Here is a 72,089-nt window from a genome sequence, read left to right as displayed (position 1 = left end):
CAATTTGTGGCACAACCTGACTCGAAGAAGAAGGGTTCGGTTGATAGGATACATTCTGAGACATCAAGGTGTCATCAGTTTATTGCCGGAGCGAATTGTTTGTGTGTGTGTGTGTGTGTGTGTGTTTGCGGTAGGGGGTTAAAATGGTAGAGGGAGACCAAGAGATGAAAACAGTAAGCAGAATCAGAAGAATGTAAATTGCAGTAGTTATTCAGAGAGGAAGCGTCTTGCACAGGGTAGAGTAGAGAGCTGCATTAAACCAGTCTTCAGACTGATCTCTACAACAATTCCTTTCATTATTTATTCTATTCCTGAACGTAAATTTAATGAAAGATGACTTCTTGGGTTTTGTATCAATCATGAGATTTTTCTTATTGTTGAATGCTTCTGACCACGTGCGCACTGTATGCAAGGTGCGATGAACAAGTGTGCATTTAGTTCAATTAAATTTCTAGCCTAATCTATATTTGTTAAAACTGACATTCCATCTTAAGATTAGTATATTGTTTCTGCGGGAGAGTTAGAGAATGTTGTTGTTGTTGTTGTTGTTGTGGTCTTCAGACTGGTTTGATGCAGCTCTCTGTGCTACTCTATCCTGTGCAAGCTTCTTCATCTCCCAGTACCTACTGCAACCTGCATCCTTCTGAATCTGCTTAGTGTATTCATCTCTTGATCTCCCTCTACAATTTTTACCCTCCACTCTTCCCTCCAATACTAAACTGGTGATCCCTTGATGCCTCAGAACATGTCCTACCAACCGGTCCCTTCTTCTTGTCAAGTTGTGCCACAAATTTCTCTTATCTCCAATTCTATTCAATACCTCCTTATTAGTTATGTGATCTACCCATCTAATCTTCAGCATTCTTTTGTAGCACCTCATTTCGAAAGCTTTCTATTCTATTCTTGTCTAAACAATTTATTGTCCACGTTTCACTTCCATGCATAGCTACACTCCATACAAATACTTTCAGAAACGACTTCCTGACACTTAATCTATACTCGATGTTAACAAATTGCTCTTCTTCAGAAATGATTTCCTTGCCATTGCCAGTCTACATTTTATATCCACTTTACTTTGACCATCATCAGTTATTTTGCTCTCCAAATAGCAAAACTCGTTTACTACTTTAAACGTCTTATTTCCAATCTAATTCCCGCAGCATCACCCGATTTAATTCGACTACATTCCATTATCCTCGTTTTCCTTTTGTTCATGTTCATCTTACATCCTCCTTTCAAGACACTGTCCATTCCGTTCAGCTGCTCTTCCAAGTCCTTTGCTGTCTCTGGCAGAACTACAATGTCATCGGCGAACCTCAAAGGTTTTACTTCTTTTCCATGGATTTTAATACGTACTCCGAATTTTTCTTTTGTTTCCTTCACTGCTTTCTCAATATACAGATTGAATAACATTGGGGATAGACTACAACCCTGTCTCACTCCCTTCCCAACCACTGCTTCCCTTTTATGCCCCTCGACTCTTATAACTGCCATCTGATTTCTGTACAAATTGTAAATAGCCTTTCGGTCCCTGTATTTTACCCCTGCCACCTTCAGAATTTGAAAGAGCGTATTCCAGTCAACATTGTCAAAAGCTTTCTCTAAGTCTACAAATGCTAGAAACGTAGGTTTGCCTTTCCTTAATCTATTTTCTAAGATAAGTTCAAATGGCTCTGAGCACTATGGGACTTAACATCTATGGTCATCAGTCCCCTAGAACACAGAACTACTTAAACCTAACTAACCTAAGGACAGCACACAACACCCAGTCATCGCGAGGCAGAGAAAATCCCTGACCCCGCCGGGAATCGAAACCGGGAACCCGGGTGTGGGAAGCGAGAACGCTACCGCACGACCACGAGCTGCGGACATAAGATAAGTCGTCGGGTCAGTATTGCCTCACGTCTTCCAACATTTCTACGGAATTCAAACTGATCTTTCCCGAGGTCGGCTTATACCAGTTTTTCCATTCGTCTGTAAAGAATTTGTGTTAGTATTTTGCAACCGTGGCTTATTAAACTGATAGTTCGGTAATTTTCACGTCTGTCAACACCTGATTTCTTTGGGATTGGAATTATTATATTCTTTTTGAAGTCTGGGGGCATTTCGCCTGTCTCATATATCTTGCTCACCAGATGGTAAAGTTTTGTCAGGCCTGGCTCTCCCAAGACTGTCAGTAGTTCTAATGGAATGTTGTCTACTCCCGGGGCCTTGTTTCGACTTAGGTCTTTCAGTGCTCTGTCAAACTCTTCACGCAGTATCATATCTCCCATTTCTTCTTCATCTACCTCCTCTTCTATTTCCATAACATTGTCCTCAAGTACATCGCCTCTGTATAGACCCTCTATATACTCCTTCCACCTTTCTGCTGTCCCTTCTTTGCTTAGAACTGGGTTTCCATCTGAGCTCTTGATATTCATGCAAGTGGTTCTCTTTTCCCCAAAGGTCTCTATAATTTTCCTGTAGGCAGCATCAATCTTACCCCCAGTGACATGCGCCTCCACATCCTTACATTTGTCCTCTAGCCATCCCTGCTTAGCCATTTTGGACTTCCTTCCGATCTCATTTTTAAGACGTTTGTATTCCTGTTTGCCTGCTTCATTTACTGCATTTTCATATTTTCTTCTTTCATCAAGTTAGAGAATATGTTCAGGAGCTAGTTGGTCCATTGTACGACCAGCGATTGCAAGGCGTCACTTTTCTTACGGGATACCGCTGCGGCTAAAACCGCCTACGAACAAGACTGAGGGTAAGTGGGTTCGTCTAACTCTACAGCGTTGTTAGATGTAGAATAGTAGAGCAGGTACGATGGGTTGTCTTTATGCAGTCAGATTCGTTATCCAGTGTGTACTTTCGATTAAGGGGTGGTAAATTATCTCTGTTACGAATAATAATATTATCTTTTCTACACTTCCAGTGGGCTTTACTGGTTAATCTTGCAGTGGATAAAGGAGCCAAGACGTTATGGCTGCTGCCCACCGCTACGTTGAACGCTGCCTGGTGGAGTTGCGGGATCGTGTCGCGGCAAGGAAAGTATGTATGGGGAGGGAGGAGGCTGAGTAATCATACCAGCGACAATACAGGCCGAAGATGGGGTAATCCATTGATATAACCGACAAAGGGCAGAGCGCTATAGTCTGGCTCCTGGGAGTGGGCATCCTCACCAAGGTGGGTCGGCTGCCCGCGTGCTAATGTCGTGAGCATCCATGGAAAATAGTTGAAGCACGGTAAAACCACAAATGAGCCACAAGCTGTTAAAGTCTTGTCCACACTGGGACTCAATGTTGCGCGTTATTTATTTTTATTTATTTTTTAATATTTTTATTTCTTTGCGCGGCTGCACAGATTCTAAGTCGGCATTGGTGCGATACAGACAGGCAACATGTTCCCATGTCCTCGGAGTGTATTGCGGGTCTAAAGAGATATAAGATTTGAATCCCATCGAAAGGGAATTCTGTGAAGCAACTTTGCAACTTGGGACAACGTTGCAGGTGTGTACGTGTTCGGAGGAAGTTCGGTTCAGTCTGGCACGAAGTCTTCAGTGTTATTGTCGTCGTCGTCTGACGTGGTTAGTTTATTCAGTACTTCATTATTACGTTTCATAATATAATGTTGTTTTATTTCATTTTCACGCATTGTGAAATGAAATGCGGTGGTGGTGGTTAGTGTTTAACGTCCCGTCGACAACGAGGTCATTAGAGACGGAGCACAAGCTCGGATTAGGGAAGGATGGGGAAGGAAATCGGCCGTGCCCTTTCAAAGGAACCATCTCGGCATTCACCTGAAACGATTTGGGGAAATCACGGAAAACCTAAATCAGGATGGCCGGAGACGGGATTGCACCGTCGTCCTCCCAAATGCGAGTCCAGTGTGCTAACCACTGCGCCACCTGGCTCGGTAAATGAAATGTCGTGAGGCAAGGTACTCCAGTCTGGTAAACCGGTCGCCTGATGGAAGTCTTTTTAGTTGACGCCACTTTGGCGACTTGCGTGTCGATGAGGACGATATGATGATGAAGACAGCCCAATACCCAGTCCTTGAGCAGAGAAAATTCTTCGACCCAGCCGGGAATCACACCCGGACTCCTTGCATGGCATTCTCCCACGCTGATCACTCAGCTACCGAGGCGGACATATACTATGACTCACTAAGTTTTAATACGTACAAAAGATAAAAAAAAGAAATATCGAATCTGAGTTACAAAGATAATGGGAGTTTTCGATGTACCTTGGTGTATGCTTTGCAAACACTGTTACGGCAAGAAAGGAGAAATGAATTGATTGTTGGTTTTAATAACGATCATCCTCCTTTACCTCCTCTGCATTACTGCAGATGACGCGTCACTGAGCACATTTGTTCTGTGCATGCAGTACACGTGAGGCGCCTAGTTGTTTCCACTGCACTGTGTGGAATACGAAGGTTCTGTTATAGTTCACTAACCTGCTGTCTTCAAGTTGATGGCCCCAGCGCAGAAAACAGCACGCAGGTCGTAGGTTCTGTATCTTGAGGCTGAAACTGACTCTTAGCGAGGTTCTGTTCTGAAATAATGTATCACTTCTTTGGGATGCCACTAGCGTATTTTAATATAGCCACACGAGAAGACTACATGATCTAAATACAACACCTCCTGGGCCGGCCGCAGTGGCCGTGCGGTTCTAGGCGCTGCAGTCTGGAACCGCGAGACCGCTACGGTCGCAGGTTCGAATCCTGCCTCGGGCATGGATATGTGTGATGTCTTTAGGTTAGTTAGGTTTAAGTAGTTCTAAGTTCTAGGAGACTAATGACCTCAGAAGTTGAGTCCCAAAGTGCTCAGAGCCATTTGAACCAGCCAACACCTTCTGATACAGCAAAGTACATGATCAAACACAATGTTTACGAAAATGTATCTTTACACTATTTGTGGCACGTGTCTGTGCCTCAGGACTACCGGAGTGAATCTTTTAATACTGAATACTGCCAAACACATCCTGCCACAGACAACGTGAGTGTACATCTCGACTGCCTAATCTAGAGTGACGAATAGGACCTTAAATAAAAATTGGAGACACATCCTACGACACACTACGTTTCTGTTCTTCTCGATTGCCTAATCCAGAGTGAGGAACAGCCCGAAACACTTCGCGCGCCATACCAGAAAAGACGTGACCTGAATGCTTCCGAAGTGCTTCGCCTGCAATTTCGTTAGTCTTTTGTTTTTGATTTAAATGGTTTTTAATAATTCTAAAATGACTGATTGATAGTCAGCTGTTGAGAGATATTTATATTAAAAAGTGAAGCCATTCCAATGAGTAGTTTAACTAATAATAATAACTACACTTTAACGTTTTGGCGCCCTTGCTCCGAACACAGCAGCCAATCACAGAGCAGTAGCATTATGAAGGCGGTCTTTCTCACGGGAATGGTACCGAATCTAACATCTGTCACAGATACCTTACACCACATTTCGTCATCTGTACACTTCTTGCACCTCCACTGCTCTGGGAATAGCTTCTTGGAGCCTAATACGATGGCTGACTAAGTCAGAAATATTACACTTTTGATGGATTCACACACTCCTGGGGCATAACAAGATATACTTTGCTAAGAAATGTTGAAAGTAGACATGAGTCTTGTAAACGAATCTCCACTAGCAAGGTATCGAAGACTGGATGCGAGCGTCATGACTGGTGAAATCGAAATTCTAAAATTTGTGTATTATTTACTGATTTTGCATCCATCCATTTGCAGAGGGTCAAAATTACTGGGTGTAATCCTTAAAAAATTGACAAAATCACTGTCATCTTCCAGTTTCAACGTATCCAGGAGATACGTGGTAGCAGTGAATAGCTTCCGTGTCCACCATCTTTTCCGTTTTCGTTTATTTTTATTTTTAATCAGAAATAAATGAGAAACAAACCTGCGTAGCCTAGTTCCCGAGACATTTCGAGCAGAGCTGCCCAGTGTAGTGTGAACAAGAATCTTTGTTGTGGGGCTGTCACTGAACAGATGCGAGGCACTGAATCGGGGCAGCACTGTAACAAAGAACCGATACATTGTTCAGGCGTGGACAAGGGCTTAGACTCCCACGCCTCATTCCATAACGTCGAAGACGGAGGTTTGTCACTCTAAGAGGCAGGGTAGGGGGTGATCTGTGGTACATATAACGACAGATTACAATTCTGTTGCAGGAACACGTTGTTTTGGACCGCACCGTTCAGAGCATATTGGTGAAGATGGGGTTCTACAGGAAAATATCCCCACTTGTTCCCCTGGTGACATCGCCAATTACGACTGCAGAGGGCAAGGAATTATCGAGACTGGACCAACGCAAACTCGTCTCCTGTTCGGATGAGTCACGTTTCTTGCTCCATCATTGTGATGTCTGGATACGCTGTCATCCAGACAAAAGATTGCTCGAAACATGCACTGCTTCTCAGATTCAGACTGGTGGGAGCAATACTATGTTATTGAGGAGGGGAGGGGGAGCCAGGAACATTCATCTGGGCCTCCATGGGACATGTAGTAATAATCGAAGGCATTATGGCAGCTGTGAACGACATGAACATTAAACGCAGATGTAGGGCAAAATTGTGAAAAAATTCGAATTTTTTAATTCCTAATTTATTAGATTGATTCTTTAAGAATAGCTTTGTAAGGTCCATAATCGAATTCTGGCTAGAAAGATGTCTTAAAAAAGTTTTTTGGGGGTATCTACACCTGACACACCTCCTCTTTCTATCCTGTGATTCATACATTCTCTAAGCTAGAAATTTTTTGTTAGTTAATTTTTCGTTCACGCTGTCGAAACGAACGGCAGATGAGTTTAGAAGGCTGTGAGAAAGATTATCTTTGCTTGCTCCTTTGTTTACAACGTGTTTTTTAATGGTATGTATTAAAACCTTATTTCAGTTTTTAGTTTTGAATATATTGACCTGTTTTACTCGAAATGTGTCATAACAGTGGACGCATATTAAAAAAAAGTAAGGAAACGTCGAATTTTACCTGTAAAATGAACAGTGAATTTAAATAACAGTGTTACAGATACTGTTCCCAAGCGCAAAGAACAATTTTTGACAAAGTCACTGAGTTCATTGAAGAAGAAAATGAGTGAAGGAATTGATGATGTTGTGTACAAGGCCAAAGACGAGTTTTCCAGCGGCACTGCTGAAAAAATGTATACATGAGAAAACACAAACCAAAACGAGAGATTCAATCACCTTATATGAATGTTTTGTCCAAAAACAGTATTTGTGTCAGTTGTTGTGAAGAAAGCTGCACAGTGTTTAGTAGTGGAAATGTAGATAGGATTAAGTGCCTGCTGAGTCTACGCTCCCATCCAGGTGCATTCATGTTGAAGATACTCAGAAGCATCGATGAAGTGCCACTGGACAAAGCTTAGGCGGCCGAAGAAAAAATGCAAAAGTTGGCCAGGCAAAGGTGGCAGGGGAAGACATTACTCCAGGAAGACGAGAAAGAGAGTAAAGATTATGTATACGACTAGCATTAGTCACTAGAGGTATAGCAGTATTATAAAAAATTGAAATAAAATATTTAAGAGCAAATTCCTGTAAACTGACTTTTTTGAGCTGTAATATACCTTTCTCAGGAACTACAAAAGCTAACATTTTCAAATTTAGCATAGTTTTTAAGAATTACTTATTGAATAATCCTGTGCAACACTTTTCCGTTATCTTTTCTCTGAGAAATGTTCACTTTTAAAATTTGAGAAAAATAAAGCAGTCCTGGCTAACACAAAACTGAAAAATTCCTTTCTAACCAAGTACGAACTTAAACAAAAATCTGTTCCACTCGTTTTATTAGACTCTTATGCAGAAGTAAACTGTGGAATTTCAGTTTTATTGTTTGGCTAGTTTACGAGAAAAGGTATATTACAGAAACAATGATTATTAAAAATTCAAATCCTTATAAATGTATATCGATGCGCATTTTCAATCAAAAATTGCACATAATGTCAAGCAGTATGTTGTACATAATAGTCTCAAGTTTTACTATTTTGGCTGTAATATTTTTGGAGATATATATATGTTTAAGTATAAGAATGCGCTTTGCCCTACATCTGTCTTTAAGATGGTATCTTCGAGCTGGATAAATGTTTATGTCACAATGTCAGAATTTTGTTTCAGTGGTTTGAGCAGCATCATAGTCAATTCACTGTGATGTCTCAAACATCAAATTCTAAAGCTCCGCAAGCCACAAACCACTGTCACGTAATCTACAGGAATTGTGTGACTTTTGACATCTGATGTCACATACCTCAGGAAACGTACCAACGCCTTGTCGAATTCATACCACATAGAATCACTGCTGTACTGCGTTCCAGTGGTGGACAAACATGCTCTGCAGCATGTGTTCATAATATTTTGGCTCGTCATGTACAGATCAAGTTAACACATTTTCCGATTGGTCCCAGAATTCTGAACTAGTGGACGTCCTTCTATCTTCTTTCCTCCATCCCTTTTATCGGTGTTTCCCTCTCGCCTTCATCAGTCTGCGAGAATGAGGTACGTCGTCGAAGACGTAGGTGTAGATAGAAGTGAATCAACATTCGTTCATCGTACAGAGGATGGAGGCAGGTAAATCCTGTGGATATTCAGACTGTATGATGGTGGTGTATTTTTGGTATGTTAGAGTAGTGTGGTATTGAAGTGCGATGACACGGCAAGAAAATAAAGAGAAAATACTTCATACAACAAACTATTAGGTAATTAAATACTATTTTATTTACATTTCACATTTACATACAGATCTTACGAAACATCAACACTTACGATTAATAGTTTACGTAACAAATGAGGAACCCAGTACATGAATTATCATTCGTTTTGTGATACTTATGATTAGATAAAGCGTCAGCTATTAATACCATATTCACAGCATATTTGCAGAGAAATAACATGTCTTGTTGCAGTTGGCATCAGATTAGAAATAACTGGATTAATTGGATCACAAGCGCTAAAGCGTCGATAAGATGCACACTGATAAGCTAAAACTGATTTTTGCTTTCAAAAATAGTATATTTATAGTGCTGAGCAGGCAAGCAAGCTCTCTGTCTTGATGTTCATTTCACATTGCTTGATTCTCTTCCTTCGACATCAACAAAGAAACACGCCTCTAGGTATATACAGGAATTTATTGCCTTAAAAGTCACCCTGATATTACCCAAATGTTCTGAAAAGTGACAGTAACGAGAAACACCAAATGAAACGTCGTATAGTAATAGAATCTTATACAGAAGTCAGTCAACTGACATTATTAAAAAAAAAAAAAAAAAAAAAAAAAACAGAAAGAAAATGTTTGTCTGCGGCTTTCAGAACGAATGGACATCAACGACAATATTTTAAATACCTCATCCAATTTATACTTCATACCATCATTTTTACTATTCCATTTTGCTTCAAATATTTTTGCTATTTTCATTTCTCTCACAGCAAAATTTTGGATGATCTCAGAAGGGAGATAGTGATAAAGCAGGTGAAAGAATTTAGCTGTCTCGTCTCAGTTGTCAACTGATATACAAAATGATTTAGGTGTCACGTATTCATTTTGATACACGGGTCTAAACATCGGCTTCATTATTACAAGTAGCCTGTAGGCCACAACGATTATTTTATCAATGCTGGGCCGATATGCTGTTCGTGTATGTCACTAAATACCTGATTAAACATTTCTCTTTTATTACTTTCAGTTAGCAGAATGACTTCCTGAAACTCCAAGTAATTTCATGAGGCACAGCATCCATTGTAATATATAAGGAACATTCTGAAATTCGTAAAATTTAAATGAATGCTGTTGCTACGATACATAAACAGGTTATGAATTTGAGTTCGTTTATAGCAATTACAGTTTCATATATTGATAAATGTAGGACTGTGTAGAAGTTCAATAACAGTGTGTGTGTGTGTGTGTGTGTGTGTGTGTGTGTGTATGTGTGTGTGTGTGTGTGTGTGTGCGTATAGCGAACAGTTGCATTCGATTATCTAAATCTTTTGATTTACTGCGCTGACCAAAGTGAAGGTATCTGATAAATGCATAGCGAACTATTTCATTCCGACTATTTCGAGGAAACGTTTAATGAATATCACAGTTTTCACAAGAGAGAATTTGTTTGGTATTTAGCCGAATTACACGTTTCATGTCTGCCCCAGTTACGTTCATCAGGTTCTACGAGCAATAGATTTCAGTAACATTCGTTGTGTGAATACTAACTTATCTGTGAGAGTGCAAACTAAAACTTAATAAATGCTTAGAAAAGTTTCTGCAATATATTGCTCTAGGAAAGCTTTTTAGCTTAGATCACAGCGTTGGTTTGATATTTACGCTCTCTCTTTAACTAGGCATGTATTGTTCGATCAAGTGTTGGTGCATCTGGTGCCTATTACAGCAGTTTGGCAAGTACCATAGTAGTCCTTAGGATGGCAGCAGACCGAAGTCAGTAATGTACACAGGGAACAAATTTATAACTGCAGCTCACAGCATCATCTTTTAGAGGTAGTGTATTTCCTTCTCTGTTGGGAAAGAACGCAAAAGAACAGCGAATGAAACCGATCTGGGTACTTCGCTCCTCTAGTAGTTACAAAATGGAAGGTCATCCCAGATACATACTTTTCGAGATTGAGCTAAAACAATGGAAATGAAAGGCAGTTCTTCATCATGGTTCTGTGTTTTCACAGAGGCATGGCACCATTGTGAAACGGGATAGGATACATTGATTCATGAAGTAGCATGTTCACCAGCCAAACTGGGCAGCAGGGACGCCCTAGTCAGCTCTTGGGTTCAGCGATGCCTTTGTCAAGGAGAATACTCTTGGGTTGTTGACAACAGTAACCAAGATCTTCAATAAAACGTTTGCGGGTCTGCGTCTGCGGCACCATGTAGTTTCTAAAACTAACGTTTCGGTCGCTGTTGAAAGTGGCCTTCATCAGGGTGACTTATTTACAGTAAACGACAAGACGATTTTGTCATATTTCCTGGAACATTTTATTGAAGATGATCGCGGAAGCAGAAGCCTACACTCACATCCCTTCCTAGATAGTTTTTTTGATGATGACATAGAGTGCACGCCATAGTTTTGCAGGAGAGTTGCCCTCTCTATTAGGTAATGACGCAGAAAACATATCACTTCTTTTGTAAGGGAAAGAAAGTAACATCTAAGCTGTTACGCAGAAGAAAACTTTCTAACCTGCATTTAATCAAGTGGACATCAATGTCTGTATTTCAAATACCTCATCCAATTTGTACTTAGGACCATCGTTTTTTCTTTTCCATTTTGCTTCGAATATTTTTGTTATTGTTATTTCTCCTACAGCAGAATTTTGGATGTTCTCAGTAGGGTGACAGTGACCATGCAGTTATGCAGCCTAAAGACAAACATCACTTCGTCTATCTTGGTTAGATGCTACTGATACCTACTGTCCACGAAAAACGTCCGGAATATTGACCCTTTTTCTGGAGGGTTAGCCTGTGGAGGAGGATTCCTGCACAGCAACTACTTTTAGTATCAGTAATAGCAGGTATTGATATAACGGTATCAGATCACAGTGTGGAATTGTAGCGCAGTTCCTGTAGTAATTCATTCTTGAGCCGTGGTCACCGCCTGTTGTAGAAGTATCCCCCGCGTCCCCCCTGAGGCTGGTTTGGCCTGAAAGTCCTGGGCCTGATTGGGTAGTTGAAGGGGTTGCGCGCCGGAGGCTCGTACGAGTACCCTCCACTTGCCACGTCACCAACTCCGCCGCCCCCTGCAGACTCGAAGTCGAACCCGCCATTCTCCGGCTGTTGTGGTGGTGGTGGTGGGGGAGGTGGGGGAGGAGGTGGCGGTGTAGTCGTAGTGGTGGTAGTGGTGGTGGTGGTAGTGGGCGCTGGTGTCGTGGTGGTCGTCGTAGGCGCCTCGGTGGTGGTCGTGGTGGCAGCAGCTGACGCCTCCTCGTCGGAGGCGGCGGGGAAATCCGGCTGCGGTGGAAAAACTGGTGCTGCAGGCGCTACGGGGACCACGGGGACTGCTGGCAACGCCGGAGGCAGCGCGGGGGCGGGAACAGGGGCGGGGGCGGGCGCGGGGGCGGGGGCGGGCAGTGGCACGGGGAACGGCAGGGGTGCGGGGGCGGGCGCTGGCGCAGGCGCCGGGAACAGCACAGTGGTGGGGTGGTTGTAGGTGGAGAAGTAGTTCTGCATGCGCTGGACGAAGCCCTCCAGCAGCGGCGGGAAGCGCGAGAAGAGCAGCTTGAGGGGCGTGCCGCCGTGCACCGTGGCGGTCGAGGTGGCGCTGGCAGCGTACGGGATCACCAGCGGCTGCACAGCTGCTGCGGGGGCGGCAGCGGGGGCGACCACGGGGGTGGAGTAGGCCGGGACGGCCGCTGCGGCAGGGTACTGGGCAGTGGCGACCGTGACAGGAGCACCAGCTGGGTACAGGGGCGCCGCCGCTGGATACTGCGCCGCGCCGACCGTTGCAGGGATAGCTGGGTACTGGGCAGCACCGACTGCGGCAGGGACAGCTGGGTACTGGACCGTGCCGACCGTGGCAGGAACGGCGGCTCCAGCCGGGTACTGGACTGCGCCGACGCCCACCGCGGCAGGAGCAGCGGCCGCTGCCGCCTGCACGGGGTACAGCTGCACCCTGCAGGAAACAAGCGTCGCATCATCCCAGGAATTATACTACTTTTCCCTTCAGATGCTGAGATCAAAGCTCACAGCATATTTTTTCTTAACCAACGTTTTGTACACATACGGTACCATGAGCAAATGTTCGTACTTTCTTGCTCCCTGTGCCAAACCGTCCTAAAGAAAAAATGGACGGGTTTTCTGTAGGAAATTTACTTTAGTTAAATGTTGCACTTTGATACGTTTTCAGTAGAATCCGTGGTTTTCGGGTTATTGAAGAAAAACGTACGAAAGTGACCTTCAAACGCGCTTTTCTTGAATAACTTGAAAACCATAGCCTCCAACGAAAACTTACCCTAGTACAAAAATTGTTGTTGTGCACTTCGGTCCAGAGACTGGTTTGGCATAGCTGTCTGTGCTACTGTATCCTGAGAAAGCCTCTTCATGTCCGTATAACTACTGCAACATACATCCTTTGATTCTGGTTAGCGTATTCATCTCTTGGTCTGCCTCTACGATTTTTACCCTCCACGCTTCCCTCCACTTCTAAATTGGTAATACCTTGATGCCTCAGAACGTGTCCTACTACCCGATACCTTCTTCTAGTGGAGGTGTGCCAAAAATTGCTCTTCTCCCCAATTCTATACAGTATCTCCTCACTAGTTATGTGATCTACCCATCCAATCTTCAGCATTCTTCGGTAGCACCACATTTCGGAGGCTTCTATTCTCTTCTTTTCTAAACTGTTTAGCGTCTGTGTTTCATTTCCATATGTGGCTACACTCCATACAAATACTTTTAGAAAAGACTTCCTGAAACTTAAATCTATATTGGATTTTAATAAATTGCTCTTCTTCAGAAACGCTTTCCTTGCCATAGCCAGTCTACGTTTTATATCCTCTCTATTTCGACCATCATCAAAAAAACGGTTCAAATGGCTCTGAGCACTATGGGACTCAACTGCTGTGGTCATAAGTCCCCTAGAACTTAGAACTACTTAAACCTAACTAACCTAAGGACATCACACACATCCATGCCCGAGGCAGGATTCGAACCTGCGACCGTAGCGGTCGTGCGGTTTCAGACTGTAGCGCCTTTAACCGCTCGGCCACTCCGGCCGGCTCGACCATCATCAGTTATTTTGCTCCCCAAATAGCGAAACTCATTTACTACTTTAAGTGTCTCATTTCCTAATCTAATACCTTCAGCATCACCTGATTTAATTAGACTACATTCTATTATTCTCGTTTTGCTTCTGTTGATGTGCACAAAAATTAACTACATTAAATTTCATGTACGAATATCCTGCTGGTTTTTTCCGTAGGACTCGCAGTGGGCATGTATGGTTTTTGAAGGTGTTGCAGGTTGCATAAAACCCAAAGGTAGCGGCAGCTGAATCGCGCCATATAATCGCCACCTACAACTGGTATAGAAATCGGTTTGTGTAAGTGGCAGGCAAGCGAAAATGGGTCGGATGGAAAAAAATTAAGTAAACTGTCTATTATTTCAAAAATTCCTGTCATACATATATCCCATTGTGAAACAGGACACACAATTCCTTCATGGAAATATGTTTGCTGTTACCTACACTACGTGGGATGTACCGAGGCATGCACCAGTTCATCCAAAGCAAATCGACGGCGACGAATACTTCTGTTGCTCTAGACAAAATTTATGAATTTCTATGTTATTAAATTTCTGGCAAATTCCTGATGAGTGTGAAACTCCCTCATCCTCTGTTTCTGCCATACAAGAATGAAATGCTAACCTAAATGCTGTAACAGTTAACACATATCTACCAGTGGTCACATGATATTCAGCTAGATTGTGTCAGCTGCGTTGGATGACTAACTAATCAACGCAGATTACTTCTTAGCAGTCGAATATTTAGATGCGCTAAAAATTGTTGGCGTTTCACACTGACAGAGATAAAACTAGGTGAAAATAAAATTTCTACTGATTGGGTGCCACAATTATGCTGTTTAGTTTCTTTCTCAAACTGGTAGTACGCTTCAATCCTGACCTCTCTTATAACTTCTTTCTGTTCTACCTACCCTAAAAGAGGTACTGCTGCAACACCTGTAAACACTTGTATTTACTACTCATGGCAGTGTCTCCCACCTCCCCCTCTTAACTTAAATTTCTACTATTAGACCAGCCTATTTACCCTTCCCTTTCCTGTTCAGCGGTAGGCCATAACTAGTATAATCCCACCTAATGGCTGAATCAACAGGAACCACACCAATATGTGACCCCATACCCGATCCAAGCAGTGGTTCAAACTCCAAATTAAATCTCCTGACAAGAGTTCAAATGCGATCGATCATAGCGTCTCAGAACAGAAACACACTCATGCAGTCTTTAACATATCGTACGCAGGATCTCTAACAGTACTGTTACCTGTGCCATTCACTATAACCACGGTGTCTTCATTGCTAACGTATTTACGAAATCAACCTAAACCGTCTGTCACTTGACCCAGACCAGCACGACGTGTAAAAATATTGGTGACCTGGTATTGTGATCGTAATTCATCACGCAGATGTTGGCCTAGGTGACTTTCCTACATTTTTACTCAATTTTCTACTGACAATTTTTTGCGGTCTGCTTTCATCTACCGCTGCCTGAGGCTCATCACTTTCTAACTGAAGCAAGAGGTCAAATTTATTTTTTCGTATTCACCATGAAGGCTCAAAATGGTTCAAATGGCTCTGAGCACTATGCGACTTAACTTCTGAGGTCATCAGTCACCTAGAACTTAGAACTAATTAAACCTAACTAACCTAAGGACATCACACACATCCATGCCCGAGGCAGGATTCGAACCTGCGACCGTAGCGGTCGCTCGGCTCCAGACTGTAGCGCCTAGAACCGCACGGCCACTTCGGCCGGCCCACCATGAAGGTGTCTGATGAAGTTCTAAGCCTGTTCTTTCTGTTTCCTGTTGCTACTTCCCACCTCTTGTTACCATTCTCCCTCCTTAACCTGTCCCAATTTTTCCTAGCCTGATCTAAGTCCGCGGGAAGGGCACCAGTTTTCCCCTCCGGTTCCACTGTCTTCCTGTCTGTACTACATATCCTACAGAACCAATGATGAGTGTGATTCATTTCGGCAATTCTCACGCCACTACAGTCATCCCAATGTAAAGAAAACTACTGCCCCTGTCGCACCAAACACCAAAGCTAACAATTCTACGGCAAGTCAGGAACTTTTCACTCATGGTAAAATTGGTTGGTTGGTTGGTTTGGGGTAGGAGACCAGACAGCGTGGTCATCGGTCTCATCGGATTAGGGAAGGATTGGGAAGGAAGTCGGCCGTGCCCTTTCAGAGGATTCATCCCGGCATTTGCCTGGAGTGATTTAGGGAAATCACGGAAAACCTAAATCAGGATGGCCGGACGCGGGATTGAACCGTCGTCCTCCCGAATGCGAGTCCAGTGTCTAACCACTGCGCCACCCCGCTCGGTCATGGTAAAAATAAGAATTTACATAGAATAAGTCAATTAAATTACCGAAAAATAGGAAAAAACATTTACGAAAATTAAGGCTACTCGGAACTGTATGTAAACAAAGCTACTATGAGCAAAGTTTCTAGATCCAGCAAATTAAATTTACGTTGCGTTTTGCAAATAAGAATTAGAACAATGAAGGGATACGCTGTATTTAACTTTGTGAAAGGCAAAATAATAACAATTAAATGAGATTCTTTAAGTTTACTGCGGCAAAACGTAGACAAAAATACGACCGTAACCCTGCTTTATGGTCCTTCTGCATTTTCTGGAATAAAATGCAAAAAGAAGTGAAATCTTTTGTGGACTGGCAAGACAGTCAATCCACTGGGACGGGAGGCCGAAGGGCACGCGTTTAAGCTCACGCAGGATGGCGTGAGGTCTGGAAAATGACAAGGAATTGAGACTAGCAAAATCAGTACGTAGCTTCAGAAATACTTAACTTTAATCCATAATTGGTGAACATCGGTCTGACGGTACATGCATCACAATATAAATAGCAATTGATAATGGCGCCTTGCTAGGTCGTAGCAAATGACGTAGCTGAAGGCTACGCTAACTATCGTCTAGGCAAATGAGAGCGTAATTTGTCATTGAACCATCGCTAGCAAAGTCGGCTGTACAACTGGGGCGAGTGCTAGGACGTCTCTCTAGACCTGCCGTGTGGCGGCGCTCGGTCTGCAATCAGTGATAGTGGCGACACGTGGGTCCGACGTGTACTAGCGGACCGCGGTCGATTTAAAGGCTACCACCTAGCAAGTGTGGTGTCTGGCGGTGACACCACAAAATCTATAACGGCAAGGTTGAAAAACACACTGATACACTTTTCAATTAGTTTTCGTTACTAAAGTAAGTTTTATTTCAGTTTAAATCACTTATCTGTGCGAGAGCATAAAACTCGCGCGCCTTGCCTGACGCTGGGCTATGGCGCTATGGTGCCAGGCTGTGGCAGCAGTGGACCGACGCGAGTGCCTTTGCTAACAGCACGACGTCGCCTGCAGCGCCTCTCCTGTGTTCCTGGCCATATCGGTTGGACCCTAGAAGACCGCAAAACCGCGACCTGGTCAGATCATTCCCGTTTTCAGTTGGTGAGAGCTAATGGTAGGCTTCAAGTGTGGCGGAGACCCCAGGAAGCTTGTTATCAACAAGGCACTATGCAAGCTGGCGGTCGCTCCATAACGGTGTGGGCTGTGTTTACAGGGGATGGAATGAGTCCTCTGTTCCAACTGAAATAACCATTGACTATAGATGATCATTTTCGGCTACTTGGAGTGCGCTTACAGCAATTATTCGACTTCATGTTCAAAACAACGATGGAATTTTTTTTATGACAAAGCGCCAAGTTACACGCCCACAATTGTTGTTTGTAGAACATTCTACAACTCGAGCGAATGATTTGGCCACCCGCATTGCCGATGTGAATCCCATTGAACACGAGATAACCGAGAGGTAAGTTCGTGAACAAAATACAGCACCTCCAACGTTTTCGCAATTGTCGACGGCAATAGAGTCAGCGTGGATCAATATTTTTGCAGGGGACTTCGAACGACTTCATGAGTGCACGTAAAGTCGAGTTGCTTCACCACGCTGGGAAAAAGGAGGTCCGATACGATACTGAGAGGTATTCCATGACTTTCGTCACCTTAGTTGCTTGACTCGATATTGTCTTATCTAATTCCGTGTGGTGAGAATTACACTAAAAGCCATTAAAATTGCTACACCAAGAAGAAATGCAGATGATGAACGGGTATTCATTGGACAAATATATTATACTAGTACTGACATGTGATTACCTTTTCACGCAGTTTGGGTGCATAGATCCTGAGAAATCAGTACCCAGAACAACCACCTCTGGCCGTAATAACGGCCTTGGTACGCCTGGGCATTGGGTCAAACAGAGCTTGGATGGCATGTACAGGTATAGCTGCCCATGCAGCTTCAACACGATACCACAGTTCATCAAGAGTAGTGACTGGCGTATTGTAACGAGCCAGTTGCTCGGCCACCATTGACCAGACGTTTTCAGTTGGTGAGAGGTCTGGAGAATGTGCTGGCCAGGGCAGCAGTCGGAACATTTTCAGTATCAAGAAAGGGCCGTACAGGACCTGCAACATGCGGTCGTGCATTATCCTGCTGAAATGTAGAGTTTCGCAGGGATCGAATGAAGGGTAGAGCCACGGGTCGTAACACATCTGAAATGTAATGTGCAGTGTTCAAAGTGCCGTCAATGCGAAAAAGAGGTGACCGAGACGTGTTACCCCATACCATCACTCCGGGTGATACGACAGTATGGCGATGACGAATACACGCTTCCAATGTGCGTTCACCGCGATGTCGCCAAACACGGATGCGACCATCACGATGCTGTAAACAGAACCTGTATTCTTCCGGAAAAATGACGTTTTGCCATTCGTGCACCCAGGTTGGTCGTTGAGTACGCCATTGCAAGCGCTCCCGTCTGTGACCGTCAAGGGTAACTGCAGCCATGGTCTCCGAGCTGGTAGTCCATTCTGTTGTAAACGTAGTCGAACTGATCATGCAGATGGTTGTTGTCTTGCAAACGTCCCCATTTATTGACTCAGGGATCGAGACGTGGCTGCACGATCCGTTACAGCCATGCGGATAACATGCCTGTCATCTCGACTGCTAGTGATACGAGGCCGTCGGGATCCAGCACGTCGTTTCGTATTATCCTCCTGAACCCACCGATTACATATTCTGCTAACACTCATTGGATCTCGATCAACGCGAGCTGCAATGTCGCGATACGATAAGCCGCAATCGCGATAGGCTACAATCCGACCTGTAACAAAGTCCGAAACGTGATGGTACGCATTTCTGCTCCTTACACGAGGCATCACAACAACGTTTCACCAGGCCATACCGGTCAACTGCTGTTTGTGTATGATAAATCTGTTGGAAACTTTCCTCATGTCAGCACGTTGTAGGTGTCACCACCGGCGGCAACCTTTTGTGAATGCCCTGAAAAGCTAAAAATTTGCATATCACAGCGTCTTCTTCCTGTCGGTTAAATTTCGCGTCTGTAGCACGTCATCTTCGTAGTGTAGCAATTTTAATGGCCAGTAGTGTATTAAGAAAGTGCGTGCACGCCTGTAAGTGGGGAAGTAGTTGTGGCTTGTCTGGCTGCGACTAGTTGCTCTGTTGGTGAAGATGTTGTCAGCCTGTGAGTGTTGGTTATTACTCGCGGCATATACACTGCCCATTCACATTAATGTGATCACCCGCTCAAAATCTGAATAACCATCTTCTGCAGCTCGGACAGCTGCGATGCGTGCCGGAAGATAGTCAGTGAGGTACTGGAAGGTACCGACAGGCATGTGGAGCCATGGCGACTGCAGTGCGTCGGCCAGGTGCGCTACCTTTCTCGATTGAGCATCCATTACGCGAAAAACCCGATAGAGCTAGTAACATGTATTTTCGACTGGGCTTAAAGTCGGGAAATTTGGCGGCTAGGGGAATACGCTAAACACATCCCGGTGCTCTTCGAATCACGCAGTTTCGCTGGGAGCTGTGTGACAAGTTGCATTGTCCTTCTTGTTTATGTTATTGTACAGAGGATGAAAAGAAACTGCATATAGGGACGGAAATGGTCCCCAAGGTCATGTGCATGCTTGTGTTGTACTGCCGTGTCTTCTAAAATGACGACACCACTCCGGGAATGGCGAAAATATTTCTCAGACTTTAATGCTCCCTCCTCCGGCCTCGACCTGTTCGATGATTGTTTGCTTTCAGACGATTCACGGCCTGCACGCCAACGGTCACCTGTCCAATGGAGCACGGAACGCGATTCACCTCAAAAGGCCACATTTTGCCAGTAAGTGGACGTCCAGTTGTGTTACTGTAGTGCAAATTCCAGCCTTCGTCGGCGATGAACTGTAGTTAGAATGGATGCATGAACTTGTCCAGTATGCTGAACGGTAGTTGGGGACACGGTGTCGGCAGCCCCTTGTTTATCTGGCTGGTTACATATTCGACAGCTGCACGTATATTTGCCGGTACACATTTCCGCATCGGTCGTTCATCCCTGACAATTGGTTCAAATGGCTCTGAGCACTATGGGACTTAACATCTGAGGTCATCAGTCCCCTAGAACTTAGAACATCTTAAACCTAACTAAGCTAAGGACGTCACACACATCCATGCCCGAGGCAGGATTCGAACCTGCGACCGTAGCGGCCACGCAGTTCCAGACTGAAGCGTCTAGAGCCGCACGGCCACACCGGCCGGCTTTTCCGCATCCCTTGGACACTTTTTACGTACTGTCTACAGCTAGTCTACCATCTACCGTCTGTGAGTGTTTAGCGCATGTTAACGTCGAAAGCAGGGGGTGAAACAGACGCAGTTCCGAGGGGAGAAACGAGAAGAGAAGCCGAGAGCAGAATCGTGTAAGCTAGAAGTCCCTACGATAAGGGACACCCATATCGCCCGCCGACCGCCAAGACCACCCCTCAGTCCATGTTAAAAGGTAGATCCCTCCAGAAGAACAGAATAGATCTTACGATAACACTAAAAGGGCCACACAGCTGCAAGTTTTAGCGTGAGACTATACGCGTCTCTGTTACGTTGCAAACATTAAAAACATTATTGATTGGCGACTCCGTAGAGTGTCCTGTGCACCACGACCATATAATGGGTATACTTGGAAGGAGAGACAGCATTGGTCGTATTTTTTTTTGTTTTATTAAACGCAAAATCGATTTTCGGTCACTTAGTGACCATCTTCAGTGCTGTAATATATAATTTAAATTGGTAGGCACTGGTGTCAACAAGCTTACAGCGATCACATCAAACACTTGTTGACACCACTGCCTACCAATTTAAATTATATATTACAGCACTGAAGATGGTCACTAAGTGACCGAAAATCGATTTTGCGTTTAATAAAACAAAAAAATACGACCAATGCTGTCTCTCTTTCCAAGTATTAAAAACATTGCCCCACCACGAAAAGTAAAACGTTTCTCATTGGATGGACAGAATTTTTGTAGGCGGAGCTTAAGGTTAACATTGAGACCCTGATTGGTCAGTTAAAAACACAGACAGATGGCTTTTCTTAAACCAACTTCGGTAAATTGTAGTAAAGAGGTTAGAGAGAGTTGCTTCCGAGACGGCGAGGTGTGTGGAGCTGCGCCGCCCGCCGCCCCCTGACGCTGACTAACCATCGACAAGGTAATGAACGCACGCTATGCCGCATAAGAGTCATAAGGCTTCACTCAGACCTGCAGAAGTCTCATCTGTTAACCCCCTTTTTGCGTAATACAAGTGTCGATCGTCAATTGAAGCTCATGGTATTCACATTTGCTACGAGAAGTTAAAATCCGAAATGCGATGATTTTTCTGTTATATAATTACTGAGAAGCCACATCAGCCACTGTAATTTACGACAAGTTAAATAAGCAATTAAAGATAAATGAGGGTCACTGTAGACCATTTTGATAGTTTTCTCTTTTATGAAACTTAACTTAAACCTAGATTATAGATATGATATGGCATAGCTCATCCTTCGATCCATTGTAGAACTTGGAAAACCATTCAGGGAATATTCGTTCACATCTCTGTTGAACGCAGTTGGTTTTTATCATCCTGTATTAAAATATTTCCTTTTATCAATAGTGCAATTTATAAACAATGTTTTGTGAGTAGAATAAAAATTCCAATGGTAAACCTAACTACTTTCTCGACGTTATTTTATCAGCTAACTAAAAATAGGAAAGCCTTGAACCCCTTCCACTAAATTTAGTTAGTATTAAGATTCTCTTACAGGGACTGCAGTGGAGCTGACACTGAAATCATTAAGTATTTGGTTGTATCATCGGTAGTCTCACTGAACTCTTCTGAACTCTACATGTCATGTGTGGTCTGGCGTCTCCTTACCAGCAACAGATCCCAGGTTCTTCTCTTCTTCTTCGGTTATCAACCCACAGGTTGGTTGGCAGCAGCACGCCATTCCGTTCTTTTGTCAACTTTCTTCTTCATATCTGCATAGGTCTGGCACCCGATGTCATTTATTACTTGTTGAATGTAGCTTAATCTAGGTCGTCCTCGGCGAGTTCTTCCTTCAATGATTCCTTCTAATATTCTCTTAATGAAATTGTTATGCCGTAAAATGTGACCTATGAAGGTTATTCTTCTTTTCTGTATATTTCGCCAAAGAGATCTGTTTTCTTTCACTCTTCTGAGGACATCTTCGTTTGTAGCCTTGTCTCGCCAGCTGATTTTTTCCATTCTCCGGTAGCACCACATTTCGAATGCCTCTAATCTTCTCTTTTCTTCTTTTCCACTAGTCCAAGTTTCACATCCGTAAAGGGCTGTACTCCACACATAGGTTTTCATGACTCTCTTTCTTACGTCTAAACTAACATTTCTACTCGTCAGTAAGTTTCTTTTTCCATTGAATGCTATTTTGGCAAGTTGTATTCTGTTTTTAATGTCACTTTTGCTCCTTCCATCTGCTGTTATTTTGCTACCTAAGTAGTTAAATTCTGTAACCTGCCCTAGTTTCTCTCCCTTTATTGTTATTCGTATGGGTTCATTGTAGTTCAGGGCGCCACTCACCATCACTTTAGTCTTTTTCTTATTTATTTTCATTCCATACTGTTCTTTTAAGGTGTTTTCCATTTCATTGAGTGCGGCTTCTAAATCTTCTTTCCTTTCTGTAATTATGGCGATATCATCTGCATATCGCAACATATCTATTTTCATTCCGTTAAGTTTTATTCCTACTTCAATATTCTCTCTTATTTTGTCTATTGCTTCTTGGATATATGCGTTGAAAATTACTGGAGATAGTGGGCATCCCTGTCTCACTCCTTTCCTTATTCTTGCTGTTTCTTCTTTGTTTTCCTTCTTAACTAAGGCTGTTTCATTTTGGTATATTTTAAAGATTATCCTTCTATCATTATATTTCAGACCAGCCTTCTTCAGAATTCTAAACATTTCTGGCCATACAACATTGTCAAATGCCTTTTCGAGGTCTACGAAGGCTATAAATACTTGTTTGTTTTTGGAAATTTGTTTCTCAATTATTAGTCTTAAAGATAAGATTGCTTCCCTCGTCCCTACACCGCTTCTAAAACCGAATTGGTCTTCACTTAGAGTGCTATTCAATTGGTTTTCAACTCTTTTCAAAATTATTCTTATTAGAATTTTTGATGCGTGTGAAAGAAGACTGAGTGTTCGATGGTTTTCACAGTCCATAGTAGATGCTTTCTTAGGTATGGGGAATATGATGCATTTCTGATAGTCTTCAGGAACTTCACCTGTTTTGTATATTTTCTGTATGAGTTGCAGTAATGTAGCTTTCATTTTGTCTCCTGATTTCTTAATTAGTTCAGAAGGAATATCATCAACACCTGCCGCTTTCTTATCTGGTAGTTCTTTTAGTGCTTTTTCAAATTCATCTTTCAGAATTGTGTCCCCTAGTTCTTCTTTCTCTACTTCTTCGCTTAATTCTATCATATTATCTGTTAGAGGGTCTCCTTGATATAGCTCTTCAATGTATTCTTGCCATCTCTTCAGCGTGTCATATCCAAATAGTACCTTGCCCTCTTTGTTCTTTATAGTTCCTGAAGATTTTACTTTCCGTTTAGCAAAGTTTTGTTTTATTGTTCTGTAGGCCAAGTCAGTTTTTCCTTTAACCATGTTTTCCTCCACCTCTTTACAAATGCTGTTGAGGTAATTTTCTTTTGCTTTCCTAGATTCTCTGTTTATTTGGTTTCTAAGCTTTCTATATTTGTTTTCGCTTTGCTCGTCAGAGGCATTTTTGTATAGTCTTCTTTCTTCCATTAGACAAATTATTTCAGGTGTTATCCACTCTTTCCTGTTTACAGGTTTGGCTTTCCCAATAAATTCTTCAGGTTGTAACCAGTCAATTCCCTAAAAAACACACTCAGAGCGTCGTTGCGCGAAAGTGGTAGGGAGACACGACTTACAAGGGAACCTCCACATCGCACCCCCCTCAGAATTAGTTATGAGTTGGCACAGTGGATAGGCCTTGAAAAACTGAACACAGATCACTCGAGAAAACAGGAAGAAGTTGTGTGGAACTATGATAAAAATAAGCAAAATATGCAAACTGAGTAGTCCATGCGCAACATAGGCAACATTAAGGAGAATTTGATTTCAGGAGGGCCGTGGTCCCGTGGTTAGCGTGAGCAGCTGCGGAATGAGAGGTCATTGGTTCAAGTCTTCCCTCGAGTGAAAAGTTTACTTTTTTGATTTTCGCAAAGTTATGATCTGTCCGTTCGTTCATTGACGTCTCTGTTCACTGTAATACGTTTAGTGTCTGTGTTTTGCGACCGCACCGCAAAACCGTGCGATTAGTAGACGAAAGGACGTGCCTCTCCAATGGGAATGCCTCTCCAATGGGAACCGAAAGCATTTGATCGCGAGGTCATAGGTCAACCGATTCCTCCACAGGAAACCACGTCTGATGTATTCTATACGACACTGGTGACGGCATGTGCGTCACATGACAGGAACATATTGTCGACCGACCTAACTTGTGCACTTGGCGAATGGGTAAAAAGATTCTTCTACCTTTCTCGATTTAGGTTTTCTTGTGGATGTGATAATTACTCCCAAAAAAGTGATGAAAACATAAGAGTTTGTGACATAAACTGCAACAAATGAATGCAACAGTTTTACAGTCGCACAGTTTTCCCGGTGCTTTGTCAAAACATGTTTTTAAGGTTTTCAAATTTTTCCGTGTATAGACCGTCAAATCCTGCATATGTCCAAACAAATCTGAACATGTCCTAGAATTTTGGAGAGCGAATTTGACTATGTGTGAGTGACTGAACTTTGGTAATTGTCTGAAAATAAAAAAGTAAACTTCTCACTCGAGGGTAGACTTGAACCAAGGACCTCTCGTTCCGCAGCTGCTCACGCTAACCACAGGACCACGGCGTTCCTGCGCTCACCTTCTCCTTCATATTCCCTATCTTGCACATGGACAACTCAGTTTGTATATTTTGCTTATTTTTTTCATAGTTCCACACAACTTCTTCCTGTTTTCTCGATTGATCTGTGATTAGTTTTTCAAGGCCTATACACTGTGCCAACTTATAACTAAATCTGAGGGGGGTGCGATGGGGAGGTTCCCTTGTTAGAACAAACAGAAACCACGCAGAATGTTAGAGGATTCCCCACTGACGTTTGGTAACTGGTCGGTTGGAGCCACTGCTCGGTGTTTTCTCGGTCTTTTACCTACGAGACAGCCAGGTGAGGTAGAATAGACAAACAGACAGCCAGACGGACAGAGAGACACTCACCCGTGGACCTGCAGCGCCACAGGCTGGACCCCCTGCAAGTGGTGCTGCTTCGGAGCCGGCGGCGTGTACACGTAGAACGGCTGCTGCTGGTGGCTGCTGGCCGCTGACATGCAGCACGCCAGCACTGCCAGCACCTGAAACACCGCAAACGCACTTCTGTAGTCTGACTGGGCATCTCAGAGAAGTTCTGGACACAGCAGCAGGTGTTCCTCTTGCAAGACTCTGACCCGGGTTGTGGTTTCAGCTACAAGACGAAAGGATTGGGAATAACCCATTTTCCTCCATCACGATTTCTTGCAGGCATGGTTTAGAGCAGTCAACAGTCCTCGAGCCAATTACTTATCTACGTAGATACTTCGATGCAGTGCGGTGTCGAACACTTTTGGAAAATCTAGGAAAATAAAATCTTCCTCTTCAACACGTCTCATTTTTGCATGGTGGGTGGACAAAGCAAACTGTGTTTCACACCGACGGTTTTCCTGTGAATTCGTGCCGATTCTTTGAGACATCCTTGTCTTCCTGCAGGAACTCCATAATATAAAACCTTAGGTATATACACTACTGGCTATTAAAATTGCTACACTACGAACATGATGTGCTATAGACGCGAAATTTAACTGACAGGAAGAAGATGCTGTGATATGCAAATGATTGGCTTTTCAGAGCATTCACACTAGGTTGGCGCCGGTAGCGACACCTAAAACGTGCTGACATGAGCAAAGTTTCCAACCGATTTCTCATACACAAACAGCAGTTGACCGGCGTTGCCTGGTGAAACGTAGTTGTGATGCCTCGTGTAAGGAGGAGAAATGCGTAGCATCACGTTTCCGACTTTGATAAAGGTCGGATTGCAGTCTACCGCGATTGCGGTTTATCGTCTCGCGACATTGCTGCTTGCATTAGTCGAGATACAGTGACTGTTAGCAGAATATGGAATGGGTGGGTTCAGGAGGATAATACGGAACGCCGTGCTGGATCCCAACGGCCTCATATCACTAGCAGCCGAGATCACAGGCATCTTATCCGCATGGCTGTAACGGATCGTGCAGCCACGTCTCGATCCCTGAGTCAACAGATGGGGACGTTTGCAAGACAACAACCATATGCACGAACAGTTCGGCGGTTGCTGCAGCATGGGTTATCAGCTCGGAGACCATCGCTGCGGTTACCCTTGACGCTGCGTCAGAGACAGGATCGCCTGCGGTGGTGTACTGAACGACGAACCTGGGTGCACGAATGGCAAAACGTCATCTTTTCGGATGAATCGAGGTTCTGCTTACAGCGTCATGATGGTCGCATCCGAGTTTGGCGACATCGCTGTGAACGCACATTGGAAGCGTGTATTCGTCATCGCCATACTGGCGTATCAACTGGCGAGATGATATGGGATGCCATTGGTTACAAGTCTCGGTCACCTCTTGTTCGCATTGACGGTACTTTGAACAGTGGACGTTGCATTTCAGATGTATTACGACCCGTGGCTCTACCCTTCATTCGATCCCTGCGAAACTCTACATTTCAGCAGGATAATGCACGACCGCATGTTGCAGGTCCTGTATGGGCCTTTCTGGATACAGAAAATGTTGGACTGCTGCCCTTGCCAGCACATTCTGCAGATCTCTCACCAATTGAAAACGTCTGGGCAATGGTGGCCGAGCAACTGGCTCGTCACAATACGCCAGTCACTACTCCTGATGAACTGTGGTATCGTGTTGAAGCTGAATGGGCAGCTGTACCTGTACATGCCATCCAAGCTCTGTTTGGCTCAATGCCCAGGTGTATCGAGGCCGCTATTACGGCCATAGGTGGTTGTTGTGGGTACTGATTTCTGAGGATCTATGCACCCAAACTGCGTGAAGATGTAATCATATGTCAGTTCTAGTATAATATATTTGTCCAATGAATAACCGTTTATCAGCTGCATTTCTTCTTGGTGCAGAAATTTTAATGGTCTGTAGTGTATATGCACAGGCATCCTCTGCTAACTGACGCCAAGAATGCTGGCCTGCAGTACTGCGTGTCCGATCTCTCATAAACAGCAGTAAACTGTGCTCTTTTCCAGTCTCGTGGGAATATTCGTTGCGTAAGAGATCATCAGCATCGAAACAGACTACCCAAAAAAATAGCCATATAGCAATATAATTGTGTCAGACTTATGGAGAATGAGCTAAAAATACATAATTCTTTTTCACTATGGTTATTTCGTGTCCTTGCCTGTCATGAGAGACGGAGTGGGCTGACAGCCGTCCATAGTGTTGCTCTTCAGTCATATATAATAAAATTACGGCTGCCGGTATTTATTTTCTTCAAGCTCATGAAATCTGTTTATTCACTAGCCGCATAATAAGCTCTAATGTGTATTGCGTGGCTCTACTATATCTTTGGCACAGACAATAATCTTAAGATTTTCTTTCAACAGTAGTCCAATTACGCTAATAAGGGACCATATGCAGGATGAACCAGAACTTTGACAAACGTTGAGAAGTGGTAGTATATATATATATATATATATATATATATATATATATATATATACCCCCATACGGAATTTACCGTTCGTGCAGTGGCTTGCATGCCAAACAGATAGCTGTACTTTAGGTGCAACCACAAAGAAGGAATGACTGTTGAAGCCAGACAAACGTGTGATTCATGAAGATGGGTAGAAGTCTTCTCAGTAGTTGCAGCGCCAACAGTCTGGATGATTGATTGATCTGGCCGTGTAACATCAACCCAAAATGGCCTTGCTGGGCTGGTACTCAAAACAGCTGAAATCAAGGGGAACTACAGCCATAATTTCTCCCGAGGGAATGCAGCACGACTGTATGTCTAAATGATAGTGGCACCCTCTTGGGTAAAATAGTCTGGAGATAAAATAGTGCTCCATTCGGAGGACGGTCAGTACTCAGAAGGAAGTCGTCATCAGGAGAAAGGAGACCGCCATTCTACGAGTCGTAGTGTGGAAAGTTAGACCCCCTAATCGGGCAGATAGGTCACAACATTTAAGAAAGCAAACCGATAGATTGAAGTTAATTATAGTGGGAATTAGTTAAAGTTCGGTGGCAGGGTGAACACTACTTCTAGTCAAGTGAATACAGGATTGTTAATACAAAACCAAATAGGGGTAATGGAGGGGTAGGTTTAATAATGAATAAGAGAATAGGAATGCGGATAAGCTACTGTGAAAATAATAGTGAACGCATCATCCTAGCTAGGATCACACCCACCATAATAGTAAGGTTTATATACCAACTAGCTGCGCAGTTGAGAAGAAAATTGATGAAATGTATGAGATAACATAAATTATTCAGATAGTTAAGTAAGACAACAATTTAACTCTGATGGAGGACTGGAATTCGATAGTAGGAAAAGGAAAAATATTCGGTGAATATGGATTACTTAAAAGTAATGAAGAGGAAGCCGCCTGATAGAATTGTGGACGGAGCATAATTTAATCATATCTAACACTTAGTTTAAGAATCATGAAAGAAGAGACCTGGGAACGTCGGAAGCTTTCGTATTGATTGTATAATAGTAAGGCAGACATTAAGAATACAGATTTTAAATTGTAGGACATTTCCAGAACAGATGTGGACTCTGACCACAATTTATTGATTATGAACTGTAGCTTAAGGCTAAAGAAATTGCAAAAATGTAGGAAATTAAAGAGACGGGAGCTCTAGGCAACGACTAACTAGAAGAGGGGAAAAGAGTACAATAAAAGACGAATGGGTAGCTTTGAGGGATGAAATATGGAAGGCTGCGGTGGATCAAGTAGAAAGCCAAGGTGTACCAGGAATCCCTAGATATCACTGGAGATACTGAATTTAATTGATGAAAATGTAGCAAATGAAGTAGCGAAAGGGAATACAAACGTGAAACAATTAGATTGACAGTAAGTGAAAAATGACCAAGCAGGAATGGCTAGAGGTCAAATTTCACTAGGTGAAAGATAGATACCGCCTAAATGAAAATTAAAGAGACCTTTGGAGAAAAGAGAAGCACCTGTATGTCAACAGCTCCGATGGGAAACCGGTAATAAGCAAAGAAGAGAAAGCTGAAAGGTTGAAGGAGTATATAGACAGTCTCTAAAAGGGATATGAACTTGAAGACAACGTTATATAAAAGGAAGAGAGCGTGCACGAAGATGGGAGATATGATATTGGCAAAAGAATCTTACAGAACACTGAAAAATCTAAATCGAAACAATGCTCCTTTAGTAGACGACATTCCGTCAGAACTACTGATAACCTTTGGAAAGAGAGCCATAACCAAACTCTTACACCTGGTGTGAAAGATATATGAGATAGACCAAATAACATCAGGCTTCAGGAAGAATGTAATAATTCCAATTCCAAAGAAAGCAGGTGCTGACACATGTAAGATTAATAAGTCATGGCCGCAAAATACTAACACGAGTTCTTTACAGAAGAATGGATAAACTAGAAGGAGCCGATCTCGGGGAAAATCAGTTTGGATTACGGATAAATGTAGGAACACACGGAGTAATACTGTTGTTACGATTTCTCTTAGAAGGAAAGGTTACGGAAAGGCTACGTTTATAGCGTTTGTTGACTTGGGGAAAGATTTTGACTTTGTTGAATGGAATACTCTCTTTGAAATTCTGAAGGTAGTAGCGGTAAAACACATGGAGCGAAAGGCAATTTACAGCTTGTACAGAAACCAGACGGCAGTTATAGGTGTCAAGTAGCATCAAACGGAAGCACTGATTCATAAACGTGTGAGAGCAGTTGGTAGCCTATCCCCGATGTTATTCAATCTTTACAAACTGCAGGCAGTAAAAGAAATCAAAGATAAATTTGATATAAGAATTAAAGTTCAGGAAAAAGAAATAAAAATTTTGAGGTTTGCTGAGACTTTGAAATTTGGCCAGCGGTAGCGAAGAACTTAGAAGAGCGATTGAACGGAATAGACAGCGTCTTGAAATGAAGATATAAGATGAAAATCAACGAAAGCAAAGCAAGGAAATGAAATGTACTCGAATTAAATCTGGTGATGCTGAGGGAATTAGATTACGTAACGAGACACTAAAAATAGTTGATGAGTTTTACTATTTGTGCCGCAAAGTAACCGATGTTGGCCGAAGTAGATAGGATTTTAAATGTAGACTGGCAACGGCAAGAACAGTACTTCTGAAGAAGAGTGATTTGTTAACTTCGTGTATAGTTTAAAGTGCTAGGAAGTCTTTTCTGAAGGTATTTGTCTGAAGTGTACCCTTATATGAGTGTGAAACAGTTTAAACAACAAGGGAATGGAAGCTTTCGAAGTGTGGTACTATAAAAGAATGATGAAAGTTAGATGGGTAGATCGCGTAAGTAGTGAGGAGGTATGGAACGGAATAGAGGAGACAAGAAATTTGTGGCAAAACTTGGCTAAATGAAGGGATCGATTGATAGGACACACTCTGAGCCATCAAGAGATCATCAGTTTAACATTGGTGGCATGGTGGGATGGGGATGGATCAAGGTTGGCCAGATATCGCCCATGTACACTGGCCTGGCTCACTATAACCAATTTTATCCAATTGTTAGGTAATTAATGTCCTGTTGATGTCCCATAGAAGACCTGAACTGAAAGTACAACACTTTGTGGAATGAATTAGTGTTTCTGCTAGTACACGACATGTCTCAAATGAACGGAGTTTCCCCTCTAACGGAAATTTGTGGTAAGGTCTTATGGGACCAAACTGCTGATGTCGTCGGTTCCTATGCTTACGCACTACTTAAACTAACTTACGCTAAGGAAAACACACACACCCATGCCCAAGGTAGGATTCGAACCTCGGACGGGAGGGGCTGCGCGGACCGTGACAAGGAACCCCTAGACAGCGAGGCTACCCCGCGCAGCTCCCCTCTAACGGCAACGCGTTGAGGGTATGGAGAGTTCCACTGCGATAGAGAAGTTGTAGAGCTCTACGGAAACTAGTTGAAATTAGTGATCCGTGGAATAGCACATACGTTTAGGTGACTTATGTAGCTACGTGTATAAGGGTCCTGGACATGGTGCCAATGAGGCACTGAAGCTAGAAGTCAAATATATACTTAATAAAATTACGGCTACCGGTATTCATTTTCTTCAAGTTCATGAAATCCGATTATTCACTAGCCGCGTAATGAGCTCTAAGTCTATTGCGTGGCTCGACTATATCTTTGACACATACAATAATCTGACAGATTTTCTTTCAACAGCAGTCCAATAATGCTAATAAGGAACCGTATAGAGAATGAACCAGAACATTGACAAACTTTTAGAGGTGGTAGTGTGGACCAAAGCAACAAATAAATGTATACTAAATAATGAGACAAAAAGAACAACAAAAAAGTCCAGTAAACATGGGTTTAAAGTGTACACCTGAAGATATACGAGCAGCTGTTCATCTTCAGTAGCGTGAAACACGTTTCTACTGCTAGCTCTTTGCTTAATTATTTTCGTAGGAGATAGTATGGACTAGAAAACGCGCGCGCACACACACACACACACACACACACACACACACACACACACACACACACAAAATATGCCAGATAAACATGGGCTCGAAAGTGGATACCTCAATGAAACACATCTGTTCTACTGCACAAGTGCTCATAAGTTTTAAAGTATGCATTTTAGAGCCCATGTTTATTGCACATTTTTTGTCGTTGTTGTTTTGGTCCACACTATCACCTCTGAAAATGTGGAAAGCAAAGCTTCTCAGTCGAAGATATGTGTATCACAGTAGCGAAGATGAACAACTGATCATAGATCTCAAGGTATACAATTTAGAGCTCACGTTTACTACAAATTTTTGTCTGTAGTATCACCTCTGAAAATATGGAAAGCAAAGAATTTCAGTCGAATGCATATGTATCACTGTAGCGAAAATGAATAAGCGCTTTTAAGGTGTACGCTGTAGAGCCGTGTTTGTTGAACACTTTTGTTGTTTCAGTCCATACTACCACCTCTGAATGTTTGTCGGTGGAGTTGTGGTTCACCCTGTAGATGAGTTACCATTACACCCTGAAAAGTTAGTTGAACGCTGATCAGGTGCTCCAATTTATTCATGTATTTTCCAATGTTGACCAGCTTCGCTAATGTAAGGCTCATTCTAAGGGATTAAGGATTAAAAAGCTGTCATTTTAGTGAGAATACAAGAGAAATGACGCATACTGTCAAACTTGTGGGAAAGAATACGCTACCAAGAACTAATTGAAACAGTAAGAAACGCCGTACGCTGTGAAGGATAAAATTGAGCTGAAACTTGTAGATGGTTAGATTTATATATCAGGATGATGTATGCCTCTGATGAAGAATTGGGGGCAAGAGCTGCGGTCTTCCAGTTGCATGGATCGTGTCCCGGTTGCCGCTATGGAATTCTTGTGACGGCAGAACGGGTTCTAGCGGATGCTGTCGATTGACTGGCTCCGGCCGCAGGCGTTGAGGAAGCCCGGTATGCGGAACTAGCAGCGTAAACTCGTTCTCCCATTTCTACGGTTACCAATAATGGTCACAATGATCACGCTTTAGTTCTGTTAATTCTATTTTGTGAACTTTGTCTTGTGAAGGAGTGTAAACTACCTCGCGTCCGTAGTAGAATACTGCACGTGTACCCCGGGTAACGCTGTATGAACTAGGACGAATCGGCAACTACTCCACATATTAGATTTCCTGGCTACAAACACGCGGACAAATCAAAATCAAAAAGCCTTAAGAATAGACCTTTTCAGGACCAACTGATTAAAAGGATTGGCCCTTCAGTCCGAGTATGCCATTTGGGTACAGAAGACATTAGCGGAGCTAAAAGCAAGTACCTATCTAAGCTCCTTGTAGATAATGATACTGACATAGTCCTAACCCAGGAAGTACACGCTCTATGAAAAACGTGCGTAAAAGAGGTAATTTCCATGGCTACGATCTTATGGGTACTACATACCACGGTGTGTACGGTGTTGCCACCCATATAAGGAGCAATACCAAACATGCTCTCCTCATTTCAACGAAAAGAGAAAATGAGATCCCTTATATCTCGATTGAAATGGAGAAGACCTTTATACATACAAGCCACCAAATGTGCCGTGGTCACCGGATGTTCTGTCGATTACTGTTCAGCCATCGATTAATACATGATATTTTAATAGACTATGGTAATTGGAACTATGCAAGCGACAATGAATGTGATACTGCGCTCAACGACTGAGCGAACACGAAAATCTATAACTCGTTAATGATGCTAAGGATCTGGGGACTTTAGTATCTCCAGCTTGGCGAAGAGATTACAAGCCGGATCTCTGCTATTTGTATCCCGGGACTGCAGAGTCATACATAATATCCGAAACACCCGACAAAGGTCAGTAATACTCGATATGAGGCTCCCTGTCGCAACGGTGAGATCTGTACCGCGACCCAGATGGAACTTCTACAAGGCTGATTGGCGGAGTTCTACGGACCACATAGATAAATATATCTATTTTATTCCGTCAGAACCTAAAATCTACTCTCGATTTGTCGGGGCTATTCTTACTGCTGCCAAGAAGTTTATTCCTCGTGGACACAGAAAGGAATATATACCAGGATGGAAAGAACATTTCGAACAACTTTATAAAGAATATAACGAAACTGGGGATAGCGATATTGCAGGTGACCTCCTCGAAAGTCTTGACGCTGCTACAAGAGTACGATGGTACGAGACGGTAAAAAATGTAAACTTCAGACACTCAAGCAGAAAGACATGGAGCCTTCCGCGTTAGCTTGGCGGAGCCTCCAATAAACCGGGTCAGAACCCTGATATTTCAGGAAACTAAATCGCTAACCATATAGCTGAAACATCTCAACAATACCATAATAAACAATACTTCGGAGGAAACGTGAAAAAGGAGAGGAAATTATGTAATGGTCTAACAAAGGACTCCGTCTTAGACCCTATGCACAGGTCAACGAAATTCTGCTACGTGTACGATATTGCTCTTGCTTGTAGAAGCAAAGATCTCGGACAAGTGGAGACAATTCTCTCAGAAGATCTAGCCATTATGAGCTCCAATTTTAGAAAGTGGCGACTTAAACCCAATACAAGTAAAACTGAAATATGTACATTCCATCTGAACAACAAACAAGCTGACACGAAGCTCAGAGTGAAACTTAACGGAAACGCTCTTTGCCATAACAAGTACCCTCTTGGTGTCACCATTGACCGCACCCTTCCATAAAAAAATCTGAGAATACCGCTGCCAAGATAAAAAAATCGTAACCGTCTTATTAAAAAATTGTATGGGATGACATGGGGAGCTTCAGCAGATACCTTGCGAACATTATCCATGCGCTGGTGTTCGCATAAGCCGAGTACTGAGCCCCGGTGCGGTTAAACAGCTCTAACACCAACTTGATCGACGTCCAGCTGAACCACACTATGCGGCTAATAACTGGGACGATCCGACTACCACCCGTTTATTGGCTTCCTCTGCTGAGCAACATCTATCCACGCATGATCCTTAGAACTGAAGCCTTGCTTAGGGAATACCGCAAGCTGCAGGAGAACCTGGAATTACGCATACAGGGAGACATCAATTCCATCTTTACGGCAAGAAGAACAGCTAGATGCCAGTAACATCGAGGTGAGAGACCTGTGGGATCAGAATTGCCAACTTATTGAAAATCGTGAAGAGCGTGAGTTGATCCGTAAATATAACAGTAATAGTTCTGGTACAGAACTCGAAACTATGGGTCAAACTGAACACTGGACATGGTCGATGCGCAGACTCACTTTATAAATGGGGTGCTAAAGAGTCTCTGGTTTGTGACTGTGGACCTCCGAACCAGACAGTCAAGCACATTAGAGATGAATGCCCGTTGCGTTCCTATCAGGGGGGATAGAGGGACCTCATGAAAGCTGGCCGATATAGATCTTATATGGATTGGGAAATTAAATATTGACTTTTACTTAGTTTTGTAGGTAGTTTAGTCTTTCTGTATTCTAGGTATACACATAAACTAATGTTATATACCTGTATTTTTACACTAGATGTGAGCCATACGAGTAAATAAATAAATGTCTTGTGAAATAGCGGTTTTATCTCCAGCTGAAGTCCGTACCTTCACACGTTTAAGGTCGTACATAGGCCGATGTGTTGGAAGTATCACCTGCTATAACGACGAAAATGAGTTATGTCTCGAATAGACGTTTTTCCTCTGGCCTTCCCATAATCAGGGCTCTTCCTCTGTGCCCTTCAGGCACGTGAGAGGAAGGTCATTTGGGAAGGGATGGAGCTTACCAATTAACTTTGGCTCAAGTATTCCTCATAACACAGGAAAACCAATACATAGACCATGTCGGACACAGAGCGAGGTGGTGCAGTGGCTAACACACTGGACCCGCATTCGGGAGTACGACGGTTCAATCCCGCGTCCGGCAATCCTAATTTAGGTTTTCTGTGATTTCCCTGAATCGCTCCAGGCGAATGCCGAGATGTTTCCTTCGAAAGGGCACTGCCGACTTCCTTCAGTCGCCGAGCGGAGTGGCCGCGCGGTTTGAGGCGCTATGTCACGGATTGCGCGGCTCCTCCTGCCGGAGGTTCGAGTCCTCCCTCGTGCATTGGTGTGCGTGTTGTTATTAGCATAAGTTAGTTTAAGAAGTGTGTCAGTCTAGGGACCGGTGACCTCAGCAGTTTGGTTCCTTAGGAACTGACAGACATTTGAAGATTTTTGAGAAGCCCTGTCCTGACTGTTCACCGTACGCATCACGCCGTGTCTGCTCGCTATACTTCCTCCAGGCGGTGGGAAGAATGTTTATGATCAGTGTTTTAGGATTTAATCGGTAACATTACATACGCAACCAGATCATTTGTGTCATGACTTTAGGACAATTCGGCGAGGATTTAGTATAGGTCTGTTACCAGTGTGAGTTTCCTATTTTATTCGCTAAAATGCTGTAGCTTTAGCCTAATTTCCTGTTTTGTTTAACTGCAGACGATATGAAGATGTTCAACGAACGAAGCCGGTCATAACACAATGAATGTGTAACAATACAGCTAAGGTGGTTTTCATTAATCGATTACCTGAAGAGATTATTTTGTGAATTTACTGCATAATCTATGCGTTCTACCAATGAAATGCAGTATTCGTCCTCCCTAAAATATAGTCCTTATTTAAACTTCTCCCACCTGTAAGCCGAGTTAAAAGTTTGAAAGACATCATCTAAATATATGTAAGTTATCACGTTATAGAAATTTAATGGAGGTCTCTTACTGCTCTTGAGCAAGATCTAACGATTCTTATGGCTCAAGGTCAACTGCCATAATTCGCGCCATGCAGATATCGTGCGTAAGTAATTTTGTAATTCGCTTTGACCTTCTGGTGGCTTTACTTAGCAGAAAACAGTGGCGTCATCTGCACAAAACTTAAGACGACTGTTCATATTATATCTTATTTACACAAAGTGGAGAAACATGACGTGATAATGGTAGGTCACAGTATAGAAAAGAATCTGGAAAATATTCCACCTAACGCTAGGCAGGAAGTGCAGCGCTGTGAAACTACGACCACACAACGATAGCCAGTCACCTTGTCCCAGCTAACACACCTCATCGTAAAGAGTGCCGCAACTGATTAAATTAGATGAACGTAAAGGATTCAACTGAACAAAGCTAGGCCAGCTATAAATTCCTATCCACGGCTGGTTACGTTAGAAGCGATTTTCTGCATTGCATACCGAGTAAAGCTTGACTTTTAAATCATCCATGCTAAAAGTATCCTAACGCGATTAATTTACTGAGTTAGTAGTCTACAACGACAACAACTGTGTGTGGCTCAACGGCTGAGTGCATATCGTTCAACTGGATGCCTTTTCGGCGACTAGCGTGTCCTTAGCCTACCTCAGTTATCCGAGCTGGGCTAGAGTTTAACGTGGGATCCGAGCCACGAGTCACTCCTTGCGACTCCACACCACGTTCAGAGGTGAAGATTAGACTAAAATCCGAGTGAAAATTCCTGTACTCCGACCAGGATTCGATCCATGCAAACATTTTACCGCTGGACATTATAAGGGAAATGGTCAATTATCCTTCTTTTCTCATGTACTGGGGTATCACTTTTTTTTCAAGTTGTCTTCTGACTGTTTTAATGCGGAACGCCACGAATTCCCCTGCTGCTCCAACCTCGTCCTGTCAGAGCAGCACTTGCACCTTACATAGTCAGTTATTTGCTGGGTGAATTCGAGTGTCTTTCTACCCCTACAAGTTTTACCCTCTACAGTTCCCTCTAGTACCCTTATGGCTTAACACACGTCCGGTGAACCTTTCTTCTTTTCAGTAATTTTCTGTATGTTTCTATCTTCCTCGATTCTGCGCAGAAGCTCCTCATTGATTGTCTTGGGGACTGGCTATTTGTGTTGTCCTCATCCTTACATCACCATCATCATTCGTGACAGTGACTAGATTTGACTGTGGAAAAAAAAATTGGACTGTGTAAAAACTGAGACTCTGTACGGGCGCTGATGACCGCGCAGTTGGGCGCCCACAAACCAAACATTATCTTCGTCATTGATTGTCTTATAGTCCACCTGATTTTCAACATTATTCTGCAGCACCACTTTTCAAACACATCGATTGATTCCTTTTCCGGTTTTTAAGTGTCCACGATTCATGAGTATTCGAGACGTGCGATAAATTCACGACACGGTCCTATAATGTTAAAATTGTGATCAGAAATTTCATATAGTTTTAACAATTTTAATGACCTAGTTGTTGCCTTACATCTGAAGTATGTAATCAAATAAGAATGTGACGTAAATGATAATGAATTTTATTATTTTCCGTTGATTACTTATTATAAACTGTATTTATTTCGAAATTTAACTATTAGGGTAGGAATTTTTGGCGGTCCGCATCAATCGAGTCAGAAGATTGATCAAACAAATACAAATTATACATATAGGACGAAGAAAAATTTGCACAATCGGATTTCGCAGTGCGATTTCTCACATTCTCACATACTAGACACACAAAAATGTCTCTCGCAAAATTCCGGCAGGAAATGAACGTTAAAGACTGGCATTCTGGCAACACTGTATTCAGATGTACGGTAACTACCTCTGTTACGTACTTCTGCAGCGCTGTGTACTTGGTGCAGTGTATAGCGTTTTGGGTTAACATGCAGGAGGACGAGGGTTCGATACTGGAGCGAGGTATATTTGTTTTTATTTTCCAGTTTCATTCTGCCAAATAATACTGTAGTATACAACTTAACTTAAGCCACCATGTATCCGACGTTTACTTAGCACATTCCTCTTGAGGAAGTGTAGTGGACCTGAAAGTGACAAGAATAGTTGCTCAAAATGGCTCAGAGCACTATGGGACTTAACTGCTGTGGTCCTCAGTCCCCTAGAACTTAGAGCTACTTAAACTAACCTAAGGACATCACACACATCCATGCCCGAGGCAGGATTCGAACCTGCGACCGGTGTGGTCACGCGGTTCCAGACTGAAGCGCCTAGACCGCACGGCCACACCCGGCCGGCAATAGTTGCTAATCGATGGGACTATAGGGGGAGGGTACACAGAAAACAGGTTTGGAATCTAGTAGACATAATGGTGCGAAACAATTCGCATCCACGACGTGCAAAAGGCTTTTTTAAAAGCTAACCAATGAAAAGATTGTACTTCCATTCCTGTGCTCGTAGTATATAAGCGCAAACATTTTGTAGAAGAACCACTGTAAACGTTGTATGGTGATTAACACACTAGATAACGTAACACGCAGACTACATTTAGCAAATAAAAACAAATTCTCCTCGATGCAGAATCGAACCGTAAACCTCCCGCAGGGTAACCCACAGTGCTACCAACTGCATCAATTACACAGCATTACATTTATATACTGACAGATGTAGTTACCGTACATGTGATTAGAGTGTTGCCAGATTGCCAATCTTTGACGTCCATTTACTGCCGGAAATATGTGCAGGATAAAATTTTATGACAGACAGTTTTGTATTCTTAGTGTGTGACGAATCGCGTTGCGAAGTCCGAGTGCGCAAATTTTTCTTCACCCTGTATATAAATCTATATATGGCAGTATATTTCAACAACGACTTCTTACTAAATGGAGTAGTTGTTGCCATATACTGCCTTGTTGTATTGTTGGAATTTTAAGTTTATACTTGCAAGTTAATTCCAATGATTCTTTGTGACGAAATTTGCCAGTGGAATTACGCACTGACGCCCTGTATTTCTTACTTTATCCTATTTAGAGAGATAATTTTTAATTTATCGAAACATTGTAACTGTCTGTTACAAAAAGTTCTAATTTTGAAAACGTTGTGCGAACATGGAAATGGTTATTTGTGAAATGAAGATAATAAACAAACAGATTAATGCATTTCAACCACACGGTTTTATTTTCTGAAAATCAAAACCTGGATCATACTACCTGGACGCAAAATTATTCCTTCATCTAGCCTTGTTTTCGTCAAGGAGCCGCAAGAATCAGGTGATGAGCAATAAAACGTTTGTTGTTAGAGCTTCCTTCTCACTCATTGTGAATGCACTATATTGTGAACAAAGTGCACCTGATTTAAATGGCATTTACAGACATTTGCCAAGTTAGAACGTTTAATTGTTTATGGATTAAGAGGGGAGGGTCGTAACAGACTCCTGGTCGAACGTTTTATAAGTTCTGCTATAGAAATATGACTGCATGAAGATAGACAACATGTGATACGTAGGTTGAAACGTTATTAATAATGAAAACGAAGTGTCACATGTTTTAAATATTGATAATGTACATGCAGCTTGAATCAACATTTATTCTAACAAGTACATCAGATCAGTATGTGTGAATCAAGACAATAGCGAGAAGGAAAACAGAAGTCAAATTTTAAACGCACTTTCTTTCTCGCATCACATGTCGTACAGTGAATGCTCGAAATCCCTGCCTTCAACATCCATAACTAGTACAGCATAACGCAGTAGCAAGTTAGTCGTACACAACTTCACTGCCTGGCACACACAAAGATCTTAATAATGTTGGGGTTGAAGCTCTTCCGTGTTTGATTTAACAATACGTGTGTTGTATTTTGCTAAAGGCGGACCCTATCCAAAAACATACGAACACCTTATCTAACCAGACAAACCTCCACGTGCTCGTCGCTGATTTTCTGTCGTTTTATGGCCGTACCTGCACCACACTGAATTTCTGACTTATACAGAATGGCTCAGGAGCAATATTCAATCATCAGAGATATGACGGGAACGATCATTCGAAGCAAAAAACTCTAGTAAATATGGGCTCTATAGTACGTACGTAAGAGCTACTAGCATTTGTTCAGTGAAAGAGAGGTGTTTCACAGTAGAGAACATGAACAAGTGTTCAGAGCTTTTACGTATGTAGTATAGAGCCCACGTTCACTTGTCATTTATTTCTTGTTTTGCTCCTTACTTCCATCTTTCAAAATATGGAAAGGCAAGATTTTCATTAGAAGAGGTTTGTTTCACAGTCTCGAAGATGAAGAGGTGCTCGTAGCTCCTGAGGTATGCATTTTAGAGTCCCATGTTCACCAGAGGTTTTTGTTTTGAATGAGCGTTCCAGTCATATCCAACGGAAAGTTTTGCTCGTTTAGACAATCCTTACCATGCCCCTGACCTTATTATCAGGTCGCTTTTCTCCATCCTGTGCAGATCAAGTAAAACACGTAACCTCTCACTCTTCCTAGGGAAACACCAGACATAGGTAATGAATTACAGTCAGTTTCCATGTACTTTGCTCTTTAAAATCACGTATCAAGTTTCACCGCTGACACGATATTCTACATGCAAGCAATTTTATTAGAAAAGATTTGCGATAAAAATAAATGTGTATGTCACGATTGGCTACGAGTCCCTCAAAAGGGATATTCAGCCGCATGTAACCAATTTCTTTCAATTAGCCGCTGTTAACCTATCCTAGTAATCCTATGGGCAAAACAGAAACTACATTTTAACGCAGAATTTGAACCACGCGTCGTTTCTGGCACATCTTCACATAATTAAAAGGTGAAAGGCAGACTGCCCCGGGATTCAGTCTTCCGGTGATAAGTTTCCCAGGCACGCGACTTCACCCGTAGACCAACAAGCCCGACAGGTTTATGATGGACTGTGGAGAGATGTCGGCAGTCCTTGCAATACTCTGAAGTGACAAAGTTGTGTGATAGCGATACGCACATGTACAGATGGGGGTTGCACCGCTTACACCATGTGTGAAAGGGGCAGAGCATTGGCGGAGTTGTCATTTGCACTCAGGGAATTCATGTGGAAAGTTATCCAACGTGATTTTGGCGTGCACGACCTAAATTAATAGACTTTTAACTTGGAATGTTCAAATGTGCGTGAAATCTTATGGGACTTAACTCCGAAGGTCATCAGTCCCTAAGCTTACACACTGCTTAACCTAAATTATCCTAAGGACAAACACACACACCCATGCCCGAGGGAGGACTCGAACCTCCGCCGGGACCAGCCGCACAGTCCATGACTGCAGCGCCTTAGACCGTAATGTGGAATGGTAACTGGAGCTACATGCATGGGATGTTCCATTTTGCAAACCGTGAGGGAGAGATCCACAAGCAGTGTGACGAGAATACCAAATCGTAGGTATTACTTCTCACCACGGACAACGCTTTCGCCGCCTGCCTTCACTTAACGACCGAGGGCAGCTATGTTAATGAGCTATGGCAGCAAACGACCGAAGAGTGCCTTTGCTAACAGCACGACATCTCCTGAGGCGCCTTTGCTACGCTCGTGACCATATCGTTTGGACCTTAGACGACTGCAGAACCGCGGCCTGGTGAGATGAGTCCCGATTTCACTTTTCTAAGAGCTGATGGTAGGGTTCGAGTGTCGCGCAAACACCCCATGAGCCATGGACCCTAGTTGCCAACAGGGCACTGTGCAAGCTGGTAATGGCTCCATAATCTACATCTACATCTGCATTTATACTCAGCAAGCCGCCCAGCGGTGTGTGGCGGAGGGCACTTTACGTGCCACTGTCATTACCTCTCTTTCCGGTTCCAGTCGCGTATGGTTCGCGGGAAGAACGACTGCCGGAAAGCCTCCGTGCCCGCTCGAATCTCTCTAATTTTACATTCGTGATCTCCTCGGGAGGTACAAGTAGGGGGAAGCAATATACTCGATACCTCATTCAGAAACGCACCCTCTCGAAACCTGGGCAGCAAGCTACACCGCGATGCAGAGCGTCTCTCTTGCAGAGTCTGCCACTGAAGTTTGCTAAGCGTCTCCGTAACGCTATCACGCATACCAAATAACCCTGTGACGAAACGCGCCGCTCTTCGTTGGATCTTGTCTATTTCCTCTGTCAGCCCAACCTGGTACGGATCCGACACTGATGAGCATTACTCAAGTATAGCTCGAACGAGTGTTTTGTCAGCCACCTCCTTTGTCGATGGACTACATTTTCTAAGGACTCTCCCAATGAATCTCAACCTGGTACCCGCCTTACCAACAATTAATTTTATATGATCGTTTCACTTCAAATCGTTCCGCACGCATACTCCCAGATACTTTACAGAAGTAAAATAATGGTACGGACTCTGTTTATTGACTGGAAATGTGTATGTTCGGGTACTTTGAGACCAACTGAAGCAATTCACGGACTTCATGTCCCCAAGAAATGATGGAATTATTTATGGATGACAATGTGCCATATCATAGGGCCACAGCTGTTCGCAATCGGTATGAAGAACATTCGGGAGATCTCGAGCTAATGTCTTGGCCACCCAGACGGCACGACATGAGATCCATCGAACGTAATCGAGAGGTCAGTTCGTGACAAAATCCTGCACCAACAACACTTTCGCAGTTATGGACGCATGGCTCGGTATTTCTACAGGAGATTTCCAAGGTTGAGTCCATGCTATGTCGAGTAGCTGCACCACGCTGGAAACAAAGGATGTCCAAGAGGATATCCCACGAGTTTTGCGACCCCAGTGTAATCATTAGAGTGACTGAGGAGGATGCTACACGCTGGCTGGTAAACACAGTGCACGCTTTACCTTGAGCATCGGCGTCGTGTCTCTGTGGGCGGCCCTCATGGTGGGAGCGGTGCCTCCGCTGTGCTGTGGGGGTCCTGCCGCAGTCGCTGTGGACAGGCGTGTGCGGCCGCGACCCACATAGGCCCGTCTTATAGCGGCGGCGGCTGCCAGCCGCCCGCCGGCCAGCCTGCCCTACCACAGGGTCCACCAGGGGCGCGGGGAAAGTGCTGTGTGCCTCTCTGGCCCGCCAGTTTCGTCACATTTCTGCAAGTCCCGGCTCGTGCGACATCACGATACGGTAAAATCCACAGTCACATACAAGCAGCACGTGCTGGACCTGCTGTCGATAAGGCTGGGTCACATATACACTACTGCCCATTAAAATTGCTACACCAAGAAGAAATGGGGATGATAAACTGGTATTCATTGAACAAATATACTAGAACTGGCATGTGATTACATTTTCACGCAGTTTGGGTGCATCCTGAGAAATCAGTACCCAGAACAACCACCTTTGGCCGTAATGTCTTGATACGCCTGGGCATTGAGTCAAACATAGCTTGGATGGCGTGTACCGGTACAGCTGCCCGTGAAGCTTCAACACGATACCACAGTTCATCAAGAGTAGTGACTGGCTTATTATGACGAGCCAGTTACTCGGCCACCACTGACCAGACGTTTTCAATTGGTGAGAGATCTGGAGAATGTGCTGGCCAGGGCAGCAGTCCAACATTTTATGTATCCAGAAAGGCTGGTACAGGACCTGCAACATGCGGTCGTGCATTATCATGCTGAAATGTAGGGTTTCGCAGGGGTCGAGTGAAGAGTAGAGCCACGGGTCGTAACACATCTGAAATGTAACGTCCACTGTGCCGTCAATGCGAACAAGAGGTGACCGAGACGGGTAACCAATGGCACCCCATACTATCAAGCCGCGTGATAGGCAAGTATGGCGATGTCGAATACACGCTTCCAATGTGCGTTCACTGCAATGTCGGCAAACTCGGATGCGACTATCATGATGCTGTAAACAGAACCTGGATTCATCCAAAAAAATGAAGTTTTGCCATTCGTGCACCCAGGTTCGTCGTTGAGTACACCATCGCAGGTGCTCCTGTCTGTGATGCAGCGTCAAGGGTAACCGCAGCCATGGTCTCCGAGCTGATAGTCCATGCTGCTGCACACGACGTCGAACTGTTCGTGCAGATGGTTGTTGTCTTGCAAACGTCCCCTTCTGTTGACTGAGGAATCGAGATGTGGCTGCATGATCCGTTACAGCAATGCGGATAAGATGCCTGTCATCTCGACTTCAAGTGATACGAGGCCGTTGGGATGCAGCACGGCGTTCCGTATTACCCTGCTGAACCCACCGATTCCATATTCTGCTAACAGTCATTGTATCTCGACTAACGCGAGCAGCAGTGTCACGATACGATAAAACGCTACAATCCGACCTTTATCAAAGTTGGAAACGTGGTGTTACGCATTTCTCCTCCTTACACGAGGCATCACAACAACGTTTCACCAGGCAACGCCGGTCAACTGCCGTTTGTGTATGAGAAATCGGTTGGAAACTTTCTCATGTGAGCACGTTGTAGGTGTCGTCACCGGCGCCAGCCTTGTGTGAATGCTCGGAAAAGCTAATCATTTGCATATCACAGCATCTTCTTTCTGTCGGTTAAATTTCACGTCTGTAGCACGTCATCTTCGTGGTGTAGCAATTTTAATGGCCAGTAGTGTATGAAAATCTCGGACATCATATGTCTTGACATTACACTATAGGGGAAAAACGGGCAGTGCGGGGAGGGGGAATGGAGATCGCACACTCCTAATCGCTGACAAAGTTGCAGAATGAAATTGTAGTCGTCAAGGTGATATTTAAGAGCTTGGCTTCAATATCATTAGAGACGAAGCAGAAGCATCTCTAGACACGCCTTTGCTTGTGTTCGGAACTATCTTCGACGGGGAAGTCATTACTGAAGACCTACTTCAATTACGGTGTTTACAGGCCAAAGTTGTGTCCGGAGACGTCCCGGACAGCGGTGGGATACCAACCTAATTACCGCCCTCCAAATGGCCCGATAACCAGGAGTGGTCGTCGGGGCTGCCATTTCTTTACACAGCGAGACTCCTTTCATCCGTGGCTCTCTTACAGCACAGCCGTACGTCGGTAATATTCTACAATCTGTGTTCGTTGCCCTTCATGGCTAGCCATAATTTAATGCCCTCCCACATACGGCGACAGTTTTGTGTGCTTGTCTTTGTGCTTGCCAAACCGTACTTTGGTTAGCAAGGTCGCCGAATCTCTCCTTAATTGACAACGTTCTGACCATTACGGTCAGGGCCCCCCCAAGCATCTCGGTATTTTGACGATGTAATTCGTCGATTGGACAGAAAGCGTTTCCGTTTTTTTTTTTTCATCAGTCTTCTGTCTCGTTTCATGCGACTCACCACGAATTCCTCTCCTATGCTAACCTCTTCATCTCAGAGTAGCACTTGCGGCCTACGTCCTCAATTATTTGCTGGATGTATTCCAATTGTCTTCCTCTACAGTTTTTGCCGTCTACAGCTTCCTTTAGTACCATGGAACCCATTCCCTCATGTCTTAACAGATGTCCTATCATCCTGTCCCTCCTCCTTATCAGTGTTTTCCACATATTCCTTTCTGCTCCGATTCTGCGTACAACTTCCTCATTCCTTACCTTATCTGTTCACCTAATTTTCAACATTCGTCTGTAGCACTACATCTCAAATGCTTCGATCCTCTTCTGTTCCGGTTTTCCCACAGTCAATGTTTCACTTCCGTATAATGCTGTACTCCAGACGTACATTCTCAGAAATTTCTTCCTCAAATTAAGGCCGATATTTGATATTAGTAGACTTCTCTTGGCCAGGAATGCCTTTTTTGCCATAGATATTCTGCTTTTGATGTCCTCCTTGCTCCTTTCAGCATTGGTTATTTTACTGCCTAGGTATCAGAATTCCTGAACTTCATCTACTTCGTGACCATCAATCCTGATAATAAATTTCCCGCTATTCTCATTTCTACTACTTCTCATTACCTTCGTCTTTCTTCGGTTTACTCTCAATCCGTATTGTGTGCTCATTAGACTTCAGCCGTATCTGCTCCAAATCCTGTGTCCGCAGCTCGAGGTCTAGGGGCTAGCGTTGCTGCCTCTGGATCACGGGGTCCCGGGGTCGATTCCCGGCCTTGTTGGGGATTTTCTCTGTCCGGGGACTGATTGTTTGTGTTGTTCCCGTCATTTCATCATCATCATCATCATCATTTGTGAGAGTGACTAGATTGGTTTGAGAAAAGAAAATGGACTGTGTAAGGGAATTTGTACGGGTGCTGAGGACCGCGCAGTTGAGCGCCCCACAAGCCAAACATCACCAATCATCATCCAATATGCTGTTGTTCGTTTTATTTGTAAACACGTTTCAGACGTGTAAAAATGTTTGTCCCTATAAGGTAATCTGGGAAAATCTGCTCAAATGTAATAGAAAGGCAAAAGATAACATACCCAATAGGACAATAGTAAAACGCTGTGGTGCTGGCAGCATCTTTTATATTGGGAACAGCTTTACTCCATCATCATCTTAGATAGTTTCTAGCCTTAGGCTAGGTCTACTGGCAACACAAACCTCATCATCTTCTACCTTCCGATTATATCTGGTCGTCTCCATATCTCAGTTTATTCACTTCCACTCTACACGTTCCTGTACTCATTTCAGCAGCCTGCCTTTAGAGTTTCTTTTCGGTATCATTAATCTTCCTTCGTATCCTCTCTTCCTCCATTCTTTCCATTCGTTCATACCACTTTCGAACTTAGTAGCTTAGTGGATTAACTTTCAAACGCGGAGCGAGCCTCATAATGAACGGACTTTATTTAGTGCACTTTTTTGAAGCTTTAATTCTTAGGACTAGCCAGATCTCCCGTGTTACTTAGCGTAGTTAATTCTACCGCACCATTTCAATAACTGTCATTACGCTTAAATGCTCTTTGGACTTGAGCTGTCTTCTTTTTCCGTTATCGTAGTCAAGGTCCTGGAAGGACTTGAAAGATCTGTGGAAATGAATGTATAGTCCTCAAAACTGGTTGTAAGAAGAACGTCAACAAACTTAAAAGATGGATAATAGCATATAGTCCCCTTAAATACAGAGGTACTGAGGGAATTAGGTTAGGAAATGAGTGCGCTGGAACCAGTCAAAAAGTTCTGCTCTTTGAGCATCAATGTAAATGTAGACTGGCAATCTCAACAGAAGCATTTAAAAAAAGAGGAATTTGTTGAAATCGGATATAAACTTCAGTGTTAGGAAGTATTTTCCGAAGGTAATCGTCAGGAGTGTATCCATGCACGTAAGTGAAACGTGGGCGGTGAACAGCTCTTAGGGCAGTAGCTTCTGGAATGTTGCGTTACGGTAGATTACATGGGTAGGTCAGACATTTAATGAGATACTGGGTCGAATCATATGGAACAGAAATTTAAGGCACATCTTGATTAAAACCAAGGATTAGGTGATATGATACAATCTGAGGCATCAAGGGACCATCGGTTTGACATAGGAAGGAAGTGCGGAGGCTAAAAATTGTAGAGATAGGCGAAAGCGTGACTACAGAAAACAAGTTGAAATTGGTATATTTTGTAGTAGTCAAGAATAGATTAAGAGTCTTGCACAGGATCGACTGTCTCGAGAGCAATAACAACAGCATCACAACGCCTTTCTTAGCCCTGCAGCAAATGAATTTTGGTAGTAACACGAGGAAACAAAATTCATCGGTTCCTCTAGAGTAACAAGTTGGTGAAGACGAAATGGGATATGGCATCTGGTTTTTCTGAGATAAGTAAGCTACTTTGACGTTTATCTTACCTTTCATGTAAAGTGAGGATAATTTATAGTCATGATGTTTCATTGGTTTGGCTGAGGAGTATTAACACTGCACAGCTATAAATATTCTGTACTCAGGTCAAAACTGCTCGTATCGCAGACAGTTCGCTACGCGTGTTACCATCTGCGGAATGTATTCAGCAATTGAATCACCTGTGTTTGGGAATTCTGTATGCATTGAACTAAAAGCAATGTAGTGTAATGTGCCAGAACGCTTCCCAAGTGATCTATGACTACAAAGTCGACATATATAAGGCCAGGAAATTAATTTCATGTGGTTGATGTTGAAAATGAAAATAAAAATCACGCCTCAACTGTGATTATTACGTCTGAGCCGTAAAAAATTTGTTACTGTCAAAAAAACAATTTTCCTGCTGGTACGCTGATTTTCAATATCAGAGCTTGGGATTGACAATTTACGTTCAAATTTAAAATTATTTAAGGTGTTGGTGTCTCCCATTGCCAATGGGTCACAAGTTGTGTGATGACACACCAGCATATGTAGCCGACGTCTCCACTTCTTGATTAAAACCTGTTTCCTTTTTGGCACAAGAAATTATAGAATGGCTATAGGACACAAGGAGACACATTGTGTATTTTGAACAATAGTTTTAAATGCTGACGTTAGCATCTGTCATTTGAGCTTATCATTATCTTCCTAAACACATAATATTTTCGGTTAAGTTGTTGATGGTTTATCTACGCTATTGATGAATCGACAGATAAGATTATTTCAGCGACTTACTAATGCCAGTAGAAAATTTATTAAAGAACGAATGAAAACCAACATGTGTTTCATGAAACAGCCTGGAAACAATAGAAGTACTAGTATATGGCTGTGTAGATAATTATGTATGTCGACTGACGTATTTTCAGAACAGGGTTGAATATAACGTGTTTGCCTTGGAAATTGATTGGTACATTAATATACAGATTTTAGATTCCTTTGAAAAAATTTTTTTAACATCACTCATGCTGCCATGGAAAGAATTATTGTTTTCAGATGAGGACATTTTTCAAAGGTCATTTAATGTATATGTGTCACAGGAAATATGTATTAATGCAACTTACTCGTTTGGATGTAAACTACCACAAAGCGTTGTTCTCTACCTTAACGATAGGTAAGTAACTTGTATGTAGGGCCTAACTACATTCTTTCCAGCGATATAAGTTTAGCGTAGTATTGAAATCAAGATCGGGAGCACCTTCGTCATTGCCAGGTAACAACCGTTTCGTTTTTATGGAATATATGGCTGCTAATTTAAGATCAAATTATAATGAAAATAATCAATTGTCCTCGAAAATGATGTTTTCTTTCATTCGCGACCACGAGTGGTTATTTTAATCATAATAATATAGGGTGTCCGGAAATTCCCTCATTGAGATGTAGGGGGGAGTGAGTACATAATATTGTGAAAAGGAACCCACGTTCGGAAACGTCATCCAACTACGTTACAGAGCGCCGACGCCTGTAAATGTACATATGTGCAAGGTGATTCAGTGATGATGTTACAGATTTTCAGTGACGATGAAGAAGTATCAGTGTATCAATTTTCCTGTACCGGAAACGGGTGAGTCGAAAGTTATAAGTGAAAATCATTCTGATAGCTCTAACAGTGGAATGTATGTACAGGTACTGTTGTTGCTAAGGTTGTAGGATAGGCAAATTTCAGAGGTGGCAGTATGTACCAAAACAAATAAGAAGACTCAGTAAACGTGGGTTCTAAACTATGTGCCCTTGTACAATAGAAGAGATCTGTTTCACACTAGCGAAGATGAACAAGTGCTCATTCCTCCTCAGGTAGGCATCTTAGAGGCCAAGTTTACTAGACATTTTTTCTTGTTTTGGTCCATACAACTTTGAAAGTGGTATACCCTACATTCTTAGCAACAGCAGTACCGGTAGATATATTACACTGTCAGAGGTATCAGAACGAGTTTCGATTGTAACTTTCGACTGGTTCGTTTCCGAAGCAGGAATCCTTACCTTAAATTGATACATTTATCTGTCTCCATCATCACTGAATCACCCTGTACATACATATCTTTACAGGCGTCGGCGCGTATAACTTCGACGCTCTTTCTCTTTGTTGCTGAAATAATTAACAAATTCGCAAAACACGTAAACAAAATGTTTATTTCTTTAGAGATCAAACACGAGAAAGACGTCAAGGTCCAAAATATCCTAAAAGTTTCATTACACAGTCATACCTCCAAAGGCCCTCTGACAGATTAAATTCATATGTGGACCACCCTTAGTGAGGTATCAGGCATGACATAATACAGTATAAGAATAGAAAACGTAATTTATGTAGAGGAAAAACCCGATCCCCATCTAGAAAATTTCTGCAGAACAGAATAAATGTCGACGGTACGCTCTTTGTGTCTTGTTTGGAAAGAAACTTGTTCCTTTTGCTCACGCTGCTTACTGCCGACACCAGTAAAGTCCACTTTACTATTCGCTCTCTGTGTTTCTTTTAGTACTTCTCGATTCTGTCTGAGATTAGTTACTCCTATTGTGTTAGTTGTGCACTAACGTTAACAGTATGGATTAGTTTACTGATGTAGAGTCTGGCAATATTTACTTCCAGTAAGAGGTCAGCAAATTCAATGGAAGAATGACCCTGCTACTATTTGTTCAGCTGTTACCACAGCGACGGCAATTGCATCACAGTAGATTTCATCTGCAGTTGCATTTCTCTGTTTTCTGTTGCATGTTTTGGTGCTCACATGTTACAGTTTGTTTCACTATTGTGGAGATGTTTTCACATAAACAATGGTAACTCGGTTAAAAAGTCGAATAAATATTAATTGCGTTATTACTCTGTAACGAGCTACATGAGAGACTGGGCCCTAATACAAAACACTCAGAAAATGCACCTGAACACTCTCCTAAATTATGTCAGCGGAGTTCAATTTTTTTGTGTCGTTTCGTTGACACTGTAGGCTTGTACCATGAGAAGCAGGGAGAGGATGCTGTTGGTGGCCAGTATCCTCTTCCTACGAGGGTTGTCCAGAAAGTAAGTCCAGGTTTTGTGGTACAAGCTATTCTGTAATAGTCCACGTTAGCCTCACTGCTGGTGAGGTACTCTCATCGCTAGGTACTGACTGACTCAGAGCTAGAGGCTAAGTGCGGCTGCAACCCTAACTGGGCTGTGACTGATCACTCAACTCGTTGACTCACTGGATGACTGGCTGGGCCTCCAGTCCATGGTGTCTAACTAATTACTGGCATCCGAGAGGGCGTTGGCGGTACGTTTCTCGCGAGTCTGTCTTTGGCCTCTCTCCTGATAGACTCGCTTGCTCTAATGCCTACTATCAATCTTCTCTCAACCTCTTTGCCGATGTTAGTGCTGGCGACAGCCTACACCAGCACAAGTTTCACCCTACATACAGACATTTGCGTACTTACAGCTCTGTCCTGATTACGATGGGACGCATTGTCCGCCGTGAAATTATAGTAGGAACCATTCCAGCATCTGCCTGAGGCAACTTAGGGAAACTACGGAAAACCTAATCAGCGTCGCTGGAGAGGCTTCATAGTCCTGAATAGAAGGCCAGTCTGTTTAAAGCAACGCAACCTCATATGGCTTTTTCTTAGAGCTACACAATTCATTCCGTTTTCAACACATATCACCACATACTTTACATGCACTATCTGCTGACAACAGGACGGTAACGATGATGTTTGGTTTCTAGTTTGTTTACCACTGGTTACCATTTGCTTGCTTGAAAAATTCACTCAGAAACACTACATAACGAGTGCAAATTTAGCCCAGAAAGAGTTTACTTTCACATTCTGCCGCCCAGAAATAATATAAATGGATTACGGGACTAGGTGTCACAACATGGGTCGCGCGAGACATCGTCTTCTTTTTTTCCGTCGAAGCTTCGTGGGCTCGCTCACATTCACCCCCATCTTGGACATTAATCTTTTGATGCTCTGCCGGCCGCTGTGACCGAGCGGTTCTACGCACTTCAGTCCGGAACCGCGCTGCTCCTACGGTCGCAGGTTCCAATCCTGCCTCGGCTATGGAAGTGTGTGATGTCCTTAGGTTAGATGGGTTTAAGTAGTTCTAAGTCTAGGGGACTGATGATCTCAGATGTTGAGCCCCATAGTGCTTAGAGCCATTTGAACCATTTTGATGCTCTTCTGTCTTCTGCCAGCTCTCATTTCATTCATGATCTCCTTCCTCGATCGTTCTCTGTGTCTGCTTCCCTTGAGCATTGCCTCGACCGCAGTAGTGGACTGATATCAGTGGCAGAGTAGACGGCTAGCGGTGACTGATTATTCTCCTTGTCTCTTCTGCTCTTCGCGACATATATTCGTTTAAGACTGTGCCAACACCCTGTATCTTCACTATTATATTCCAATACCATATCTCGACGGTGTACAACCTTTTCCACATTCCTCGGCGTCTATGTTTCCGCTCGATTTACGGATATACCCCAAATACAGCTCTTTAAAAATTGTTTGCTAGTAGTCAAGGAGACACTGCTTCGCGTTAATTGTGTTGTTTTCCTGATAAGTATTTCTTTCGCCTAGGCTGTTAAAACATTAGTGTCCTTCGTACTTCCACCATAAAACTTCCGAGGTAACTGACGGTGGTCACTAGTTTAATATTTCGCCTTCAACGTGCACGAATACAGGGTGAATCACCTAAAACTTGCACGACAGATACTGCGGAAATGGAAAGTGCTACTGATGTGCGAATTTCACAGAAGGATTGGTACTCAGCCAATAAACAGGTTGTAGTAATACCTAGAAGCTATATTTTTTATGAAAACATACACTTTTTGAAATGGAACAATGACTATTAACATTAATAAACTAAAAGTAGAGTAAATTAGAATGTCAGTTGCAGGATTATAGTGCGAGTCATTCACAAGATATCGTATTTTGAAAAGTTTTCACCCCGCCTTTTTTTGTGCCATTCTACCTGCATAGTTGCTAGGTACAATGTTTTTATTTTTGCTTAGAGTGTGGTTATGTCCTCCTTGAGTGCATTGCGACTTATCACTCAGTTACCGTGTGATACTCCAAGCGGTAGTTCGTGAGTGGACGATGGGATATATCAGTGCAAAAAAAGCCGACATGGTCATAATGTATGGAGGGCGTAGCAAGAATTCAGTTGGTTCTTGTACAGTGTATGCGGCAAGATATCCCAATAGTCGTCAACCATCTCGGCAATTATTTATCAGTTTCTTCAACCAGTTACCTGAAAGTGGTAGTGTAACGTATAGGCAACGTAACAGAAGGAAACAAGAGACGATAGAGAGGGAGAAATTAATGTTCTTGCTGTTGTTGCAGTTGATCCGCACGTTACCTCCCGCACAGTCGCACGATGAAGTGGCATGACTCAGGTAAGTGTAGTACGCATTCTCCATCGACGTACGTTCCATCCCTATCGCATCTCTCTCGATCACGAGCTGCATGGAAACAATTATGAGAATCGTATTAACTTCTGTACACGGGAATTAGGACAGAATACTGCAGATGTATCACGTATCTTGTTTACTGATGTATTCACATTTCCCAGTCACGGCCTGGTGAATCGCCAAAACACACACTATTGATCTGTTGACAACCTCCCTTGGCTCAGACAGGGCGAATGTCAGCGAGCGTAGAGCGCAAACGTGTGGTGTGGGATGCGAGCCATCAGCTCGTAGGCCCGTTTTTCATATATGAAACAATGAACTCTCACAAGTATCGCAGTTTCCTAACAGGTGATCTTCCACGGAAGCTGGAAGAGTTCCACTGCAGACTACGAGGAATGTGTGCTACCAACATTATGGCTGTCCCGACCATAGTGCGCGAAGTACTACAGCATGTCTTCACGAAATGTTTCCAAATCGTTGGACTGGATGCAGGTGATCTATATCTTGTTCGACCCGTTCCCCACATTTGACGCCTGTGGAATTTTTTCTCTGGGGAAATCTGAAAGACTATCTACAAGGACATGCCACTGTACCAGATGAGATGGGACGACGTATTACTGCAGCCTGTTCCGGCACATGCGGTGAAATACTAGCACGTGTGCACCAGTCGCGCCATACCAGACTGGGAGTGTCTACTGCCACTGCCGATGGTCATTTTGAAAACAACCTGTGACGGTCAACTGTCTCGTTATCGGTCAGAATCCACATAACTGATGTGTTGTTCGTTAGTGTGTGCTACCACAGGGATTCTACAGTGTCGATGTGGGGACTTTGCAAAATACGATATCTTGTTAACGACTCGCACTAGAATCCTACAACAAACACCACTGACGTTCCAACTTAACCTATATTTAGTGTTAATAGGCATTACTCCATTTTTGAGAGCGTATGTTTGCACAAAAATACCGTTTTAAACTATTATCACAATCTGTTGATTTGCTAAGAAAACGAGCCCCTGACTATCAATCCATTGAGTGAAAACCGCACATCAACAGCACTTTCCATTTCCGCAATTTTTGCGGTGCAATCTTCAGGTGATTCACCCTGTATATACTGTTTTCTTTTTTTCTCTCAATGATTTTGGTTTTACTTCTTGCGAACTACATATAGCGCCTCTCTATTAAGATCTGATCTGTCTGGTGAATCACCTTCCGTAGTTCATCTTTGTTACCGTCCAGTAAGAATACCACTGTGTAAAAGGCTCCAACATGTGACTTAAAAAAGAAATCACTATAATGTCATATTGCTATTTGTGAGAATGTACGATGTGCCCCATTTATCTTGCTCACCTAAAATAATTTTTGCTGATGTGTTAAGTGAAAACTTGTCTCAAACAATGTTTTTAACATCATTGGGTGATTCTTTCTGAGGTTATACGTTTAAACGTTTTATGCGTCGCCACAGATATAAGGGATAGGGGTAGAGGTTAAATTTTTTAAATGAAACATTGTAAATTTTATTCAAAAATACAGTTACTCCCTCTAAGAGTTACCCAAAAATTTATTACACTGTACCATTTTTATCAATAAAACGTAGATGAGCGAACAATGAAGAGTGAACAGGATTTGTAGAAACCGAGCTGTTTTCAGCCCTGATTGTACACATTACGTCCCAAATGTAGTGCTATAATATTGTTTATTTCCGACTCATTTAAATATAGGTGCTCATCTGTAACCCCTCCCCGCGCACCTCATTTGCTGTTGCTTTGGCGTAATATCGTAACTGCAAAGCGGTAGTACATATTGTGAATACAGCTTTTGTTGTGTAAAGGTGTATGATGTAAGCTTACATTTTTATGTTCAGTGCTGTCAGAGAACTTTATTATTATTATGTTATTACCTGTATCTCGTTCTCTACTGTACATATTTGTACTGTAATGTGCTATACAGGGTGGTCCATTGATCGCGACAGGGCCAAATATCTCACGAAATAAGCGTCAAACTAAAAAACTACAAAGAACGAAACTCGTCTAGCTTCAAGGGGGAAACCAGATGGCGCTGTAGTTGGCCCGCTAGATGGCGCTGCCATAGGTCAAACGGATATCAACTGTGTTTTTTAAAATAGGAACCCCCATTTTTATTACATATTCGTGTAGTACGTAAAGAAATATGAATGTTTTAGTTGGACCACGTTTTTCGCTTTGTGATAGATGGCGCTGTAATAGTCACAAACGTATAAGTACCTGGTATCACGTAACATTCAACCAGTGCGGACGGTATTTGCTTCGTGATACATTACCCGTGTTAAAATGGACCGTTTTCCAATTACGGAAAAGGTCGAAATGGTGTTGATGTATGGCTATTGAGATCAAAATGCCCAACGGGTGTATGCTATGTATGGTGCTTGGTATCCTGGACGACATCATTCTAGTGTCCGACACGTTCGCCGGATAGTTAATTATTTAAGGAAACAGGAAGTGTTCAGCCACATGAGAAACGTCAGCCACGACCTGCAACAAATGATGATGCCCAAGTAGGTGTTTTAGCTGCTGTCGCGGCTGGTCCGCACATCAGTAGCAGACAAATTGCGCGAAAATCGGGAATCTCAAAAACGTCGGTGTTGAGAATCCTACATCAACATCGATTGCACCTGTACCATATTTCTATGTACCAGGAATTGCATGGCGACGACTTTGAACATCGTGTACAGTTCTGCCACTGGGCACAAGAGAAATTACGGGACGATGACAGATTTTTTGCACGCGTTCAATTTAGCGACGAAGCGTTATTCACCACCAGTGGCAACGTAAACCGGCATAATATGCACTATTGGGCAACGGAAAATCCACGATGGCTGCGACAAGTGGAACATCAGCGATACTGGCGGGTTAATGTATGGTGCGGCAATATGGGAGGAAGGATAACTGGCCCGCATTTTATCGATGGCAATCTAAATGGTGCAATGTATGCTGATTTCCTACGTAATGTTCTACCGATGTTACTACAAGATGTTTCACTGCATGACAGAATGGCGATGTACTTCCAACATGATGGATGTCCGGCACATAGCTCGCGTGCGGTTGAAGCGGTATTGAATAGCATATTTCATGACAGGTGGACTGGTCGTCGAAGCACCATACCATATCCGCACGTTCACCGGACCGACAACCTCGGATTTCTTTCTGTGGGGAAAGTTGAAGGATATTTGCTATCGTGATCCACCGACAACGCCTGACAACATGCGTCAGCGCATTGTCAATGTATGTGCAAACATTACGGAAGGCGAACTACTCGCTGTTGAGAGGAATGTCGTTACACTTATTGCCAAATGCATTGAGGTTGACGGACATCATTTTTGAGCGTTTATTGCATTAATGTGGTATTTACAGGTAATCACGTTGTAACAGCATGCGTTCTCAGAAATGATAAGTTCACAAAGGTACATACATCACATTGGAACAACCGAAATAAAATGTTCACACGTACCTACGTTCTGTATTTTAATTTAAAAAAGCTACCTGTTACCAACGGATCGTCTAAAATTGCGAGCCATATGTTTGTGACTATTACAGCGCCATCTATCACAAAGCGAAAAAAGGGATCCAACTAAAACATTCATATTTCTTTACGTACTACAATAATATGTAATAAAAATGGGGGTTCCTATTTTAAAAAACGCAGTTGATATCCATTTCACCTATGGCAGCGCCATCTAGAGGGACAAACATAGCGCCATCTGGTTTCCTCCTTCAAGCTAGACAAGGTTCGTTCTTTGTAGTTTTTTCGTTTGACGCTTATTTCATGAGATATTTGGCTCGGTTACGTTCAATGGACTGTTTATGGGCGAAATTCGGTTCAGGCACAACTACTGTACAGCACATGATTCCCTGACAAGCCATTGCTTTTCGCTGGATGTTTGGTCATATCATTTCTCGCCTACGTGAAATGTGAAGCTTAAATGCAAGACCCCGAAATCGTCGTAGAATACGAACATACTAAGCTGCTGAGGTCACTGTGCTCGCTGCCCGTAGCTGTGAATCCTCGAGTCAGCACACGACCAATTGAACATGAAGTTGGACTCTCGAAAACAAGTGCACATAGCATTCTGCAATGTCATAAATTCCATCTTTACCACGTTCATTTACACTTAAAACTCCATAGAAATGACTTAAAAAATAGGACCTAGTTTTGTCAATGGGCTCAGAAAAAAATCTGACCAATCCTAATTTCTTCTCAGATGTTCTTTTTACTGACGAAGTGTCATTCTCCAGCCAAAGGGATTGTAAATATGAGGCATATGCTGTATTAATACACCAACAATCCACGATGTCTCCGACAGGTAGAGCATCAACATCCATGGAAAGTTAACGTTTGGTGCGGAATTATTGGAGATACCATTATCGGACACTATTTCTGTTCTCTTGGATGCCATACCTCTGAATCAGAGGATGGTCATGCAGTATCAGGATGACGGATGCCCTGCACATAACTCCTTAGAACACGAGTTCTCTCTCAGTCCGAAGAGGCCTCGAACGACCCCAAAGGTACTGACCGACCGCCGTGTCTTTCTAAGTCTACAGGCATCACTGGATGTGGATGAGGGGCGTGTGGTCAGTACACTGCTCTCCCGCCAGTATGTCACTTCTCGTGACCGTAGCCGCTACTTCTCAGTCAAGCAGCTCCTGAATTTGCCTCACAAGGACTGAGTTCACCCGCTTGCCAACAGCACTCGACAGACCGGATGGTCACCCATCCAAGTGCTAGCCCAGCCCGACAGTGATTAACTTCGGTGATTTTGCGGGAACCGGTGTTACCACTGCGGCAAGGCCGTTGGCACAACGAATTCTGTACCTTAAATACTCTGTAAGGTAGATTGGACGTGGTTGGCCAGTTAGTTGGCCTGACTCATGTCAGGACCCTGCACCACTGAATTTTTTTTCTGTGGGGAGCAGTCAAGGATTCTGTCCACCAAAGTGTTCCAACAACAACAGAGGACATGGAGCAACGCCTTACTGATGTGTTGCAAGCCATCACAGAGGAAGTAGTAGCACGAGTAGGACATCCCTCAGCCACAGAGTGACCCTATGAATGAATGTCAATGGTTACCATTTTGAGCATGTGATGTAAACGCTCTATTTTTCATATAGAGGTAATATCACAGTAAAAGCAACAACAAAGGGCCATGTTACTTCTGCACTGTCATGAGTATTATAATATGGTACTGTACAATAACAAGATCCATTTACTGTACAGTGAAGCAGTGTTGCACGCAACGTTTATAGGCAATTTGTAAAATATCCAAACGTACCTTGAAGAGGTTGATTGATTTAGTTAATGAAATGCACTGAAGTGATTTTCAGATAAGAGAGGTTATGTATTATTTATCGTTTCCACAGCTACTAGTTTCGTGAATAGAACGGTACAGGGTGAAATACTTTTGAATAGCTCGTGGAGAGCGATAAAAGTTACATAGTTGCATTTAAAAAGTGTAGCTTCTACACCATATCTGCTACAACTGCGGGGACGCATAAAACGTATACACTTAGAACTACCCAGTGATATTAAAAAACATTGGTTGAAGCAATTTTTCATTTAACACACAAGAAAAAAAATTATTTTGGTGGAGCGAGATAAATGGGAGACCCTGTATATTTATTTGAAGTACTTGGGATCTTCATGAAGTGAGTTACAGATACCGTGCAACGCAAGACTGGTATGCAACAAGAGTGGCGCATTGCCAGAAGAGAGTCCACGTTCCAGGTTTTCCGCACCACAGTTGTGCTGCGATACGTAGAACAGCTGCAGCACAGAGTGCAAATGAAGTGACAACAGGAAACGCACTCCAAAGTTGAAGTACGCTGGACAGTACTATTTTATGGATAAAATGTCTAATTCATGGTGAAGTTCTGGCGGTGTATGGACGAAATGCAACGTCTCATCCAGTCGTAGTGAGCACGTTCACACACAGCGGTTCTCCAATGGCTCCATGACCGACGAGTGGATTTCTATAGCCGAGGAAATGAACGATCCACACAAAGCTTCGACTCTTGTTTTCAGAAACTTGGTTACGTTTGTTGCTTTATAGTGTCCAGTACCTGTGTCACTCTGAAGTGTAGTACAGCATATAATTAAAATTATTTGGCTTGCTATAATTATTGTGTAACTTAATATCAAAAGTCCCCTCATACGTATGTTCCCTTGTCTATTCCAAGAAGAATTAACCGATGCTCATCAGTGGAAGCAGGGAATGAAACAAATGTACTTTGAAACCCATTATCAACGTAGCCTTCCTCTCGGAACATCTCAGCTATCTTCTTTCTGTCCGACAGCTAACCAATATTTTTGCCACATTGTCAAAGCTGTAACTACTGATTTTCACCTCTGTTTCTGTTTGTTTTTTTCCTTCATCTCGTCTCCTAACCTTACCCAGTTATATCTCGCTCTTCTTCAGATCACGAAAAATCATTTAAATATTACCTGTAGTGAAATATCTGAAGAGTCGTATATTCATTACTAGAGCTACTAACATTATTGGTATAATTTACCGATAATTATCTATGCATATTGTAATGACTACTGCATCCGTTATATTTGTTATTACTGTGTAATGCTCATTTGGAACATCTGTTGTTATCATACTGACGATGTCTTATTGTACAGGGTGTGAGAACGCAAAAATGTAACAGGACATAGAGCATGCTCCACTGAACAATCTGAGGCAGAGAACCTGGGGTCGAAGAGCCAGCTTAATGAGATACTAGCAATGAGATCACGGTACTGTGTACTTTTTTATTTACATTAGTTACAGTTAGCTGTAAATACCATCATTGGCACAATGAATGTATCATTCGTTCTGTATCCTACAAAATGTGCGCCCGCCGGTGTGGCCGAGCGGTTCTAGGCGCTTCGGTCGCAGGTCGAATCCTACCTCGGGCATGGATGTGTGTGATGTCCTTAGGTTAGTTATGTTTAAGTAGTTCTAAGTTCTAGGGGACTGATGACCTCAGATGTTAAGTCCCATAGTGCTCAGAGCCATTTGAGCCATTTGAACAAAATGTGCTGAGACTGACGGCGATCAACCTCAATGCAAGCATGACATCGGCAAACAAGATTCTGACGCATCCTGACAAATATTCCTGTTGTCTTTCGAATCGCATCACGTGCAGCTATAATTCTGGAAACTAATTCCACCTCCGCATCCACTGGGGTCTGACGAGTGGCTTTAGGCATCCATTTTTACGTAAATGGATCAGTATAATTGGAATTACAAAAAATCTTTATTTTTTAGAGATACTGAAAAAAAAGACATTTACATTGCACCTGGGAGTACATACACCTGAATCAGGCTACTGTTCAGGTCAAGCGAGCTCTCAGGCCATGGAATAGAACCTCTTCTTCCAATCCATCGACCAGGAAGTACTTCCTAGAAATCAGGCTCGTTGTCCTCGTTTCCTTGCAGGAAACAATGTACATGCGAATAAACAGCACAGTACTTGGGAACTTGTTCGCATGCTACAGTTCAATTCTTTTATCTTGGCGGCTCGCGCACGCCCGCCCAGATGCGGGAGATTCCTGCGGTGCCAGTTGCAAACGACGCACGCGCCAAGAGAAGCAGCGCCATAGTATAGTATAAGTTCGCAAACTTACGCGCAGTTTATGAAGTAAAGCCACCACGGCCGTATTAACCCTTTCGCTGCTACAGAGACGTGCTCCCCACATTCCGCGCTGTGCGCGATTTTGTCATCACTGCACTGCTCGCCTGTGCTGACACACGGTGTTCCGACTACTTTGACATGCCTATCATTCGATTTCAAAAAAACTATTTGGCCCAAAAGTTTGATTTTTACACATCTTCTTGACTGATACCTTCCCCCATAAACGACTTAATTTTGTTTCGATGTTCAACGCAGTTATTGTGCAGCATTAAATGTAGTAAAGCATTGCACGAAATTTTGAAGAGTTTGCAGAGGTAAAATTCCATAGCGTATACTTTCCGTATGGTCGATTTTAGTTGCCACAATACTGAGAATGAAATGTGGAGAAGATACCTAAGTTTCATATAAAATTTACTGTATAACAATATCTCATTTAATTTAAGTACTAGATAGGTGTCGTATGTAATATTGAGAAATATTCCGTCTTTCGCGACTGTAATAAAACTTTTTTTATACCAGAGTCATTTCGCTTTTTTCTAAAACGTTCTGATTAAAACAAAGTTGTCGAAATACACAAAACTGAATTGTGGACGTAATAAAACATAGAAACTAAAATATATTGTCAGTGAGGCGCAGTGCGCAAACGATTTGTGTTTGTCACAACTTGCCAAAACATAGGTCGACGAAAACATTAAATATGATGTTGCCAAAGCAGGGAAGTAAAGAATAGCGTCAGACAATGAAGTAGCTCGGCAACGTACGAGACGAAATCCTGCTCTAAATAATACTTTCAATACTGTCGCAAAAGAATATATCTCAATATGAATAGTAAAACAGCGACTGCGGAAGAGAAGACATACAAACAAAACAGATAACATGAATATTGTATGTGTGCCTTTTTACTGTTTTTAATTGCTGTGAAAAGAAATATTGGAGGACAAAATTAGAAAAAACCGAAAACTTATTACGATTAGAATGAAGAGACAAAGCACTAGAAATTTCAAAAAATTACATTCAAGAGAATAAAATTCATGACGTAAAACACTTCGATATTGTTTTTAAATAAATAAAATATTAATCACCAATCAAGGTTTGAACTCTGAACTTGCACTTTTTTTCTACCCCTACACCCCTTTTTTTAATTGTTTTTCCTCTTACCTCTTCAGGCGTTGCCTTCCTAACTGTATGTAGCCACCTTTCCCCCCCCCCCCCCCCCCATCGAAAATGTGAAGAAACTACACTATACAGGACTAACGTGTGTGCACCAACCCACAAAAACAAGATGAAAGGAATGGGGGAAAGGTATTTCTAGTAGGGTGCGGAAGGTATTTTTTTAATTATTTTTTTATTGTTTTTTATTTTTATTTTTTCATTTTTTAAATTTATATAGATATCAATGTGCGAACATTCATAGTTAATCAAGCCTGGAAAACTAAAACAGAATGAAGTCACCATCGAAGATAATAAACATAAATAACATGAAAATAAAGCCACCACTTCGTAGTTAGGCTTCCCAGCGACTGCGCCCACTGATAAGGATTGTTCAATACATGATAGTTTGCAGCTCGTTCTGACCTCATCTACCACTGCCTGGAACATTCCAGCTACACGGCGTGCTGTGAAAGGCACTCCAGAGGTAGTTTGCGAAGCATTGTCGATATCTGGTATGCCCGGAAATAGCATGACGTCTTTCTTGCAAATAGAGCCAGAAGTCAAGTAAGTTCATGTGTCCACGTATCCAGGTGACAGATTTGGTTCGAATCGTAGGCTAAAATGTCTCATCCGTAAACAATAACGTGCGTGCAGATATATGCTCCGGCCTAATTCGAAGGGAGATAAGCCAGCATCTGCCGCACAAGGTGCCAAACCGGTTCCTCCTCTCCACAGCTGAGGCGGTGCTCGTCAGAATCTACTGTATTACAACCCACACAATTGGGAGATTCTGCCATGTGGATATTGTAGAGACGTTCTTGCGTCACCAGCTTCCCATTAACGACTACGTACCATTGGGAAACAACATCGGAATCAAGTATGGCATCGTGTACAGTCTTCCACACCACGCGCCACCGTTCTTCAGGATATTTTAGTTCGACCACATTTTGGGGGCGGCGTTGCTGCATGTGGTGATATAGGCGTCGAGTTGTGGCCATTCGCGATGTCGTAAGCGCTACAATGCAATAGCTTTGTTCTAAATAGAGACGTCCTATATAAAAAGGGGCGCTGGAATGTCCTGTAATGGCACTGGCGCTCTTAGTGAAGCAGGTCGTAGCGCCGTCAGAAGCAGACTCGTGAGGCTCGTAGGACAACGGCGCAGCAGACATAAATATGAGCTAACATAGAGGGCAATGGCCCTATTATGGACGTTAACTGGGCCGAGACCACCTTTTTCCTTGGGGAGGGTAAGAGATACGTATCTGATCTTCAGCAAGATACCAGCGGTGACGAAGTATCCTAGCGCTGCCATAATGCTGCGTGCCAAGGGTTTCGGAATGGGTAGCGTTTGGGCTACATGCGGTATGCGGGACGCAAGGTATACATTGGCATAATACGCCCGCTGTACGATGTTGAGGGATCGCAAGCGCTGATTTGCAATTCCGGCCCTAATTTGGTTAAGAAGGCGTCGATAATTGAGCGTCGTCGCGCGCCGCATGTCGTTCATGAAATCTAAGCCCAAGCAGCGTACAGTATCACTGAAGCGTAAGGGGGCAATGTGTTCGTGCGGTAGCCCAATCCCGATGCTCAAGGCGACGGACTTGTCAACGTTGATTTTGCTACCACAAGCTGTACCGTAGGTTGCAATCCAGTCCAAAGCCGCGGCCATGTCGTCAGCTCCACGTATGACGATCATCAAATCATCTGCATATGCGGTGCAACGATAGAGGGAGCCGCCGAACTATATCCCAGTGAGCCTCTCTCGGAGACCACACAACAAAGGGTCTAAGGCCAATGCAAATAACAATGTTGATAATGGACATCCCTGTCGTACTGATCGGCGGATCGGCATGGGTGCCATCAGTCTTCCATTAACAAGAACTCGAGAAGTAGCACCATGTAGAAGGCGTGTCAACACTGTGACAAAGGGGTCGGGATCGGGGTATTCCATGCGCCGTAGAACGGCCGTGAGGAAAGTGTGGCCCACACGGTCAAAAGCCTGGCTAAAGTCGATAGACGCCAGGGCTGCCGGCAAACGTCTCACCCGTGCAAGGGAGATAAGATCTCTGTAACGACATAACGCAGTTCTGATGTTGTTGGGTCCCCCCAAGGACCTCTGATCGCCGGACAGGACGTGCAATAGTGTGCCGCGAATACGTTCTGATAGCAGCCTCGAAAAGATCTTGAAGTCGCTGTTCAATAACGTTAAGGGGTGATGATCGCGGACATGATTCCGTCCCTTCGGCTTATGGATGGGGACAATCAGATCTTCCAAGAACGGTGCAGGCAATGTTATACCCGGGGACATCAATTCCTGACAAATTTCAATCAAACACGGTACCAACAGTTGTTTAAAGGCTCGATAGAACTCTAATGGTAATCCATCGATTCCTGGTGATTTATGGGGAGCACCTTTACCAATGGCGTCGAGCACTTCCTCTTCTCTTACTTCTCCCAGTAAAGCCGGTACCATGTCTGGTGGAACTGTACCGTGGACATGTGCTGAAACGGTGTCTACCGTCGCCACATCAGGGAGCACTGCTGAATAAAGTTGAGTGTAATGCCCATAGTAGGCTTCTGCGATATCTGTTTGTTCTACCACGTGTCGACCGTCGTCCGTTATCGTGTCGGTGGTGCATAGATGGCCTTTCTGATTGTATCGTGTCTGGAGCACGCGACCGTATAACAGCACCCTGTAAATGACGGCGTGCTAAGGAGACGAGCTGCGCTTTCGCGCGATTCACTATGATCTGCCTCCTCCTCCATGCCGCCGCTTCCCGGCCGTAAGCCATGAAGGTGCGCCTAAGAGCAGGCTTCGCACATTCAATCCACCAACTGAGGGTCGATCGGTAACGACCACGATGCTGTAAGGACGCTTTCCACGACTCTTCGACGGCACCTTTACATGCCGGCTCGTCCAGATGGGCGACATTCAGTTTCCAGGGGGACCTACTGCGCCACACACGTGCAGGTTGGAGGGCAATGGTGCAAATATAGGCTGTGTGGTCGGTGAATGCAGTGGGCCAGAGCTCTGCTCCTCTCGTCGCCGTCGAAAGGGTGCTTGTGACATAAATCCTGTCTAACCGACTTGATGAATGACTTGTATAATGGGTGTAACCAGGAGCTGGGCCGTGGATGTGGCGCCACGTGTCGATCAGGTGGAGATCACGCACTAGCATTTCCAATTCCGCACGCGGGACGTGATGTGGCTGCTGATAAGACGGAGATAATGTACAGTTAAAATCTCCTCCGATCATCATATCGTCTATGCGGCCCATAAATAGAGGCGTAATATCTTCCGAAAAAAATCGGGCCCGATCTCTCCGCCTCCCTGATCCTGAAGGGGCATATACATGATGAGTCGTACACCGTTGACAGTTACTGCCATGGCTCTTGCACTCGGTAAGTACAGTACGTCCGTAGCCGCTAAGCCGTCCCGTAGCAGGACAGCCACACCACAATCGTTAGAAGAGGCGTGGGAGATGTGGGTGATATATCCGTAGACGTCAGGGAAACTAGCGACACATACTTCCTGCAAGAGGGCCACATCGATGTCCGCCGCATCGAGCATGCGTTGTAGCATTGTCAGTTTGTGTGGTGCCCTTATCGCGTTGATATTGATTGTGGCAAGGCGAAAGGCGTGCTGCCTACCTCTTCTCCTAGGGTAGACGCCATGGCAATCGAAGATAACCGCAAGAGATGCCGGACCCACCGAACAAATTATGAGTCTTTCACGCTAGGAGTGGCATCCCCAATGCCACCCCCTCCCCTGTCACCCGTGCCCTCTCCAGGAAGTTCCTCAACATCGTCCGACCACAGTGGGTGCAACACGGTGCTGTGTAGCTGATCGGCACCAAAATCTCTCTCACGCACGTCGTCTTTGCTAGAGGTAGACGGAGCGCCATCCATCGACGCGACCTGCTGCATCTGTGGTGCAAGAAGTAACTGGGCACTCGTAGTGTGGGCAAGTGAACCGTCTACACCACTTAGATCCTCAGCAGGCGCAGCATCCATGCCGTCTGACGAGATGTCACCTTCTTGACCGGCCGTGTGGAGGAGGCAATCGTCAGAAGGGGTCCGCCGACGTCGCTTGCGTCGTCGAGGCGAACGTTGCTTTCGAACGTGGACATCCGTATCCGAATGTGGGAGGCAATCCAGCGTCGTATCACCTTCCGCTAGGAAAGCCGCGGTCGGGACAATGTTCGCGTCCACGTCCATCGCGTTCTGAATGTTACGTTGCGTCTGGGTTCCGTGGGACTGTTGCTGCTGTTGTTGCTGTGGAGGAGGCGACATATGAGTTGGCATCTGGGATCCTTCCACTTCCTCCCTTGGTCCTTCTGACGTCGATGAATGTGCCCGAGCGCCCGTGTCGTCCTCAACTATGGTGCGCGTCGTCGTCTGAGCGTACGTGAGGGGCAGGATTGTCGTCCCCGTCGGGGAAACGGAGTCTCCCACTGGTGTCTGCGTAATTCTACGTTGTAAGCAGCTCGATCGAACATGGCCTTCCTGCCCACATCCGGAACAGGTACGCGGTTGACCGTCGTACATTATGATTGCAAGACAGCCACCGATGTTCAAATAGGACGGCACATGTTTCTTGAGCTCAAGTTTAATTTGGCGCACGCCATTGTAGACCTTATACGTCCAGAAAGTTTGCCACTTTTCTGCTACGTGACTGATGACATTGCCATATGTCGGAAGGCGTCCTTGGCAACTTCCTCTGCGACCTCGAAGGGGAGCTCAAAAACCCTTACAGTCCTTAGGCCCATGCCTGCATGATCCACCGTCACTGCACCGATATGCCCGTCAGAATGTTTGAATCTGAGTGAGTTCGGGTAGTTAGACACCACAGTCGCGCAGACCTCTGCACTCGTCATTTTAACATAAACCACGCTCGCCGTTATAGAAAAATGTATTCCGACGACAGTCGCCGGATATAAACGTAGATCGTCGCGTATGAACTGTTCTATTTCATAGGCTCGAGAACGCGCGTGATCTGGTTGGAAAGTAATTTTGATCGAATCGTGGCGCCATGTGTGTGCCATAGTCGCACTGAACTTGGAACAAATATAACTCGCGCCGCGAGAAGGTAAACACAACAAGCGCTCACGGTCGCGCACGGCGGGGCGCAGCGGACGTCCTCGCCCCACCGCAGCCGAAAGCAGACTGACTGTACTTAGTAACCAAACACCTTAACCATTACGCTAACGCAGCTGCTCGTTCAACAAAACGCCTGGAGGACTATAAAACATCACGCAAAATACCGACAAACGCTGTTGGTAGGACTACGAATTACTGACGTTTCCTCGAAGTACAATAGGAAATAAACAATTACCGCTGTTCTTTATTGCGAAAAAGCGGTTCGTTAGAATGATAGAAATACCTTTCCTTGCTATCGCCTGAATTAGAAGGCTTATTGCTTGTTTGGTTTAATTAATTAAGAGAATATGAAGCAACTGGTATAAAGAATGCTTTTTCCAAACTTTCTAAAAAAGAAAGTCTCTTATCAAGACATCGCTTTTGTTCAATTATTTTATTTATGACCGAACATTTGTAAAACTGAAGACACGCGTCCGTCCTCTGAACCACAATCGAGCTCTGGCAACGTCGTTCTCTGTTCATTGGCTGACTGTGTTTTGTGACGTCAGATGCGCAGAACGAACCTAAACTCGGCCGCCGTCGTAAATGACGCGCACTATAGTTGGAAATAAGCTGGAAAACAGTAATGCTAGACAAAGAGGTAGACAAATTTACTTCTAGATCTCCTTAAGCTGACTTCTCCGACCCCAGGTTCCCTACCTCAAATTGTTCAGTGGGGTATTCCTTATCTCCTGTTACATTTTTGCTTGCTCTTACGGAAACACTTTGTATGCAGATGAGGATCTGTGGGGCACAATCCTGGAAACACAGGTGAATACATAGGTAAGTAAAATAAATAAGTTCCTCCCGTCTACTCCGTTACAGTACTTGAGAGCAGAGTCCTGAACCACAAGCAGTTGCGGTTGGATCGTCTTCTAAATCAACGGCATGTGAGATGCCAGTGACGTCACAGTGCGTCCCCGGCCGGCGCCAGCGGTTTCGTATGGTCGCCCCCACTAGCTGGCGTTGTGTATGTTAATGCCGCGTGCCGACGCGTCACCCGTGGCCGGAGTTGTGGATGTGCAGCGTTACGCATGCAACAGGCGCGAGGCGCCCACAGATTCGGCAGTTTATACGCAGGACTCTTTTGAAATCCTTTATGAGAGTGCCTGAGTAGACGCTCATTTTCGCAAGGCAACCTCACGAGCTGAAGCCTTGGAAACGGCTGCCAAATGGACCTCGAATTTTGTTCGTCGCTCGTGCATACGTTCTCATCAGCAACCGCAACACCATTTATCGCGTTGCACAAGCTAATATTCAAAACCAGACAAGAACAGAATAGTCTTCTGAAATTTGATGCTACAGGAAAATGTTGAAGATTAAACGGGTACGTCGAACAACTAACGAAGAGGAACTGAATCGAACTGCGAGCAAAAGAAATTTATGGCACAGCTTGACTAAATGTAGGTATTGAAAGGACACGTTTGAGCCATCAACGAATCGTTAATTTGCTTTTATAGAGGTAAGTTTGGGGGGTAAAAATTACTACAGTAAGAAGGCTCAAATGGATGTAGGTTTCAATACTTATACAGAGAAGAAAAGTATTGAACAAGATAGACTTGCATGGAGGGCTTCATCAAACTAGACTTTGTGCTGCAGACCACAACAACAACAACAAAAATCAACAAAAATAAAAATTCATAAACTTTATTTTTCTTTTAGTGGTGGTACATGGTTGCATTTATTATTTTACATGACGTCCAATGTAGTCATGTATGGAAGTGAAACATGGACGATAAATAGTTTGGACAAGAAGAGAATAGAAGCTTTCGAAATGTGGTGCTACAGAAGAATGCTGAAGATTAGATGGGTAGATCACATAACTAATGAGGAAGTATTGAATAGTATTGGGGAGAAGAGAAGTTTGTGGCACAACTTGACCAGAAGAAGGGATCGGTTGGTAGGACATGTTCTGGGGCATCAAGGGATCACCAATTTAGTATTGGAGGGCAGTGTGGAGGGTAAAAATCGTAGAGGGAGACCAAGAGATGAATACACTAAGCAGATTGAGAAGGATGTAGGTTGCAGTAGGTACTGGGAGATGAAAAAGCTTGCGCAGGATAGAGTAGCATGGAGAGCTGCATCAAACCGGTCTCAGGACTGAAGACCACAACAACAATTACGTCCAAAAAGCAGCATGAAATTGTGAGGGGTGTGATGCATTTCTGAAGATATAGCATCTAGCAAAAGTATGAACATTAACACATAGCTACGGGAAAATCAGTAGTGTACGAATCACAATTACACAATTAAATAATTCCTTAAAGCGTCAAATAAAGTGAGTGTGTATATTGTGCTGACAGAAGACTTCAACTAACAAGTGTGTGGTTATCTTCTGTGTCTTTTTTCTCAATTGTCAGGAGACTGAATGAACACCAGTTCAATGCGCCTTAATAAAATACAAAGGATACTGATAAACGCAAAGGATAAATGCAAATGTTAAACCCAGGCGCTAACGTGTTATAGCCATTAGTACCCATAAAGTAACAATCTTGTTGAATCATTTTGAGTTGTTCAGATTTCTAAGCCTGAAAGCATTAAGCTGCATTGGAAGACTGACTAAACGGTAACTTACAACATTTAGTTGAGGATTTTGCTGGATGTGAAGTGGTCTTGTTGATCAGAGGCTTTGAGATTTAGAAAAACGTAAGTGCTGCTAAGATTACTTTGAGTATAGCTGAATTTGGATGTATGTGGGACTATTTGAAAGTCTTGGATTATGTTACAGAACACAGCAAACATTATGAACCACTTTCCTTGAAATTCACGGAATTTAAGAAACTTTTAGAGTAAGTTTCAACAAAAGGTGGGCTTCTTTGAGAAACAAGACATTGATTGAATCTACCTCAGCACACTGAAGAAACTATATTCCAATGCTACAGCGTTCATTATATTTCATCGTTACAGTTAAAAACTCGGAACTGATAGACGATTTTGACAAGGATATTTAATATCGCAGAACTATGCTGAATGGTCTTAGAGGATGTCTTACGCTTCTTAGAGTAAACGAAGAAGGAATATTTAGAAATCGAGCATACGAAAACCGTCATAATTTTGCTGATTTCCTTGCACTGTTTGGCTATAGTACACATAAATTTTAAAATCAGGTGGAATAACGTAAAAGATCAAGTTTGAAATTAGGCCTGAAAAATAATGGTAGCAAAACTGAAATAGTGTAAATCACCACATGAAAGGAAAACTAGAAGAAATTAATGACAATGAAGTAATTAAACTGATGGATAGAGTTTCACATGTAGGGTAGTTGAAGGCAATGACTGAAGAAACATCAGAAGATCTATACAGAAAGTGGACTAGGAGTGTTATTTGTAAAGTAAATGGAACCAACTTATAAGAGTTTGTATTTAGAGCTGTAGAAGATAACGTGTGGGTTTAGGCATCTAAAGAAAAAAGCAAATAAGTAGAAGAACAGAAAATAACTTGGGTGTTTCCAGTGTTACTGAAAAGGAAAGTTTCTAATCACTGTGTCTTACCGGTTACAACTAATAGCAATATGACAAGAACTTTTTGTGTGAAAACCGTTTAAGATCTCGATACTGTTCAGCGGAGCAATGGAGAAATGAACGTTAAAATTATTCAAGAAATAGGAGAAGATAGAGATGATGAACTAATGGAATATGGGTACATGACACTATAAAACATGCTGAATAACATGGATGTATGCAGTTGAAGACAATAATGCAAGAAAAGTGTAGAGGAGACGTTTATCGAGCAGCGGATGTCAAATGATTCCTGCTACTGATGTAGGTGATAGTGATATGTTGATGATACATATAGCATAATGATCACAAGAGCTTTTTTTTCATCAGTCTTCTGCAGGTTTTGATGCAGCCCGCCACGAATTCTTCTCCTGCGTCAACCTCTTTATCTCGATATAGAACTTACATCCTGGCCCCTGAATTATTTGCTGGATATATTTCAATCTCTCTCTTACCGTGAATTTTTCCCCTCTACAGCTACCATGGAGCTCATTCCCTGGTGTCTTAACACATATCCTATCATCCTGTTCCTTCTTATTGTCAGTGTTTTCTATTTGTTCCTTTCTTCACCGATTCTGCGGAGAACTTCTCATTCCTTATCTTTTGTCCACGTATTTTTCAACATTATTCTGCAGCACCACATCTCAAACGGGTCTATTCTCTTTTGTTCCGATTTCCCCACAGTCCATGAATCACTAGCATACAACGCTGTGCTCCAAACTTACATTCTCAGAAATTTCTTACTCAAATTAAGGCCTGTGTTTGATACTAGTATACTTGTCTTGGCCAGAAATGCTCTCTGTGTCTTTGCTAGTCTGCTTTTTATGTCCTCCTTGCTTCGACCAGTATGGACTATTTCGCTTCCAAGGTAGGAGAATTCCTTAACTTCATTTACTTCGTTATTACCAATGTTGGTTTTAAGTTTCTCTCTACTCTCATTTCTGCGGGTTCTCACTACTTTTTCCTTTACCTGTT

At 43.3% G+C, this 72,089-nt stretch overlaps 1 protein-coding gene and 1 pseudogene across 1 annotated transcript; both read right to left on the bottom strand.

The window, feature by feature from the left end:
• Nucleotides 1–11,586: 11,586 nt before the first annotated feature.
• On the bottom strand, nt 11,587–43,462 carry LOC124711557 (ice-structuring glycoprotein-like). The gene is made up of 4 exons (XM_047241692.1): nt 43,424–43,462; nt 25,393–25,526; nt 12,127–12,607; nt 11,587–11,769 (listed from the first exon to the last, which is right to left on the bottom strand). Exons 1-4 carry the CDS (start codon nt 43,460–43,462, stop codon nt 11,587–11,589), a joined length of 837 nt encoding a protein of 278 aa, XP_047097648.1.
• A 14,926-nt stretch (nt 43,463–58,388) lies between these two features.
• On the bottom strand, nt 58,389–58,506 carry LOC124712877 (annotated as a pseudogene).
• Between the last annotated feature and the right edge of the window lie 13,583 nt (nt 58,507–72,089).

Source organism: Schistocerca piceifrons, chromosome 8, assembly GCF_021461385.2.
Source record: "Schistocerca piceifrons isolate TAMUIC-IGC-003096 chromosome 8, iqSchPice1.1, whole genome shotgun sequence".
NCBI lineage: Eukaryota > Metazoa > Arthropoda > Insecta > Orthoptera > Acrididae > Schistocerca > Schistocerca piceifrons.
Note: the sequence above shows the minus strand (reverse complement) of the source record. Positions and strands in the feature narration are given on the sequence as shown.

Bases quoted from the DNA above. Each gene is read 5' to 3' on its own strand.
- LOC124711557 (XM_047241692.1), bottom strand. From the start codon at position 43,462: ATGAGGGCCGCCCACAGAGACACGACGCCGATGCTCAAG. The intron at 12,608-25,392 runs GTGAGTGTCTCT...TGTTTCCTGCAG, and splicing joins GTGGCGCTGCAGGTCCACGG to GGTGCAGCTGTACCCCGTGC. The intron at 11,770-12,126 runs GTGCTGTTCCCG...CCACCACAACAG, and splicing joins CCTACAACCACCCCACCACT to CCGGAGAATGGCGGGTTCGA.